This window comes from Antennarius striatus, chromosome 4 (assembly GCF_040054535.1).
Source record: "Antennarius striatus isolate MH-2024 chromosome 4, ASM4005453v1, whole genome shotgun sequence".
Taxonomy (NCBI): Eukaryota; Metazoa; Chordata; class Actinopteri; order Lophiiformes; family Antennariidae; genus Antennarius; species Antennarius striatus.
This window is the reverse complement of record NC_090779.1, coordinates 25,443,328-25,511,446: the sequence shown is the minus strand read 5'-3', so window position 1 is coordinate 25,511,446 and position 68,119 is coordinate 25,443,328. Positions and strand designations below refer to the sequence as shown.

General features: G+C 48.9%; 8 protein-coding genes across 11 annotated transcripts in view; 5 read left to right on the top strand and 3 right to left on the bottom strand.

Annotated features, from left to right (window-relative positions):
* The window catches only part of LOC137594157 (bromodomain-containing protein 1-like), a 5,810-nt gene extending 4,973 nt beyond the window's left edge, over positions 1-837 (bottom strand). The window contains exon 1 of the mRNA XM_068313449.1: positions 619-837. The gene's annotated coding sequence lies outside the window, so the exon portion shown is untranslated. The remainder of the gene's footprint in view (positions 1-618) is intronic.
* Positions 838-1,040: 203 nt separating this feature from the next.
* ftsj1 (FtsJ RNA 2'-O-methyltransferase 1) lies at positions 1,041-4,134 on the bottom strand. 2 transcript variants are annotated; one of them, XM_068313451.1, is made up of 11 exons: positions 4,032-4,134; positions 3,687-3,822; positions 3,542-3,611; positions 3,355-3,457; positions 3,183-3,261; positions 3,051-3,103; positions 2,927-2,980; positions 2,681-2,783; positions 2,345-2,428; positions 2,130-2,233; positions 1,041-1,614 (listed from the first exon to the last, which is right to left on the bottom strand). In XM_068313451.1, the coding sequence occupies exons 2-11, from the start codon at positions 3,805-3,807 to the stop codon at positions 1,432-1,434; spliced, it is 954 nt and encodes a 317-aa protein (XP_068169552.1). In that variant the 5' UTR covers positions 3,808-3,822; positions 4,032-4,134; the 3' UTR covers positions 1,041-1,431. The 2 variants fall into 2 exon arrangements, with proteins under 2 accessions (XP_068169552.1, XP_068169553.1); XM_068313452.1 differs by having other exon boundaries at positions 4,101-4,127.
* A 740-nt stretch (positions 4,135-4,874) lies between these two features.
* LOC137593917 (serine/threonine-protein kinase pim-3-like) lies at positions 4,875-8,446 on the bottom strand. The gene is made up of 6 exons (XM_068313025.1): positions 8,291-8,446; positions 7,824-7,933; positions 6,932-6,982; positions 6,463-6,826; positions 6,052-6,228; positions 4,875-5,979 (listed from the first exon to the last, which is right to left on the bottom strand). Exons 1-6 carry the CDS (start codon positions 8,361-8,363, stop codon positions 5,792-5,794), a joined length of 963 nt encoding a protein of 320 aa, XP_068169126.1. The 5' UTR covers positions 8,364-8,446; the 3' UTR covers positions 4,875-5,791.
* A 1,254-nt stretch (positions 8,447-9,700) lies between these two features.
* On the top strand, positions 9,701-11,612 carry kbtbd13b (kelch repeat and BTB domain containing 13b). The gene has a single exon (XM_068312497.1). It carries the CDS (start codon positions 9,846-9,848, stop codon positions 11,259-11,261), a length of 1,416 nt encoding a protein of 471 aa, XP_068168598.1. The 5' UTR covers positions 9,701-9,845; the 3' UTR covers positions 11,262-11,612.
* A 1,562-nt stretch (positions 11,613-13,174) lies between these two features.
* On the top strand, positions 13,175-18,936 carry LOC137593616 (peroxisomal succinyl-coenzyme A thioesterase-like). Its single transcript, XM_068312498.1, has 12 exons — positions 13,175-13,379; positions 14,641-14,807; positions 15,958-16,159; positions 16,267-16,366; positions 16,453-16,643; positions 16,723-16,892; positions 17,053-17,172; positions 17,300-17,379; positions 17,560-17,653; positions 17,826-17,906; positions 18,164-18,305; positions 18,385-18,936. The coding sequence occupies exons 3-12, from the start codon at positions 15,964-15,966 to the stop codon at positions 18,519-18,521; spliced, it is 1,311 nt and encodes a 436-aa protein (XP_068168599.1). The 5' UTR covers positions 13,175-13,379; positions 14,641-14,807; positions 15,958-15,963; the 3' UTR covers positions 18,522-18,936.
* Positions 18,937-22,208: 3,272 nt separating this feature from the next.
* On the top strand, positions 22,209-27,337 carry LOC137593719 (acyl-coenzyme A thioesterase 5-like). The gene is made up of 10 exons (XM_068312657.1): positions 22,209-22,223; positions 22,770-22,938; positions 23,074-23,173; positions 23,262-23,452; positions 23,580-23,749; positions 24,446-24,565; positions 24,721-24,803; positions 24,877-24,970; positions 25,175-25,255; positions 25,430-27,337. Exons 1-10 carry the CDS (start codon positions 22,209-22,211, stop codon positions 25,526-25,528), a joined length of 1,122 nt encoding a protein of 373 aa, XP_068168758.1. The 3' UTR covers positions 25,529-27,337.
* A 976-nt stretch (positions 27,338-28,313) lies between these two features.
* LOC137593614 (peroxisomal succinyl-coenzyme A thioesterase-like) lies at positions 28,314-34,587 on the top strand. Of its 3 annotated transcripts, none has more exons than XM_068312493.1 (12): positions 28,314-28,428; positions 29,087-29,373; positions 30,863-31,058; positions 31,196-31,295; positions 31,384-31,574; positions 31,702-31,871; positions 32,568-32,687; positions 32,856-32,938; positions 33,012-33,105; positions 33,251-33,331; positions 33,972-34,113; positions 34,217-34,587. In XM_068312493.1, exons 1-12 carry the CDS (start codon positions 28,314-28,316, stop codon positions 34,333-34,335), a joined length of 1,698 nt encoding a protein of 565 aa, XP_068168594.1. In that variant the 3' UTR covers positions 34,336-34,587. The 3 variants fall into 3 exon arrangements, with proteins under 3 accessions (XP_068168594.1, XP_068168597.1, XP_068168596.1); XM_068312496.1 differs by having other exon boundaries at positions 28,322-28,428; positions 30,858-31,058; XM_068312495.1 differs by lacking the exon at positions 28,314-28,428 and having other exon boundaries at positions 29,095-29,373.
* A 981-nt stretch (positions 34,588-35,568) lies between these two features.
* On the top strand, positions 35,569-61,705 carry LOC137593832 (metabotropic glutamate receptor 8-like). The gene is made up of 11 exons (XM_068312877.1): positions 35,569-35,748; positions 36,792-37,471; positions 44,685-44,901; positions 49,185-49,320; positions 49,390-49,544; positions 49,627-49,764; positions 51,760-51,960; positions 55,747-55,886; positions 56,157-57,092; positions 59,790-60,036; positions 61,250-61,705. The coding sequence occupies exons 2-11, from the start codon at positions 36,932-36,934 to the stop codon at positions 61,297-61,299; spliced, it is 2,760 nt and encodes a 919-aa protein (XP_068168978.1). The 5' UTR covers positions 35,569-35,748; positions 36,792-36,931; the 3' UTR covers positions 61,300-61,705.
* The last annotated feature ends 6,414 nt before the right edge of the window (positions 61,706-68,119 follow it).

The following is a 68,119-nucleotide window of genomic DNA, read 5'->3' as shown; positions in this document are numbered from 1 at the left end:
TGACGTCACTTCCCCTCTCACTATAAGGTCGAATCTAAGTGCTTGTAGTCCGACTGACAGCGACTTTCACCTAACGGCAGAAGCACCGGTGTCACCGGGACCGACAACGTTCACCGGACAGACGTGTGTAGAGGACCCCCCTTCCGGCCGGCCGGACCCCCCTCCGGCCAGTGGAATGCCCCTCCGGCCAGAGGAACCCCCTCCGGCCAGAGGAACCCCCTCCACAGGACAGGGTCTGTTAGCCGCGGCTAAAGCTAGCTTCTCTCCAGCAAACACAACTGGTGTGTGTGTGTGTGTGTGTGTGTGTGTGTGTGTGTGTGTGTGTGTGTGTGTGTCGAACACAACACACACACACACCGGGCGGTGTCCTCCATCTGGTGGGGGCCCCTCCGGAGCGGGGATTACCCGCATTAGGACCCTCCGTCCGCACCGGGCTGTGAGCTCCCACCGACCGGAGGAGGAAATATGGCGACTAGCCCAGCTAGCAGCTAGCCGGAGAAGGTTACCGGTCCCCCGGCCTGTCAAGAGCCCGCCCCGCCGGTCTGAACGTCAGCCTGCACGGACCGGACGGCCGGTGCCGAGCCCGCCGGGGACCGACGCGACGCGGGCGGGACTCACCTCGGTGGATTCACGGGTTCAGCTCCTGCAGCAATGGCGGCGCGGCCTAAAACACATCCAGCTCGCGCGTCCCAGCGGCCGCGGCTCGCGCTGAACCGACGGTTTCCGGTAAGCCACCGGCCGGTATCCAGGGCGACGGGGCCGGCTCCCGGGGGGGGTCCGCTCCGGGCGGTCGGCGCTGGCGACGGCACGGGAGAAGAAGCCGTGGAAGTGGCGAGAGCTCAGCAGCTGCCCGAGCTCCTCGTCCCCCAACAACAATGCGGTTGTGTGGAGCGTGCGTCATGACGTCATCGCGTAGAAACCAAAAACCAGGAAGTGGCTCGGAAATGAATATTCAGGACAACATCCTGGGGCCTGTCAGAGGTCACACACACACAATGTGTGTGTGAAGGAAGACAACAACAACAACAACAGCAAAATAACGTTTATTTATTCGTTTGTTTGCTGGAATTCAATAAACTACCAAAATAAAAGATTGTTTCACACGCTTCATTTTTGAGACATTAGTTCACAGAATGTGGAACCACAGCAGCATGACAACTATAACCTTTTGTTTTATACTAAATACGACCAAATTCATCCTTTGTGGGTACACTTGTACAAGTTGCTGCTATTACTCCGTCATCTGGCGTCCGTCTCCGAACAGGAAGCAGCTGGATGGCAGCAGAAACACTCACCAAAATAAAATGTACAGGATGGTTCACATTCAATAAAGGACGGGAATTAAAAGTCTGGGAGAAAATGTTCCTCCTGAAAGCCCTAAAAACAGCCCCCCCCCCCAGTGTGTCCTCTTCCTGGACAGGCCACGCCCCTTCATCCTGTCGGGTCAGGTGGATTCAGCTGCTGCTCCTCTTCACCCGGGTTCACACACCTGGGGGGCGGGTCCCCTTCTCTGGACAGCAGGTTGTTCTTACGGAGGTGGCAGGCCTGCTCGTAGGGGGGGCGTATGGGGGGCTGGGTGGGGGGGGTGTACTCGTACTGTTGCCCCGGCTCCAGCTGGAGGGAGGGAGTGGGAGGAAGAGCCGTCACAACTAGTTCACATCCACACACTCCTCTAGTTCAGGCTAAACCACCTGCAGGTCACGGGTCTATCCCAGCTAGCTCAAGGCGAGAGGCAGGGTACACCCCAGATGGGTCGCCAGCACACTAAGTGTCTAACTTCTACATGAAGTAGGATATAGTTTAAAGCACTGATGATCGATTTGGTGGCTGCTATTGGGGTTTAAAATTTAATATTTGAAGAGATTATAAACATGTCTCAGAGTTTAACATCAATAGACCTCAAAGGTTCGTTATTAAGAAAAACTGTGGTGAGGTCAAAAGAAAAGGGTTTGACTCCTCAGATGATCTGCGTATCATTAGACGATGTCATTTGTAGTGCATAAATGAATTATAATATATAATCCAATTGGCTCTGGTTGGGAAAACTGCTGATGCTTTTATAGAACGTCCAGAAGAACCCCCCCAGACTAGCCTGAACACAGCAGCAGAATGGGGGCGTGGCTCCTCACCTGTAGAGGGTAGGTCCGGTCCGAGTCGAAGGCGCTGAGATCGCCGCATGCCAGGAAGGGAACGATGACACGGTTCGGCCCCTCCAGCTGGTTAAAGTCCACGTCTGTGGGACAGGAAGCAGACTGAGACACGCAGAGAACACACGGTCCAAATAACCCCCCCCAGACCCGGGCTGGACCCCCCCACCCGCAGCGTGTAGACCGGCTGGAGTTACCGTAGGTGTGATCCAGCAGAGGGTTGGACATGTTGGGGACGTAGCCGTCAGGAGGAGAGTAGTTCTGACACACCACGAAGGCCTCTACACACACACACACACACACACACACACACACACACACACACACACACACACACACACACACACACACACACACAAATAAGGTTATGAACAGAACACAGGCTCATCCGTAAGTAAACAAGGAAGCAGGTTTAGTTTGGGCACCTCCCTGTCACTGGACGTGAGCCCACGGTACATTACCCAGCATGCATCTGTTCAGAAGCTGGGGGCATGGCCCTCCTGTGTCAGTTCCGTGTGAGGGCGGGGACTCACCGATGCTGGAGTTCCTGCTGCTGCGAGGCTTGGAGCAGGTCACACCGCTGAAGAAGAGCTTCAGCTGGGAGTAGAGCAGCGTCACGTCTTTACCCCTGAAGATCTGAGACAGGGGGATTGTGGGGGGTGGGGGGTGGTTGGGGGGCAGACAAGGAGTCAAGGATGAGGTGGACTGATCAGTCCTCTGGATGAGACAAGACCACCTGAAGGAACAGGTGAGGACGAGGGGGGTCCCGTTGGACTCACCTTGGCCACAAAGGTGCCTCCAGGCTTCAGGACGTGAGTCGTGATGTTCAGGGCCTGCAGGACAAACAGGCGTCAGCGTGACCCCCCCGGACAGACAGCATCATGAACCCACACTCGTACTCACAGCCAGCAGCAGCTGGGCCTGGATGTACTCGTCCACATCATGGAGCCCCGTTACTATGGAGACCAAAGGGAAGCGGTGGACAATAGAAAACAGACATGACACCGCCAGGCGGACAGGAAGTGAACGCCTCACCGTCTGGAGCGCCGTCACACACCACCAGGTCGGCTGGCTGGCCCTCGAAGTGTCGGATGATCTCCTGAGCCGTGGACACCTGAGGAGAAGAACACAGCAGAACGTTCCCGACGTTCTAGAAACGCTCGTCTGCCGGACGCGTTCCTTAAACCCGGACGTGTGAGGTCGTCACCTTGGTGATGTCGCCCTGGATCTGAGTGACCCCCGCCAGAGGAGCCATGGCCTGCAGATCCACCGCCACAATCTTCACCTCCTCAGCCGTCTCCTGCTGGCCCCTGGGGGCCAGAACCAAACAACTCACTCATGATGGACCAGAAGACGTTCCTGAATGACTTCATGTGAGATCAGGACAGACGGACCTGAGTTTGCGACTGAGGACCTGACTCCAGCTGCCGGGCGCGGCGCACAGATCCACGGCCCGGCTGACTCCTAGCGGGAACACACACACACGTTAGCACGCAGGTGGTCGGGGGTCCTCAGCCCTCGGGCGGAGCTGGCGCTCACCTGAGAACAGGTGGAACTCCTCGTCCAGCTGCAGCAGCTTGAAGGCGCTCCTCGCCCTCCAGCCCCCCTCTTTGGCCAGCCGGTAGTAGATGTCCCGCTTGTCTTTGGAGGACCGGCCCATCCTGACCTCTGACCCCTGAAAACAATAGTTAGAAAACGGTCTGTTCCGTCACAGGATGCTGCTCGGTTCAGTTCCGGAAGACGTACTAACCAAACACCGATTTATTCTGATTTAAACGGCGCGTTTCATTGAATCATTTAAAACATGAATAAAATTCTAAGAACCGGTTTTTTCTTCGGGTCGATCGGAACCAAACAACCTTTAAACCGAATTTATTCACTCACGTCAAATGTTTCTGTTCAAAAGCGGTGATAAAATGCGGTTATACACGGTTGACACGGCGCTCTGCTCACCGTGTGCGTCTTCTTCCGGTGTTGACGATGGAAGGACCCCGCGGAGGCTGGTCGTGAAGCGCCTGTTCAAAATGACGCCGGGGAAGACGAGTCACGTTAGAACGTGAATTTTTTTAATATGACCAATATTAAAACGTTGATTTCCACGGGCTCCGTGGGAGAGAATAAACACAGCCAACATTTAAACTACGGTTAAAATATGTTTGTTCACGTTTTCCAGGTGTCTGTTCAAGCAGGCGGTGGCACTGCAGGCATCCATCATCTTTAACTAATTCATATCAAAGATTCATTAATCAGTTGAAGTAATTAATTAATCTTAAATTCATTCATTCACACAGGAATAACACTGATATCAGTTGGTGGTCAGAGACCATTTTCCTGGACACACACACACGCCACTGACAATTTCTTTTTTCATTACTGGACAAACTGTTTGGGTGTGTGTGTGTGTGTGTGTGTGTATTAATTCCCCATCAATAGTTAATAGGATTTTCAAATTATTCACTCATTACCTGAATTTAAAATTGATTCCACTGGAAATTGCAGTCCTAATATTTGGAATAAAACTCTCCCAGGTCATTCTTTATCTCCTGGTTTCATAATTAAGAGCATCTTTGAAATGATTGGCTGTTTAAAAGGTCTAAAACACATTGTTTTAAAATAGAAACTCCTTGCAATAACAGGAAATTTTGGCAGTAATTAAAATAAAGCAAAGGAGCAAACAAACCAGTCAGGATGTCAGTTTATATACAAAAAATTTAATTGGAAAAAAGAGGGGTCCCCCTGTAAGAAATATGTATTTCAAAAGAAACTTCAAATGTAAATTAACAAAACAAATTTAAAACTCCCTGTCATCCTTTTTAGGAGAAAAAAAAATGTTAAGAAACAAATAAATAACAGGAGGAACGTCTCCTCACAGAAACACCAACAGCTCGTTCAGAAAAGGAACATCTTTGCATTGACTGTGCGTTTAATACTGACAGGCAGAACCCAGAACAGCTGCTGGTCCTCAGGTCAGGACGGGGTACCCGGCGTCACGCCTGGCGAGCTGAACGCTCACGCCCCAGACCTCCTGTGTGGAGGAGGACCTGTCAGGAGCCTCGAACCAAGAATGTTTCAGAACTAAAAACCACATGTGGCGTCCTGTGGGCGTGTCCATCCAGCCCACGCCACCAGTGGGCGGAGCCTACACTGCCAAACACAGGATACCTGGGCGTGGAACTTCAGACATCAAAGCCTTTTGCTTGTTGACTGTAAACAATATTTGTGGGTTTTGGTCTGTCGGCTGAACAACATGCGTTGTTGCGCTGCAGGACCGTTCAGATGGATCCAGCATGTGAACGGTCCTACAGGTCATCAGTTCATTCTGGAGGTCATCAGTTCATTCTGGAGGTCATCATCAAACGGGACAGAGCACGGTCCATTTTTCCTTTGGTGAAGGCAACGTTCTCGCTTCCTAAAAATGTCACTAATGGTCAGGAGAACCGGTGAACGGATGGAGATGCTTCAGGAGAACCTGGATGGGTTCCACATCTCTAGCCCGGACACCTCCTCTGGTAACCGTGGCAACATAGCTGCATGTGATCGTAAGGCACTCTGAAGAGGAAGTGTCGTCACTCCCGAGGGGCGACACAATACATTCAAACATCACCCAGTCCAGGCCACGCCCTCTGGTGGCTTCTGTCGACCAATCAGAGGCTCTCCTGGCTGGAGGAAGACGAGGAGGACGAAGGGTCATCCATGATGGCGTGGAACACGGTGCTCTGGTGAGTCTGCGCTCCGGCGCCGCCCATCACCCACGGGTGGAGGAGGATCTGCTCCAGCGTGGGCCGGTCGCACGGCTGCTGGCGCAGACACCAGCCAATCAGCTGCTCGCACTCTGAAAAAGGAAGGGGGGGCGTCAGGGAACCGCAGCGGTGCCAAAGGACCACCCAGAACCACCTGGACTCACCTGAGGACACCTTGTGTCTGAAGTGGACCCGCCCCCTCAGGATGTCGTCATCGTGCTCAAACGGGATGTCCCCACACACCATGTCAAACAGCAGTACCCCCAGTGACCACACGGTGGCAGAGCGGCCGTGGTACCGGCGGAACCGGATCCACTCCGGGGGACTGTACACGCGTGTGCCTGGAGGGGGGGAGAGGGACACAGCTCATGAATATTAATGACCTGGTTAGTGGTCAGCAGGAGCAGGGATCGGGGAGCCAGTTAGTTAACGGTCAGACCCGGTTAGTTAACGGTCAGAACCGGTTAGTTAACGGTCAGAACCGGTTAGTTAACGGTCAGAACCGGTTAGTTAACGGTCAGAACCGGTTAGTTAACGGTCAGACCCGGTTAGTTAACGGTCCATCTACCACTCACCATCAAAGTCAGTGTAGGCGGAGTCTTTGAGGACGGCCCCCGAGCCGAAGTCGATGAGCTGGATCTGTCCGGTCCGGAGGTCTACCAGCAGGTTCTCGTCCTTGATGTCTCGGTGGACGACGCCACAGGTGTAGCAGTGCTGCACGGCTTCCAGCACCTGCAGGAAGAAGCTGCGGGCCACGCCTTCCTCCAAGGCGCCGCGCTCAGTGATGTAATCAAACAGGTCCTGCCCCGCTTCCGGACGCTCCATCACCATCAGCCATCCGTCAGCCGCCTCCCACCAGTCCAGGAGCCGCGCCACGCCAGCAAACGCCCCGCTCACCTTCTCCAGCAGCGCGATCTCCATGGGAACCACCCTGCCCCCCTGGAACAGACCAATGACAGACGGTTAGGCCTCAGGGTTCCCCTGATCAGCTAGTCACCTGACAGGAAGTGGGTCATCTACATGTCAAACGGAGGCGGTGCTCACCAGCGTTCCCCACTCGTTCACCCGCTCACTGCACACGTGTTTGACCGCCACCTGCAGATAGTTAGCGTTAGCATGAATGCTAAGGGGCATGAAGGCAGAAGAACTCTGGAGCAAATCTAAAACCTTAAAACAGGAACACAGAACATCCTCCTGAACACGGATCAAGTTTTTCAAAGGGTTCTAACTCTGAACTGTAACTTTAAACATGAATCCACTTCCGGGTCCAGGAGACTTCAGTTAAACAGAAGATCCTGTCCCCATGTCGGGACCGTCACACACACCATGAAAACAAAGAGCACATGCAGACGGCACACAACCGTCAAGCCCCCCCAGCTGACCACAGCCGCACCGGAAGTCCACCGAAGGGACGACAAGTCAAAAGAGAGAAGCCCAGAAGTCCTTGTTGCGGTTCAGAGAACCTGAACAGTCCGTTCAGAACCGAACTAATGGGCAGGATTTGAATTTTAAGATAATTAATATCAACAGTAAAGGCTTGACTCACTATTTATCTTTTTGCTTTTTTGTGTTGCGTTGTCATAGATTTATTCTCTTCTGCTCAGTGCATACATTTATAATTACATTTTTATGTATGTTTTATATACACATTTATAAATGTAATTTTTAATTTTAAATTAAATTAATTTAAATTTGCTTTATTTTTTTATTAAACTGTTATAATCCCAGAAGAGAAATTAAGAAATATTTAATTTTACATTTTTGTTTATATTTATGTAAGTTTTTGATTCAATACTTTTAAACTGGAAACCAGTGGAACTGTCAGGATCTATTGTGCTTTTATTTTGTAAAGTCCCACCGGAAACAGCCGTGCTGCGGCCGCTTTAAGGACTGGCGGCCATGTGGCTGAACCAAAACAACGGCCCCCCGCTCTCACCGGCTGTCCGTCCGCCAGCCGGACGGCGGCGTAGACGGTCCCGAAGCCCCCGCTGCCGAGCACCGGGCCCCGCCGGTACAGCTGCTCGAACGGCGGCTCCTCCGGTTTGGCTGGAAGACACAAGGAGCGGAGATGAAGGCGGTTCCGGTCGAACTGGACCGACCGCCGGGACCGGAGCCTCCGGTGTTCACACGACCACCGGGGGCTAACGCGGGTCCATGTTACCGTGTAAACACAAAGCACCCCCCCCCCCCACACACACACACACTAGTGAGCCGTTACCAGTCGTTTAAAAATGGTGAGAATCAAACCGATCAGACCGGTACCGGAGCACAAGTCACCACAAACGGTCACCGGTGGAACCGGAGACGCGCTTCGGATCCAGCCCGTCTCCGGTGAGGGAAGGTCGGATGAGGACACGAGAACAGGGTCACGGGAGGAAAACACGCGAGGACCGGCACCCTTACCGTGAGGTAGCTTCGCCGGTCCGTCCACGGCGGGCGGGATGTGGGGGAACGAGCCCCGCTTGGGGTGCAGCATGCTGCCGGTTCTCACCGGAGAACGGAACCGGACCGGACCGGAGCGACGACACGACCGACCCGCAGCTGGAGCGGCTCCGACCCACGCGCCTCCAGAGAAGCGCGCCACTGCTGCTCCGCCGCGCATTTACAAAGGACAAGTAGATCCCTCCGCCGCCCCCCGTGGACTACAATAACGCAGCCCCGTTCTGGGAGATTTGTTAGGTGTGCCCCCCCCACACACACACACGAACCGCGATGCAGTCAGGGGCCAGAGGCTGAAGACGAGCCGTCTACTTAGGAAGACACACGCGGACTACTTTACCGTAGTGGGCCTGGCGCAAGGATTCAAGCGGGGCGCTGCGGCCGAACGTCTCGTCTGGAATGAATGAACGAGGAAGACTTTTAAACACGTCACGTGACTCTGACCCGCGGCAACAGTTCAGTGTGAAGGGTTCAAATAAAAAACTATTATTTATATATATATAAATATATATATATATATATATATATATATATATATATATATATATATATATATATATATATATATATATCCTCCTCATTTCTCACACCATACATATATATAAAATAAAAATATAAAATATAACAACAATAACCGTCTGAGTGCAGATTGTAAAGCACTTTGAGACATTCTCTGTGAATCCGGCCTATATAATATTAAATTCACTTGAAACTTTACATTTTATTACTTCTACATAAATGAGATCCAGAACCTTTGAAAGGTTCTTGGCCCACTCCTTTAGGTGATTCAGACCCAGAACCGAACTCTTGGACCCGTGAACATCATTTTTAGGTCAGGTTGCCCCAAAAAGTTCAGAATTGTCTGTGGATCAGAAACACCACTCTATAAGTGGGTCCGCTGAACTAGAACCAAGGCAGTCACAGACTGCAACATCCTGTGACACCCCTGAATCCAAACTTTTACCCTGACCTACTTGCACAGGTCAAAGATCAAAGCTAGTGCTCTGACCTACTGTCATTGATCAAAGCACTAGCTTTGATCTTTGACCTACTTGCATAGGTCAAAGATCAAAGCTAGTGCTTTGATCTATGGTCTTACTCACACTAACCTCCCCTGTTTTTCTATCTTATCTGTTTGAACTTTGACCTTGACCAGTGGGGGGTGGTATGTGGTGTTTCTCTGTCACATGACCAGATGGTTTCTACTGACATTTGTGAAACTTTATTTTCTTTATTTTATACACTAATTATAATCCCCAAAAGGAAATTAGTGAAGTGCGTTGTAGATTGCGTTGCTCCTCGTCCACCCTGCCCTCTTGTCCCACACGTGGATTGGACTGAGGTCACTTGTTCTCGTCTATCTTTAGCTGCGTCTATTTTGAACTCTGAAACAACTGAGTCTCCCTGAAGAGGGACGCTGCTTCAAACGCAGGACGAACTCCTGTCCCGTTCCAACCGAAGACACTGAGAACCGACTGACTGTCTGCTGACGTCTTCATGGAGGACCTTCTCAGGTACGATGCACAGCAGGGAATCCAGCGGCGGTGGCTTTGACGGTGCAGGTCAAACACACCCGTCATGTTCTGCCTCTACACTCACCATTGTGGTGGGAGACACTCGCTTCTGTGAGGAGAAGACGTTACTCGTTCAGGGATGTGACTATTTCCAGGCTCTGTACCGTTCTGGGATGAAGGAGTGCCGGCAGGAGGTACTCCACCTCCAGTCGCTGCCGGCTCGAGGCTTCTTCATCGCAATGTCCGTGTTACGAGGCGAGACGCCCGTCCTGGACGGCGATGACATCGTTGAGGCCATCCAATGCGCTGCGTTCCTGCAGACGTCTCCGCTCATGAAGCACCTGATTGACATCATCGACTCGGACAACTGTCTGCTGATGTGTCACACCGCCGCGACCTTCGGTCTGACAGAGCTTTGTCACGCCGCGGCACTGTTTATCCGGAACGTGTACGCTGACGTGGGGGCGGAGGTCAGGAAGGCTTTTCCGTCAGAGCTGACGTCCTACGTGGAGTCTCTGACCCCCACCATGTTTGTGGCGGTGGGGGCCCACGTGACGTGTGGCGTGGACAAGACTGTCCACCCTGCCTGCAGGACAATTTGCTACCTGGATGAAGTTGGCGACAGTTGGAAGGTTCTGACGGACCTCCCACTAGAGGCCAGTACCTCCATGGCCGGAGTGACCGTTCTGGACAACAGACTCTACGTCGTGGGAGGAGTTCACGGACTTCACAAACAAGTCGTCGACTCTTGTTTCTGCTACAGCATTGATACCAACTCCTGGAACAGGTTCTCCTCTCCGTCACAGTTGAGGTACAATCTCAGCCTCATTGGTGTTGATGGTCGTCTCTACGCCATCGGAGGAGAGTACAACCGAGAGGCGATGTCGTCCGTGGAGACGTATGAGGTAACTACTGGGAGGTGGGGCTTTGCTGCTCACCTGCCTCGACCGGCGGCGGGAGCGGCGTGCACCAAGGCCATGAGCAGGGTGTTCGTTTGCTTATGGAAGCCAATGGAGACCTCAGAGATCTACGAGCTCCTACCAAAGAGAGACGCGTGGCAGCTGGTGACCACCCTGATCAGGCGCCAGAGCTACGGCCACTGCCTGGTCGGACACAGGGACAATCTGTACGTCATCAGGAACGGACCGTCGGACGACTTCCTGCGATGCATGATGGACTGCTATAATCTGACCTCGGGCCAATGGTCATCTCTGCCAGGACACTTCGCCAACAGCAAGGGTTCCCTTTTCACTGCGGTGGTCAGAGGGAACTCTGTGCTCACGCTCAACAGGAGCATGACTCTGGAGTTCGCCATCGAGAACAGGACCTGGAAGCCCCGGCGCCAGATGAAGGGTTTCCCCCGAAGCGGATCGGTGTGGACATTTCTGCTGCAGCCGCCCGGGGCTCTCCTGCTGCAGTGACGGTGTCCCAGTAACTTTAAAGACCAGATCCAGATGTGTTGTTCGTCTCTCATCACTTCCACCAGTGGTTCTAATGAGGTTCTCCCCAAACCGTCACATCGGACCTTTTATCCAGATTATTGAAGAGCAGGTTTCACGTTATGGATCATGAGAAGATACAGTTTAGTGCTCAGACATCTTGTACCAGTATGATCTGAAGTTAGAAGCAGTCATTCCATGTAGGCATTTTAAAGCTTTATGTAATTTACGTTTATTTATGTTTTTAAGAGTATCACTGCAGTTTTACGGTATACTTAACCAATAAATTAACAATTATTAACAATGGCTTACCAATAAATGAGACAATAAACACAAAAGGTAAAAAACAGGGTGTTTTCCATCACAATTTTTACTTCTTAAACAAACGTTTGTTTTTCAAAAGGTTTATATGAACGCTGTTATTTATACAATAGAATTTCAAAAGGCAGTATCTGAATGATTTGCATGGCGACCTTTGCCCTTTACATTTGTCAGTGTGTTTCATACATACACACGTGTGCTTTACATGAACCCAAACCAAAACAAACCAAAACAAACCAAACCAGTTCCTCCAGGAAGCAGCTGTGTTGTCTGGAGGGAGGAGGAGGAGGCGCTGAAGGTCTTCCTCAGCCTTGTGGAGAGAGGTTGAAGTTCTGGCTGAGTAACGGACATTCACACAAACCGAACCCCGTTTGTCAGCAGCACCACGTGAACCAGGGGTGGGGCTGAGACAGGGGGGTGGACTGATGGAGACTCAAGCTGGTGGACGGTGTGAACCTGTTGACCCCCCTGCCTCTCATACTGCCCCCAGCTGGACAGAACGGGGAGAGCAACCCAAGGAGCAGTGGAGGAACCCCCAAGACGACTGCTGGTCACTCATCCCCAGGAACAGGTTCTTCAGGAGGGCTGAGGAGATCCCACCAGACGGACTCAGGTGTTCTGCTGGAGGTCTGGAGACGTTCCACCACCTCTGTGGTCTGTGTTCCCAGAACCCCCAGTCAGGTCCTCTTCTCGTTCCTCTTTGTTCCCTCAAGTGTTTTCATTTTAATTCTAGTTCCATCAGTTTTCTGCTGAGTTGGTGCTCAGATGAGACGCAGACACCCCCCCCCCCCTTTGCTGGAAACAGGTGTTCCCCTCTTTGTGTCTCTAGGTTGTGAATGAGACACCCCCACCCCCGTCACCTCCACATCACCCCCCCTCCCAAAAGGAAACAATAAGGAGCGACCCCATGAATATTAACTGAGTGAACACATTCTAAAGCAGCTGATCATCTGGGTCGGCGGGCCCGAACCGGGAGGCGGGGCACTGGCCGGGGGCGTGGCCGGGAGGCGTGGCTCAGGCCGTTTCTCACCAGACCACAGGCAGGTGACCTCTGACCTCTTAACTCATCACAATATGTTTTTTCGCACATTGACTGGTTATTACATGATTAGCATCGCAGGGCCCAGAGGATGCTGGGAAATGAGGCTCATTCATCATGTTGTGTTTCAACACACACACACACACACACACACACACACACACACACACACACACACACACACACACACACACACACACAATAAATCAGTGTGAGCCACACACACACACACACAAACACACACACACACACACACAAACACACACACACACACACACACAAACACACACACACACACACAAACACACACACACACACACACACAAACACACACACACACACACAAACACACACACACACACACACACACACACACACACACACACACACAAACACACACACACACACACACGTTGTTATATAGGTAGAACGTTCAGACTGTTGAACCGGTTTGTTGGTCTGACGTCACTGCGGGGGAGGGAGGGGGAGGGGAGGAGGGGAGGAGGGGGGAGGGGTTAGAGTGGGAGAGTGGCTCGTGCGATAGCCTGGCGCGTGCAGCAGAGGACGGACAGAGACCGGAAGAGGACAGAGACCGGAAGAGGACAGAGACCGGAAGAGGACAGAGACCGGAAGAGGACAGAGACCGGAAGAGGACAGAAACAAGACCCCCTCTCTCCCGGACGGACGTCGGACGTCCCCCGGACTGACCTTTACTCTCGGAGCCGGGGGGGCTCAGCGGGGTGAGTGGTGGGGGGGTTGGTCGCTAGCCAGCGGGGTGCTAATGCTAGCTGTCCCACCTGGACAGCGTTCTGTTCACTTCTTTTAACCGCCTGTCGACGACACGATCTGATGACGTCAGGGCGACGTGATTGGGGACGTCATAAATCTGGAACTTTAATGAGCGCTGCCGGGTCTCGCGAGCCTTCCAAAGAAACGACGTGACCATGACGTCACACAGTCGGAGGTCACTGATGAAGGGGCCTGTAGGCATGCAGTTCATAACACTCAGTACAGGGGGGGGGGGGGGGGGTCGCGCCCCAATGAGCAGCTTGTGGGGGGGGGGGGGGGACGGCGCCTTGCTCAGGGGCGCCTCGGCAGTGGCTGGGAGGTGAGCTGACACCGCCCACTGTCATGACGACAGAACTCCATCACGCTGTGTCTGAAACCGTCACTCAGTGCAGTCACGTGATTTCAGGTCTGCTGCTGAGATCACGTGAAGGTCATGTGTTGTGTTTCCTCAGGTGAGGATCAGGTGCGTCAGAACATCCGTTTGAGAACTACTGAAATTAAACTCTTTGAATTTAAACTCTATTGGAATTTAAACTCTGTTTGTATTTAAACTCTATTTGAATTTAAGTTTTGTTTGACTTTAAGCTCTATTTGAAATTAAACTATTTGAATTCAAACTATTTGAATTTAAACTCTTTGAATTTAAACTCTTTGATTTTAAACTCTTTAAATTTATACTCGATTTGAATTTAAAGTCTTAATCTACTTGAATTTAAACTCTATTTAAATTTAAACTCTATAATCTTGTTTGGGTGTGGACTCAATGGTAGAGCTCTAAAGTCTTATATTCTAAGGGCTCACAAGGAACAGATGGATGTTTTAGTACTGACCAACAACCAGACGTTAACACTTTGTTGTTGTGCACTCATTTGGCTCAGGGGTCCCCCACTCTCTCCCCCCATCTCCCTATACTCTTTAGAGGTGAAAGGTCAGAGGGTGTGTGGGTTCTCTGCAGGCATTGTGCGGCATTCATTTCATTTCCTTTGATATATATCCTTATTCAATGGTGTGTATATTTGTCTATATATACAGAATATATGTATATGTAAAGTATATATGTGTGTGTGTGTGTGTGTGTGTGTGTGTGTGTGTGTGTATATGTATATATATACAAAAACAGATATGTCGCATAGTGTTGCATTTTCACTACCTTTTTGATTTAATTTAATTTAATAATGTGCCTGAAGTGAATTCCTCCCTCTCATTTTGAAGCTATACCGTTGGTGCTGCAGTAGGTGGAAACTGAAGCTCCTCCCACTGAGGCTGGACACACCTGGTATAAAGGTCACCTGCAGCTGATGGGGCTGGAGGACCGGTTGATGTTGATCCAGTGAGTTGGAGCCGTGGAGAGTGAAGCTGATCTGGTGAGAGGCTTCAAGGTGGGTCCGTTTGATTCTGGTATGAATATATATGATATATGAATATATATGATATATAATATTCCAGCACTGTGATGCTTTACTTGCTGCTTGGTGATTGTTGTGGACAGTTTCTTCCTCCTGAGTAAGGCGTTGATCTCTGTGACTGAAGTGAGAATAAAAACCTTGGAACCAGACTGGATTTGTAACGTGATCCAAAAATGTGGTGTAGTGTAACGTGTGTGTACCCTTCATGGAGACTGTAATGTGTGTACACCTTCATGGAGAGTGTAATGTACAGTGGTGGTCAGAAGTTGACATACACTTGTAAAGAACATAGTATCATGGCTGTCTTGAGTTTCCAGTTATTTCTACAGCTCTGATTTTTCTCTGATATAGTGATCGGAACAGATCCTTCTTTGTCACAAAAAACATTCATGAAGTTTGGTTCTGCTGGGTCACAAATATACATACAGCAACATGAATGAGCAATTTTGGGGACTTAAAAGGTTGTGTCAATGACATGAGCTTCATAGCATGGCCTCTTAACTTCTTGTGAGTGATCATGAGTGACGACAGCTGGTGACTTCTCTGAGGCCATTTAAAATGGGCTCATTGGATAAAAACACTCACAAATGCAACAATGGGAAAGTCAAAGGAGCTCAGCACAGATCTGAAAAAGAGAATCATTGACTTGAACAAGTCAGGAAAGTCACTTGGAGCCATTTCAAAGCAGCTGCAGGTTCCAAGAGCAACAGTGCAAACAGTTGTTTGTAAGTATAAAGTGCGTGGCAGCGTTATGTCACTGCCACCATCAGGAGGAAAACGTAAGCGGTCGCCTGCTGCTGAGAGAAAACGGGTCAGGAGGGTGAAGAGTCAACCCAACTAAACTTACCCCTCCCATTTCATTCCGGTCGTGTTAATGATCAATGCTCTCGAAGGAGAACTGTCTCAGTTAATCAATGCCTTTCTTCTGGGGGGGAGGGGGTTGAGGTGTGGGGGGACGCGAGTGTGAAGTCCTTCAGAGATTCTCTTCTACTTTGACCTCTCAGGGACATCGTGATGGAAGCAGAAAGATAAGCCCAGTTATTCCCACAATGCAGTGGGGGGTGGGAACCACCAGATGGGCTCATGCTGATTGGTTGTTGATGTCTGGCGTGTGTCTGCTCAGGTCATCATGGACAGGAACCCGGGTTCTGTCCTGCTGTCGGTCCACCCGTCCAGAGGAATGGTGGATGAGAAGTTGGTGGTCCTGGTCCGGAGCGCCCCCCCTGGCTCCCCGCTGACCCTCCGTGCTTCCTACACGAGTGACGATGAACACTGCTGGGAGGCCTTTGGTCACTACAACGCCGACGCCACCGGGACCGTGAATGGTAACGGTTCATGAACAACACGGACCCGGTGGGGGTCTGAGGGTTCAGGGGTGGGGTGGGGGGGTTATAGGTCTGAGACTTCTTCATGAAATGCTGTTTCTTCACAGTCTCAGAGGATCCCAGTCTGGGGGGGACGTATTCTGGGGTGGAACAGATGGGTCTGCTTTGGAGCCTCAGACCCGTTCCCGGGTCCAAACCCGGTCTCAGGTGGGCCAACGGGGAGGGAAGTGTTCCCACAGTTTGTACCTGGAATGGATTGAAAGTGGAATCAGGAATTTCCCATAATCCCTCAGGATGAGGAAGATGAATGTCCAGACTCCCATGGAGGTGAGGATCTCGGTGCACCCGGGTCACCTGACGGAGGACTTTGCGGATCAAGCGGTTCTGGCTGTGGCTCAGGTGGAGCGCTGGTACCTGGCGCCCGGCATCCGCAGGATCCCGGTGAAGGATGGAGGACTGACCGCAACGCTCTTCCTGCCCGCAGGTACACCGAATCCCACCCCCCAGTCCGACTGGGGCATCATGGATTTGATCAGGTGGTTCATTTCCTGTTTTGCCTGAAGGACCCGGCCCTTTCCCCGGGGTGTTGGACCTGTGGGGGGGCGGGGGGAAGCTGGTGGAGTATCGCTCAGCGCTGCTGGCCTCACACGGCTTCGCCTCCCTGGCCCTTGACTACCTGACGCCAAAGGTCGCCGTGGAGACCAGGAAGGCGGTGGGAGACGACTACTTCGAGGTAAATCCAGTCGGTGCAGGAATGTTTCCGTTAATATGTTCTATTGATCCGCTTCAAAGATCCATGAGTTCAGAATGTCAACGTCCAACTGGATAAGTTCTCTAAACATTTCCACTTCCTGGTGTGTCACACCTCCTGGTGTTCGTGGTTCTTGGAGCAGAAGGCCTACACCGTCCTCAGGGACCACCCCCAGGTTCTGGGCAGCAGGATCGCCATGTTTGGACTTTCCTTTGGAACCAGTATGACCTTCAAGATGGCTGCGTACTCCAAGGTCGTCAAGGTAAGACGATTCACCTTCATCCATTCATCATCCATCCGTCATCCATCCATCATCATCCATCAGCTGATCGAAGATCTTTCTTGTACATAATTTGTGTGTGTGTGTGTGTGTGTGTGTGGTCCTTCAGCTCAGCTGTATGGTGTGTATTAATGGGAGTCATGTGCAGCCCAATACGACTATGGAACAAATCCAGGGTTTCATTAATGAGTAAGTTCCCACACACACACACACACACACACACACACACACACACACACACACACGCCCATCTGTCGGATCCACAAGAAAGGGACGTCTTGAGGCGTGTATACGCGACGGATTTCTGCACGTGCTTCTACATGACGTACTCCACATACGTGTTAACGTCTCCCTTCATGTTTCCTCCAGTCAGGGTCATAAGACACGCTTCAGTGACGACGACGCAGTGATCTGGCGTGATTTGCTCCTCCCCATTCCCACCGACCCGTCACTCAAAGTGGACGTGAGTGCAGTCATGTGACCTTTATTAAGGGGTAGAGTTAAGGTCAGAGGTCAGGGTTAGAGACGACCGACTCTGGTTTCAGTTTGAGTAACAAAGGTCACCTGCTGGTTTACCTGTGACTGACTGTTGGGGTTTTTTACACACTTTTCACACACCTATGTTTTTATCACAGGTGGGCAGATTCCAGTGTCCTCTGTTGCTGGTTGTCGGTGAGGATGATCAGAACACTGCTGCAAAGGAGGTTGCAATGGATGTGAGTTGATTTATTGACACTTTCACTTCCTCCAATGCTATGACTCCTGGATATCTGGTTTCCACCAAGATGAAACCACTTTTTAGAAGCTTGTTGAGAAGAAACCGTTGTCCACCACTGACCGGTAAAACCAAACTGAACACCAACACCAGAACTAGACCTCAGATCAGCTGTAGAAGGTTAAGACTGTGGAGAACGTGACCCCCGTTGATGGACTTCCTGAAGCTGAGATGATGCCCCTCCCCTCCTGTTCCCAGGTGAAGGACATGATGCGGCGGGCTGGGAACGCCCATCTGCTGACGGTGTTGCAGTACCCCGACACCGGTCACCTGATCGAACCTCCGTTCACGCCGCACGCCCGGACCAGCATCTTCAAGACAGTGGACATGAACATGAAACGTAGGTCCACCCCCACCGGTGCAGAACAGGCCTGGAACCCAATGGTTCACTAACGCGGTGGGGGGGTTCTCGTCCGCAGTGATGGTTCTGTGGGGTGGAGAGACGGCTGCGCATTCTCGCGCTCAGGAGGACGCCTGGAGGAAGATCCTGGTGTTCCTCAGGGAGAACCTGTATGGAGGAGCCCCCCCGGGGGGGAGGTCCGCCTCCAAACTGTAATCTACCACCAGGGAAGAGACGGGAAAGGGTTTTGGTTTTGTTTCCATGGCGATCAAACATCGATGACCATATCTGGAGGGGTTATTGATTTTTTTATTTACATTAGAACCAGGTGAGGAAACGAGCACACATGACAGGAAGTGACTTCATCTCCTCACACTCCTGATTGTGTCTTCTGAACGGGGGTGTGTGTGTGTGTGTGTGTGTGTGACACAGACATGTGTCTCTCAGCTGACCACAATAGAAAGAACGCCCCCCCCCATTTCTGTGGAGAGAGTCTAAAGCAGGAAGAGTCCCAGACATTAGTCGGGTCCATAGATTTTGCTGTTTTCTGTGTTTCACACGTTTCCTGTTCATAACTGTAAAACCAAACTCGCTGTATAAAGAGCTCCAAATGACCCCCCCCCCCCATTCTTATTTGTGTCTGTGAAATAAAAATGAGATTCCAGGTCTGGGTTTGAGGTCGTTTGTCAACCGATCAGCTTCCAGATCAATACCAGCCTGGTTCTGATCAGATTTATTACAGAAACGGTTCAGACAGGGGAGTCTCCTCCTGCTCCCTCACCTCACCACAGCGTCACCTGGAAGCATCCTGTCTGTCGCCACAGCGACGCGGCTTGGCGTTCTCCCAGCTGGCCACGCCTCAAACCTGACCTGGATCCGTCGGGATCACGGATCCCGTCTTATCTCCTCCTGCTGGGGGAGGAGAGTGAAGCTGGACTTCAGTCCGTCTGTGTGTGTCGGGTTCCAGAGCTGCAGACCGGAGGAGCGGACCACCAGGAGACGACGGCCCGGAGGTGTGTGTCCACTCAGCAGGTGAGAAGCCACCTGGATTCTGGCTCTAAATCCTGGTGTAACACACTCCTGATCTTCTGCTCGCTAGCTGTTAGCAAACGTTTAACCGCAGAACAAATAATATCGCAATCCGAGCGCCGCAGCAGGAAATGTCACCCGGAGCGACGTGTGTGGAAGTTCTACATGGGACTGAAAACGTGTTCTAGTCACGGATCCTGGTACTGTTGGGTTCTGGTCAGGTTTCAGTGACCTCACTGAAGGTAACCGTTCATTTAACAGCACTGGAAGTGGATCCAGAACATGAAGGTCAAGGTGAGATGATAGAACAGTGAAGATGTGACGCCTGAGGAGGTGAAGGAGACCCGACTTCACCTGGACCAGACCGAGCCGGTTCTGGAGCTTCTGGGTGTTTATCTCTGATAACCCAGAGAAGCTTCAATAAGGAGATTCATGATCCCTTTTATGATCCAATGTAAATATTAACAGAATAAACAGCTGCAGGCCAAGGCTGGATTCATCTGTAATAAAGAAATCACACCAGATTAGATTAGATTATCCTTTAACCCTTGGGGACTGATTGGTACCAAAAGTGACATTTTTGTTGTTTTTATGTTTTTCTTTCCCAATAAATCAGTCAATTAAAAGGCTAAATATATTAAATTTTGCCAGTCATTTTCTTTCAACTTTATTTTCTAAATTCCTTAATGCCTGTCATTGGAAGTGTATAGAATAGTAGATTGTCACCGTGTACACACAGGAACCAATTGGTACAAAAATGGTCTCATTGACTCCCATTATAACCACATATTTTTCATATGCTATAGGCATATATATATATATAATATATTAATATATTATATATGCATATTATATATATTACTATATACAATAATGCTGCCATGTTATAATGCAACATGATCTTCATTGTCTGCAGCAAGCCACTGTCCCCACATTGACCCCACAGCCCAGACACAGACCCACCGTCTGTGTTTACTCCTCCTGTTTACTCCTCCTGTTCTTATTTTCGTTCCTTCATTCACAACAACTACCTTCATGAAAGGTAGTGGGTGTGACAGAAGGACATGAAAAAGGACATGATTTGTTTTGCAGGTCTGTGTTTACACACCTGCAAAAATATGTATTTCCATTCATCCAATAGGTGAGCGGAGGCTTCTTTTGATCCAGCAAAATTTGCTGGATCAAAAGAAGCCACAGTAGATAAATGGTCGCTTTTAGGGGCCGTTGTTCATTCAAACAATACATGCCTTCCAAACCAGCCAAGTACAGACTCAAAATCTGGGCTTTGTGTGATGTCCAGACCTCTTACGCGTGGAGGCTCCAGGTTTATACGGGGAGGTCTGCGTCAGCTCCGGTGGAGCGCAACCAAGGAATGCGTGTGGCACTTGAGCTCACTGAATCGCTCCAGGGCCACACGCTGACCACGGACAATTTTTTTTTTACATCTTTTCCGCTGGCTGGGGGGGCTGGCTGTGCTCCCCCCGCAGCTCTTAGACAGTAAACAGCGGCAAGTGCAGTCATCGTTGTTCGGATTCACGCATGAAGACAGCGATCGTGTCATATGTCGTCCCCCCCCAAAAAAAACAAAACAAAACAAACGTGCTTCTCCTGAGCACAAAACACCGGGAACCAGAGGTCCAGGAATCGGGGAAAAACCCCCCACAAATAATAATGGACTATAATCGCTGCAAAGGAGCCGTCGACCACCTGGACCAGGTATTTACGCATCACTTATTTATTTCACTTACTGGTATTTATTTACTGTTACTCACTACGTTTGATTGTGCGATATAGCAATAGCCTATGCACTTTATTTCGTTGAATATTTTTCTATTTATCAAGAGGGATGTGTGAAATTGTATGCATATCATTCGTGTAATTTGTTTTTCTTCCGCAGGCTTGTGGCACCTACTCCTGCAGCCGGCAAACGCGCCGCTGGCCCAGGTGTCTTTTTTATCACATGGTCCATGTTTCCTGCTACAACGCCTTCCGTCTTTTCTTGTCTGTGTACCCCGGCTGGAACAGCTCTCGGTCCACGAAACGCCACCTTTTTTTGGAGCAGCTCGGCGCAGCGCTCGTCACCCCAGCAATGGAGAACCGACCGCGGATGCCTAGGGCACCGTTTTCGGCGAGCCTGGTCCGTGAAGTCCAGGGCCGGGCCAATCAAGAGGAAGATGGGGCAGGGGAGGAGCCACAGCCGGTCCCGGCCAAATCACGTAAGACTTGCATATGCTGTGCGCTGATCAGAAGGGAGTGTGGAGCCAGTGCGCAAAGTGTCACGCACATGCATGCAAGAGGCACTACAGGATTATCTGTAAATCGTGTTTCAAGTGCCAGTAAACATTCATTCTCACACACGCACGCAGGCACACACACACACACACACACACACACACACACACACACACACACACACACACACACACACACACACACACACAACAACAAAACATACCATACCACGGCATACACTGCACAAATATTGTTCTTATGTTTGCAATTTAATGAATGTTGAAATGTTTATATGTATAATAAAATATATAGTTGTACAAAGGTCTCATTTTAGTTTGTCATGCACCGGACACGTTGCCATGGCGAGGCGCATACAATTTCATGACATGATCCGTTTTGGACCATTAGCCAATGTGTTCATTAACTTTAAAATTCTCTTTGTACCAAAAACTAATTATGCATTAATGATCCCAAACTGGTAAATTCACAGTGGCGTGGAGGGCGTACCCAACCACTATACTCGCACCAGTTAACCATCAGAACATACAGCTCACCCAAAAACTACAATGTTAACACCTTTGAATGATTTTCTTTGAACATATTATGGGGTGGCAGTGGCTCAGCGTTAGAGCTGGTCATCTAATGTTCCAGTGGAAGGTGTGAGCTACCCTCCGGAGCACTGTCGAGGAACCCTTGAGCAAGGCGCTGCCCCCCTTCACAAAGTTTCTCATTTGGGGCGCACCATGTAGGAGCTGCCCGCCACGCTACCTCCCCCTGCATGCCTACGGGGCCCCCTGTGTGTGTCTCTGTGCGTTACAGGGGCCTGTACATACATATATACAGTATATACATGTGTTTGTTCAAACTAGAGTGTGCTCCTAATTTCTCTTCGGGGATTACTTTAGTACTGTGTATCGAATTAAAATATATATATATATATATGGAGAATATATAGCGTTTTGGAGCTGATTCCAAAAGGCTTTTTGCTTTCTGATGCTTCATATTCGATCTTTATGACTGTCTGTTCCAGACAGGAAGCAGGAAGCACAAATGGCCTAAAACACAATGAGGGTGTAGTCACTTTTATTTTCAGTCTTATCGTGGTGACTCTGTATTCCTGTCACATTTCCTGCTGTGGTCCTACCTGTTAGTGGCGTGATCTTCTGCTCAGGTCAGTTGGACGTGAACCCGTCTTGTGTGCAGCTGTCGGTCCTCCCGTCCAGAGGACTCGTGGACGAGAAGTTCACTGTGTTGGTTCAGAAAGCCCCCCCTGGTCTCCAGCTGACCCTCCACGCTCTCCACAAGTGTGATGATGGACACAGCTGGGAGGCGTTTGCTCACTACTGCACCAGCGCTGCTGGGACCATCAATGGTAATGGGTTCAAAGCCCAGACCCATGAAACTCAGGACAGTTCATCTAGAACGCTTCAAAGATAAAGAGGAACATTCTGGTGTTGTAATGAAAGGACAAACATGAACATCAGCTTCACTCATTTATGTTTGACAGTCTCAGAGGATCCCAGTCTGGGGGGGACGTATTCTGGGGTGGAACAGATGGGTCTGCTCTGGAGCCTCAGACCCGTTCCAGGCAGCCGTCCATGGATTGGGTCAGCAAGAAGGATCATTGCAGACTAAACTAATCAATACCAAATCAATGATCGGTATCAGTGGGTAAGTCTTCCCATAATCCCCCAGGTTGAGGAAGGTGAACGCCCAGAGTCCGATGGTCTTCACCATCTCAGTGTACACGGGACACCAGACGGAGGGGTTTGTGGGTCTGGTGCCGCTGGCTGGTGTGGAGGTGGAACGTTGGTACGTGGCCCCGGGAGTCCAAAGGATCCCAGTCACAGAAGACAGACTCTCTGCGGTCCTTTACCTGCCCCCAGGTAGGTCAGGAGGAGAACCTGGGGTAAGGTTCCTGTGGGTGGACCTCACCTGTAACATTCTGAGCAACAATGACCATAAAACCCCAGATGTACTGGCAGAAACCAAACCGTGTTGACTTGTCTGAAGGACCCGGACCATTCCCCGGGGTCTTGGACCTGTGGGGGGGTGGAGGGAAGTTGGTGGAGTATCGGGCAGCGCTGTTGGCCTCACACGGCTTCGCCTCCCTCGCCCTCGACTATCTGACGCCTAAAGTCACCCTGGAAACTGGGAAGTTGGTGGGAAACGACTACTTTGAGGTAAACCCCGAGTGAGAACTTGTGATTCTGTGGAAGTCTTGATGCTACGACCCAACACGAGTCTTACAACTCAGAACTATTCATTTTATTGTGTAATGTTTAATCTTAATGGTGTCTTATCATTAGAACTGTAAAGTAGTTTAACAACAACAGTTCTGTTTGACCGAGGGTTCACCACAGGCAGCACCAAACACTGGATCAGAGTCAAACATTAAAATTTAACAAGAAAGTTAGGCAAGGGTCAAATCCAGGTCAGGTACAGACGAACGTAGATATGTACAGAAATTATATATAAAGAAATGATGACCATTTCTATATAAAATTGAACAAGTTGATCAAATAATCATAATAATGAGAACTAGTGGGAACCCTGAGCTTGTTTTTCTGCAATGAGTTGGTCATATCTAGAGGCAGTAGAGACAATGACACCTGAAGTGTGTTCCGGACGTCCGGTCGACCGTAGTTTGGTTTTGTTTGGTCACTGCTGTAAATCCTGCTTCACAAAGACAGGAGTTTGGAAATGGAAGCAGGGTTTCACTGCATTTTGGGCAATCTCAAGATAATCTGCTGGATTTTAATCCAGAACACTGGCACAATGTTCTTGTCGCGACCGGCTGGTTGGAGACCACTGACCTAAGGTACAGCCATTGAGGTGTAGCTGTAATGCATCAGTCCTGACATGATCTGTTGCTGCAGAAGGCCTACCGGGTCCTGCAGCAACACCCTCAGGTCCTCGGCAGCAGGATGGCCATGATAGGCCTGTCCTTTGGCACCAGCATGACCCTGAAAATGGCTGCTTACTCTGAGGTCATGAAGGTGAGACAACAAACGTCCATCTTGTTGGTGTGGCTCCTCTATGAAGGTTATTGGAGGTTAACAGTGTGTGTGTGTGTGTGTGTGTGTGTGTGTGTGTGTGTGTGTGTGTGTGTGTGTGTGTGTGTGTGTGTGTGTGTGTGTGTGTGGTCTCTCAGCTCAGGTGTGCGGTGTGTATTAGTGGGAGTCACGTGCAGCCGGTTGACGGATCCATCAGCGAGATAATGAGTTTCCTCGGCGGGTAAGTTGATCTGCTACACGTCACTCCCTGATCTTCGTCACCAGTTGATGACGTTATCCTTCCGTCCAATCAGTAACATTTCGAAGATCCGCATCACCGATGACAACCAGGTAATCTGGAAAGATTTGGTGCTGCCTATTCCCACGGATCCCACACTGAAAGTAGACGTGAGTGTCTTCCCTCCGTCTTCCAGTTGTGTTTGGATGTTTTTTATGCATTATGTTCACGTCCACCTCACGCTGCTCTCACAGTGCCCATCCATGGAATTTTATGCTGACAACTCTAGAACTCTAGAAGTTTGCATGAACAAGTTTGGAATAATTTGCTTAAACAGCCCAAGCTGCAGCGATATGATGCTTCCTGTGTCTCAGATGGGACGACTGCAGTGCCCGCTGCTGCTGGTGGTCGGAGAGGATGACATGAACTGGGCCGCCTGCGAGTCTGCTGCTGATGTGAGTCACCGCCAGCGCTGCTTCCTGCTAGTGTGTGATAGCTGCTGGATGTGTATTATAACTGCTGTATGTGTGTTAGCCTAGTCTAGTCTAGTCTATCCCAAAACCCAGGAGGGTCATTGGGGCACCCAGACCATCTGTTGACCAGCTCTCTCCATCCCTCTCTTTCCTCAGCACCTCTCACTGCCTCACTCAGTGTCAAGTGACTCCATTCTCGGATGTTGTCCTCCCATCTTCTGCCAGACTTCCTCATTTGTGACCTGTTGGGTGTAGATGATACCCATAAGTCTTCTGTAGCATCTCATCTCCATGCTGTGTATTCTCTTCAAAAGCTCAACCGGCCAAGGGCCTAAGTTTCGCAAGCATGTAGAAAGACTGAGATTAACAGTGAGTGCAACAGTCTCATCTTTGATGCCAGACTGATGTTTTTGTCTTTCCATATCGGCTTGAGTTTTTCCAGAGCAGCCATTGTTTTGATCAATTCTGGCAAGAACTTGCTGTTTGGGTCCTTCATCGGACACGGTTGCTTTGAGATATTTGAAGCTGGACGCTGTGTCCTGTGCCTATGGACCTGTTGACTTTGCAGTTGCAGTTTCAACTTCTTCATGGAGGATGGGAAGCTTGTCTTCTTCCTTCACGGCTTGAGGACATGTCAGAACTGTGGGATCTCCACTTGCCGTGTGGTTGTCGAGTTCAGAGCAGCATTCTGTCCATCTGTCCAAGATTTTATGTTGTTCCACTAAACATTCACTAGTCTTACTCTGAATTGTAGAGACTCTGGTCTGTTTTTGCTGTTAACTCCCTAATGGTTTGATATCCCAACTCGGAATTGTTGGTATTCAGGCTGTTCTCGATTTCTCTGCACTTTCCCTCAATCCAAGTCTGTTTTGCTGCCCGCATGGCTTTCTTGATGCTCTTGTTGGCTTCTCTATAAGCATCAGATCCTTTATACAACTTTTCTTAAGGACTCTTGGCTTGTTGCACAAGTCCAGCAATTCATTGGTAACCCAAGTTTTTTTCTTGGGACAAGGATCTCAGTGGCTGTTTCAGGTAAGGCTTTGGTCATTGTGGTGGTTATACTGGTGACATCAATTTACTCTGTACCTAGGATGAGCAGTGGTGCAAACCTTCCTCCTATCTTTGCTTTGAAGACTTCTGCTACCTCAGGGTCTCGTAGTTTGTCCAGAGCAAACTTCATTCTATTGCACTTGGAGCTTTTGAACTTCTTTAAGCGAAGACAATAGACATCAAGACAAAGTCGTGGTCACTCCCGATGTCTGCTTTTGGAAAGCTGCTAGTCCTACAAGTGTTAATAGTTCAGTGAAAGCGTTTCTTGACCATGATTTAGTCGATCTGATTATGGTACTTTCCACCAGGACTGTGCCTGGTCCATCACCTGGTGACCTGGTGGGGGCAAAGTGTGTTTGCCAGCAGCAGGTTTTTGTACCTGGCGAACTCCAAAAGCCTAAGGCCCCTGTCGTTGGTCTCGGTTTTGCTGTATGGGCCACATGTGTCTTTCCAGTTGGTGTAGACATCCTCTCCAACCTTTGCATTCCAGTCTCCTTGTACTATCATGATGTCTTTCTCTGGAGTTTGATCTAGGAGCTTGTAGTTGGTCATAAAACTCTTCTACCTCATTGTCCTCATACGTGGATGTTTGGGCATAGGCATGGATAAGGGTGACGCTAAACAATGTTGCTCTTATATGAATGGTAGTGAGTCTACTTGGACTGGCCGGCATCCCATGACAGTGTCCTTGATGTCTTTGTGAACCAGGAAGCCAACACCCTGCTGGTATTTGCCGTCCTTGCCGCTGAAATAGAGCTTGTGGCCTACATCATTTGATGTTTTACTGAATCCTTTCTAATGAAGCTCGCTGATGCCTAACATATTCCAGCAGCATTGGTCCATTTTGTGGATTAGCTCTTCAAGTTTCCCATCAGTTGTTAGTGTTCTTACATTCCAGGTTCACACAACTAGATTATCTCTAGCACAAAACCAGCAGAGTTTCCCAGTAGTACACTTTTTTTGGTGGATGTGTGTTTTAACTGCTGAATGTGTGTTATAATTGCTGGATGTGTGTTGTAACTGCTGGTTGTGCGGTGTGTGTTCCAGATGAAGGACATGATGCAGCGGGCGGGGAACAGCCACCTGCTGACTGTCCTCCAGTACCCGAATGCCGGTCACCTGATCGAACCTCCGTACACGCCCCTCATGCGAGCCAGCTTCTACAAACCAGCTGGTGTAGATGAGAGGAGTGGGTTCATTGTAACGCTGTCAGCGGTTCTCAGAATTAAACTGACAACTTTAAGATGCTCAAATCAGAATGTCTCTCTTGAGGTTTGGTGGGTGTTTGTTTTCTCTGCAGTGATCGCCCTGTGGGGCGGAGAGACGGTGGCTCATGCTCACGCCCAGGAAGACGCCTGGAGGAAGATTCTGAGGTTTCTGAGGAAGAACCTCTATGGAATGACAGACCCAGATTATAACACCCCTGACCCCTATCCTCTGACCTCTAACCTCTGACCCCTAACGCCAACCTGAACCTTAACCCCTTAACCTCTGACCCCTAACTCTAATCCTAGCCTTAACCCTAACCCAGACCTTAACCCTTACTCCTAACCCTTAAACCTAACACCAATCCCCAAACATTAACCCCTAACACTGACACCGTTATCCCTAACAGTAACCCTAACCCCTAACCCCTAACCCTAACCCCTAACAGTGTTGTCAGCCCGACTCCTTTTATTGTCACTCACACAGAAGAACCCGTGGTGACACCTTTATAGACGTCACAGAAGAACGTCACAACAAAACCGACTGAAATGACCATCATGATGACACAACAGCTCAGAAACACACTCACACACTACTAGATGTTGCACCACGGCTATTGTGGATGAGACGACCGATTTTCCAGTAGTGACGGCGTTACAATGAAACATGTCTCTTTTACATATGAAAAATTAAAAAATAAAAGCCTTTATTCACCAAAGCAGCTGTTCAAACGGTTTATTTAAACACAAAATCCATTCTCCTTTCTTTCCTCAAGAACACTTTGATGACAGTTTATCCGTGCGTTTTAGGCAACAAATTAGCTCGTTCAGGGATCGGACGACCTCGTCTCACAAGAGGATGTCTTCAAATGTGCGTCTGCGTAGCCCCGCCTTCTCAGAGTGAGTATCCAATGACAGGACAAGAAGAAGGCCAACTTGTGATCTGATTGGCTATCTCATCTGTCTATCAATTCTTTGTAACCATTGACTCACAGGGGAGGGAGACCTGCAGTCTGGATTCTGAAGGCCCTGAGCAGATTTAATGCAACCTGGCAACACAAGCTAGCTGAATTCTGATTGGATAAAAACTCTCTAACCTAAAAATAGAACACTGACCCACTGCTGGCCTATGTCATATTATATCCTAATATATGTAAATATTTTGTGTTTATATATTTTTTGTGCATACCAATCTGATGGAGCTGCTCACCACTCTACCTCCCCCAGAATGCCTACAGCCCCCCGTGTGTGTGTGTGTGTGTGTATGTGTGTGTGTGTGTGTGTGTGTGTGTGTGTGTGTGTGTGTGTGTGTGTGTGTGTGGTAGAGGGGCCTGTACACACTAACATGTATGCATGCGTATGAAGTATTTACTAACTAGAGTGTGCTCTTAATTTCTCATCAGATATCAGATTAGTATATAAAATAAAATAGAAATTAATTTATATGACTTTGACTTCATGATGAAATTTTTATTGCATATGGAAAGAAAAGTGTAAACGACAGAATGACACATGACAGGACGCTGTCTCAGAATAAAACTGATGTAACTCATCTCAGTCCACAGACACTCCCCTGTCTTGATGTGGTCATCCTGTCTGTCACCGTGGCAACATGGAGATCAGCATTGGTCCTTGGCGTTCTCCCAGATGGCCACGCCTCAAACCCGACCTGCACGCGAGTCGACTGTCCCGTCGGGATCACGGATCCCGTCTTATCTCCTCCTGCTGGGGGAGGAGAGTGAAGCTGGACTTCAGTCCGTCTGTGTGTGTCGGGTTCCAGAGCTGCAGACCGGAGGAGCGGACCACCAGGAGACGACGGCCCGGAGGTGTGTGTCCACTCAGCAGGTGAGAAGCCACCTGGATTCTGGCTCTAAATCCTGGTGTAACACACTCCTGATCTTCTGCTCGCTAGCTGTTAGCAAACGTTTAACTGCAGAACAAATAATGTCGCAATCCAAGCGCCGCAGCAGGAAATGTCACCCGGAGCGACGTGTGTGGAAGTTCTACATGGGACTGAAAACGTGTTCTAGTCACGGATCCTGGTGCTGTTGGGTTCTGGTCAGGTTTCAGTGACCTCACTGAAGGTAACCGTTCATTTAACAGCACTGGAAGTGGATCCAGAACATGAAGGTCAAGGTGAGATGATAGAACAGTGAAGATGTGACGCCTGAGGAGGTGAAGGTGACCCGACTTGACCTGGACCAGACCGAGCCGGTTCTGGAGCTTCTGGGTGTTTTTATCCCTGGAACCAAACGCAGACGGACCAGACGTGCTAAATGTTGTTAGCCAGGGGGGAGGAGGGGCGTTAGGATGACGCAATCAAATGAGGATCTCAGCTGGGGGGGTCGCGACCTTTTCAGGCACCGACGAGCAGTGGTTCAAGAGACAAAAAACAAAAACAGGCTGACAAAACGAGTGGAGGCTGAAGGTTGGTACCACAGGTGACCAGCACCAAAAAGATCTAATATGAAGCGTCAGAAAGCTAATATATTGATGTCTAGTTTTAATTTCTTATCTCATTTTTAAAATTTCATTTCAGTTTACTTTGTCACCCTTTTTTTAAATTTTATTTCATTCATTTTTCACGTTTGCTTGTGTAGCAGGATGTATTTTTGCCACTTTTGGAAACGTCTTTGAGTGAGCTTCACACATTTAATCCTGTAGACCTTGATGAAAACACTCTGATAACTATGTGAGTCGAGTCCAGATGACGTTAGAGGATGGAGCTGTGATATAGAACCCTTACATAGAGTCCAGAGGAGAGGAACCAACTTCCAGATGGATCAACAGACCTGCTTTGTAAAGGCTTACGAAAGAGCACCATAAAGTCTAATGTTCTCTTGTTCTAGTTCCATGGATTAGTTGGTTGTCCTGACTGAGAGAAGTTTCAATGAGGAGATCCATGATCCCTTTATGATCCGGTGTAAATATTGACAGAATAAACGGCTGGAGGCCAAAACTGGATTCATCAATAAAACAAATCACAGCGCATTGATGGTTACACCTGCACCAACTAACCATCAGAACATATAGCTCATATAGATAGCTGATTTTCTTTTAACATATATTTTAGTGAATATATAGCCTTTTGGAATCGATTCCAAAACATCTGGGCTGGATGGACACGCCTATCGTACACAAATATGGACAGACAGGAAGTAGACAGGAACAGACAGGAAGTAGACAAAAACCCACGAGGGGCAGGGAAAGGCAGAACTAATGGCCCAACAGACAATGAAGGTTTAATCACTTTTATTTTGTGTCATATTTGTGTGATTTTGTGTGACAGCGTGTGGTCCTACCTGTTTATGGCGTGATCTTCTGCTCAGGTCAGATGGACGTGAACCCGTCTTGTGTGCAGCTGTCGGTCCTCCCGTCCAGAGGACTCGTGGACGAGAAGTTCACTGTGTTGGTTCAGAAAGCCCCCCCTGGTCTCCAGCTGACCCTCCACGCTCTCCACAAGTGTGATGATGGACACAGCTGGGAGGCGTTTGCTCACTACTGCACCAGCGCTGCTGGGACCATCAATGGTAATGGGTTCAAAGCCCAGACCCATGAAACTCAGGACAGTTCATCTAGAACGCTTCAAAGATAAAGAGGAACATTCTGGTGTTGTAATGAAAGGACAAACATGAACATCAGCTTCACTCATTTATCTGTTTGACAGTCTCAGAGGATCCCAGTCTGGGGGGGACGTATTCTGGGGTGGAACAGATGGGTCTGCTCTGGAGCCTCAGACCCGTTCCAGGCAGCCGTCCATGGATTGGGTCAGCAAGAAGGATCATTGCAGACTAAACTAATCAATACCAAATCAATGATCGGTATCAGTGGGTAAGTCTTCCCATAATCCCCCAGGTTGAGGAAGGTGAACGCCCAGAGTCCGATGGTCTTCACCATCTCAGTGTACACGGGACACCAGACGGAGGGGTTTGTGGGTCTGGTGCCGCTGGCTGGTGTGGAGGTGGAACGTTGGTACGTGGCCCCGGGAGTCCAAAGGATCCCAGTCACAGAAGACGGACTCTCTGCGGTCCTTTACCTGCCCCCAGGTAGGTCAGGAGGAGAACCTGGGGTAAGGTTCCTGTGGGTGGACCTCACCTGTAACATTCTGAGCAACAATGACCATAAAACCCCAAATGTACTGGCAGAAACCAAACTGTGTTGACTTGTCTGAAGGACCCGGACCATTCCCCGGGGTCTTGGACCTGTGGGGGGGTGGAGGGAAGTTGGTGGAGTATCGGGCAGCGCTGTTGGCCTCACACGGCTTCGCCTCCCTCGCCCTCGACTACCTGACGCCTAAAGTCACCCTGGAAACTGGGAAGTTGGTGGGGAACGACTACTTTGAGGTAAACCCCGTGTGAGAACTTGTGATTCTGTGGAAGTCTTGATGCTACGACCCAACACGAGTCTTACAACTCAGAACTATTCATTTTATTGTGTAATGTTTAATCTTAATGGTGTCTTATCATTACAACTGTAAAGTAGTTTAACAACAACAGTTCTGTTTGACCGAGGGTTCACCACAGGCAGCACCAAACACTGGATCAGAGTCAAACATTAAAATTTAACAAGAAAGTTAGGCAAGGGTCAAATCCAGGTCAGGTACAGACAAACGTAGATATGTACAGAAATTATATATACAGAAATGATGACCATTTCTATATAAAACTGAACAAGTTGATCAAATAATCATAATAATGAGAACTAGTGGGAACCCTGAGCTTGTTTTTCTGCAATGAGTTGGTCATATCTAGAGGCAGTAGAGACAATGACACCTGAAGTGTGTTCCGGACGTCTGGTCGACCGTAGTTTGGTTTTGTTTGGTCACTGCTGTAAATCCTGCTTCACAAAGACAGGAGTTTGGAAATGGAAGCAGGGTTTCACTGCTTTTTGGGCAATCTCAAGATAATCTGCTGGATTTTAATCCAGAACACCGGCACAATGTTCTTGTCGCGACCGGCTGGTTGGAGACCACTGACCTAAGGTACAGCCATTGAGGTGTAGCTGTAATGCATCAGTCCTGACATGATCTGTTGCTGCAGAAGGCCTACCGGGTCCTGCAGCAACACCCTCAGGTCCTCGGCAGCAGGATCGCCATGATAGGCCTGTCCTTTGGCACCAGCATGACCCTGAAAATGGCTGCTTACTCTGAGGTCATAAAGGTGAGACAACAAACGTCCATCTTGTTGGTGTGGCTCCTCTATGAAGGTTATTGGAGGTTAACAGTGTGTGTGTGTGTGTGTGTGTGTGTGTGTGTGTGTGTGTGTGTGTGTGTGTGTGTGTGTGTGTGTGTGTGTGTGTGTGTGTGTGTGTGTGTGTGTGTGTGTCAGCTCAGGTGTGCGGTGTGTATTAGTGGGAGTCACGTGCAGCCGGTTGACGGATCCATCAGCGAGATAATGAGTTTCCTCAGCGGGTAAGTTGATCTGCTACGCGTCACTTCCTGATCTTCATCACCAGATGATGACATCACACTTCTGTCCAATCAGTAAAGCTGCAAAGACCCGCGTCACTGATGACAACCAGGTGATCTGGAGAGATTTACTGCTGCCTATTCCCACGGATCCCACTCTGAAAGTGGACGTGAGTGTCTTGGCTCTGGTCGTTGTGTTTGGAGGGTCTTTAATCCTCGCGCTGCTCTCATGTGTCCATATGTGGACTTCTGGGGTGTGAACTTGAAGTTTGCATGAACCCAAGCTGCAGCAACATGATGCTTCCTGTGTCTCAGATGGGACGACTGCGGTGCCCCCTGCTGCTGGTGGTTGGAGAGGACGACATGAACTGGCCCTCCTGTGAGTCTGCAGCTGATGTGAGTCACCGCCAGCACCGCTTCCTTCTGGTGGGGTTTGCTTTTCAGTGTTTGGAGTTAAAATAACACGTCTTCAACCACTCATCCGGGGCCGAGCCACCGGGGGCAACAGTCTCAGGAGGTACTCCCATACTTACCTCTCCACAGACACCTCTTCCAGCTCCTCCGGGGGGATCCCGGAGCCACCTCAGCTGGCTCCGCTCCAGGTTTAGAAGCTGAAAAAAACTTGTGAGATAGATTCCAAGATACTTAAACTCCTCTTCTTGGGGTACAGATCCACAAAACACACGTGGACTGTTTGGGCAAACTCCAGTGAACCCTCGAGCACTCAGAGGAGAGTTCCTCCTGAATCCGACTGTTGGATATGTGTTATAACTGCTGGATGTGTGTCGTAACTGATGGATGTGTGTTATAACTGCTGGATGTGTGTTATAACGGCTGGATGTATGTTATAACCACTGGATGTGCTATAACTGCTGGATATGTGTTATAACTGCTGGATGTGTGCTAAAACTGATGGAAGTGTGTTAGAACTACTGGTTGTGTGTTATAACTACTGGTTGTGTGTTATAACTACTGGTTGTGTGTTATAACTACTGGTTGTGTGTTATAACTGCCCTTTGTGCGGTGTGTGTTCCAGATGAAGGACATGATGCAGCGGGCGGGGAACAGCCACCTGCTGACTGTCCTCCAGTACCCGAACGCCGGTCACCTGATCGAACCTCCGTACACGCCCCTCACGCGAGCCAGCTACTTCAAGTCAGCCACATCAGATAAAAAGGGTGGGTTCACTGGAACGCTGTGAACGCTGTCAGCGGTTATAGGAATCACACCGACAACTTGAAGGAGCTTAAATCTTGGGGTTTTTGGGTGTTTGTTTTTCAGCGATCGCCCTGTGGGGCGGACAGACGGTGGCTCATGCTCACGCCCAGGAAGACGCCTGGAGGAAGATTCTGGTGTTTCTGAGAGAGAACCTCTATGGAGCGACAGACCCTACATTATAACAACCCTGACCCTTAACCTCTGACCAATGATCCCTAACCCGAACCCCTGATCACATCACATCATCATCACATCAGAGGAACAATCAAAGATTGATCATTCACAAACAAACACACGTTAGATCAATGCTGATTAATTTATATGACTTTGGTTTCATGGTGAAAGTTTTGTTGCAAGTGGAAATAAAAGTGGAAACGACAAAATGACATAAATGACGTAAATGACATAAATGACAAGATGTTGCTTCAAAATAAACTGATGTGAATCTAAATGTCTAAAAGTGTTTGGATGACGAATGAGGGGTGTGAAGTAGTGAAGGAGAAGCACTGGGGTGTTCAGACCGGGGGGTGGGGGGTTGGTTGGGGGTACATTAATGTCACAGGTACCAGATGATGTGTTTCTGATTGGCTGGCTGGGCAGCAGTTCTGTGTTCCCCCACCAAGCAGCAACACAGGAAGTGACATCAGTGTTAAAACAGGATGCAGTTTAAATAAAATGCTTCCTAACGGACCTCAACGACCTGTCCTGGTGCAGCCTGGGGGGGTCGGATCAGGACAGGCGTGGCCCCCCGGTGAGAACGTTAACATCGAGCAGCTGAGAGCAGTTTGGACACGTTAACAGTTTATTTTTGTTGTTGTGTTACCATGGTGATTTCTTCGTGGGGGGGGGGTCTCCTCATTAATAACCTGAGTACCTGAACCCGGGTCTCGATCCAGGACCAGAGCCCGAGGCCCCAGACTGAGGTCTGAGGCCCCTGCTGCTGTTTCCATGTAGTTCCGCTGTGTGTCCGCCCGGGGGCGCCCTGCCCCCGCCTCTGACGGGCTGAGCGATGCTCCCGGTAACGGACCGGGCCGGTGCTGCTCACACCTGTGCCCGGTTCTGGTTCGGGCATGCAGGGGCCCCTTGCACCCCCCCCCCCAGGTGTGGTATCGGATGGCGTGGGGGGGGCGTGGGGGGGGCGGGAGACCCGCACCGGGTGACTCATGACGCAGGTCAGCCGTCGCGCGCCGCCGCTCCGATCTGAGCGCGTTCACGACTGGAGCGTTTATTCCCACGCGAGCCTGACGTGAACACGTGCTCACGGGTTCGAACAGACACGCGCTCAGATGGGCGTGAGCTGCGGGGTGCGTTCGATCCACGCACCGGAGCCTCCGAGCCGCCGGGAGTTGCACCGACACCCTCCGGTGAACCGGCGTGATTAGAGGGAATCACCGGGATCCACGCGAGTCCTTCCCGTGATCCGGTTCGCGGTGTGAACGCTGGATGCTGGGGCGGAACCGGATCGAGTCCCCGCAGAGGAAGTTGAGGGATCCGGTGGAATGTAACGGGGAGCCAAACATCCGTGGGACCCGCCACGCACCGCGGAAACTCCTGCTGCGGGACAGCGGTACCTGAACGCAACACCAGCTGATCAGGTGACGTGACAACGGTGGCGGTTTAACTGTCGACGGTTATTTAACGGTTATTTATTATTGGAGCACCGACGGAGTCACCGGGGGTCTGGGTCCGTTTCGCGGGTTTTTATCTGTTCGTGACCGTGAACCTGTGTGTGTGTGTGTGTGTGTGTGTGTGTGTGTGTGTGTGTGTGTGTGTGTGTGTGTGTGTGTGTGTGTGTGTGTGTGTGTGTCCCCCCCGTGGGGAGTGAGTGTGACAAAAATCACGGATGAGTTTCTCTGGAGGAAAGAGTCAGAACTTCATTCACCGAACGAGAAACCTGCAGGTTTACACTGTCAGCCCAATCTGGTGTCAGACCTGGTTTTAGTCCTGGGTTTAGTTCTGGTTTTAGTCCTGGTGTCAGTTCTGGTTTTAGTCCTGGTGTCAGTTCTGGCTTTAGTCCTGGTGTCAGTTCTGGCTTTAGTCCTGGTGTCAGTTCTGGTTTTAGTTCTGGTTTCAGTCCTGGTTTTAGTCCTGGTGTCAGTTCTGGTTTCAGTCCTTGTTTTACTTCTGGCTTTAGTCCTGGTGTCAGTTCTGGTTTTAGTCCTGGTGTCAGTCCTGGTTTCAGTCCTGGTTTTAGTTCTGGTTTTAGTCCTGGTTTAAGACCTGGTTTTAGTTCTGGCTTTAGTTCTGGTATCAGTTCTGGTTTTAGTCCTGGTGTCAGTCCTGGTTTTAGTCCTGGTGTCATTACCAGCTGTAGAGCCAGTGAGACCATCTTAACTCAATCTTAACTGGATCTCAGCTGGACTGTTCAGGGTGGGGGGGTCCTGGGGTCCTGGTCCGGGACATCCATCAGTCCCAGTGAAGGCTCCAGCTGATGGACTCTTGGTCGCCTCTGGTTTGGATGAAGGTCCAGATGTTCTGACATCACCTGGAGAAGCGATCAGGTGTTTTTACTGATGGGACAGACAGGACCTTCTGGAGCTGTTTGTGGTTCTGATGGTCGGTGGCAGCTCACAGTATCTACTGGAGGATCGGTTATTGATCGGTTATGGATTGATTCCTCCTCTTTGAATCCCCTCAGGTCTCTGGGAGGATGTGAACCTGGGCTTCATCTGGCCAACGACCACATCCTGCAGGAAAAGACCCCATGTTTGGGCTCACCCCGCCCCCACCGCCACAGACATCCAATCACGCTCCTGGTTCTGAACTGACCACGTGGTGATGGGTTCGCTCCGGCGCGTCGCCGCCGGCGCCCGCTGCTATCTGTCTCTCCTGATGCTTCAGAGCTGCTGGACGGTGGGCGCCGCGTCCCAGAAGACCCCTGTGTTGATGGATTCCCAGCAGCCCCAGCCGGAGTACGGCCACTCCATCCGGCTGGACGGTGACATCATCCTGGGGGGCCTGTTCCCCGTCCACGCCCGGGGCGAGAGGGGCGTTCCCTGTGGAGAGCTGAAGAAGGAGAAGGGCATCCACCGGCTGGAGGCCATGCTGTTCGCCATCGACCTCATCAACAAGGACCCCGAGCTGCTGCCCAACCTGACGCTGGGGGCCCGCATCCTGGACACGTGTTCGCGGGACACCTACGCCCTGGAGCAGTCGCTGACCTTCGTGCAGGCGCTCATCGAGAGGGACGGCGCCGACGCCCGCTGCGCCAACGGAGACCCGCCCATCTTCTCCAAGCCGGACAAGGTGGTGGGCGTCATCGGGGCGTCGGCCAGTTCCGTGTCCATCATGGTCGCCAACATCCTGAGACTGTTCAAGGTAGGACCTGTGAGGTGACCTCTAGGGTCACAGGGTCAAGGGTCACAGGGTCAGAGCTTTGCAGCTCAGGTAGTTGTGTGGCCAGCATCTGGTTTGTTCCTGCTTGTCTCTGGTTTGTTCCTGTTTGTTCCTGTTTCATTCCTGTTTGTCTCTGGTTTGTTCTTGTTCCTGTTTGTTCCTGTTTTGTTCTTGTTTGTTCCTGTTTGTTCCTGTTATCTCTGGTTTGTTCCTGTTTGTTCCTGTTATCTCTGGTTTGTTCCTGGTTTGTTCCTGTTATCTCTGGTTTGTTCCTGTTTGTTCCTGTTTCTTTCCTGTTTGTCTCTGGTTTATTCTTGTTTGTTCTTGTTTGTTCCTGGTTTGTTCTTGTTTGTCCCTGTTTGTTCCTGTTATCTCTGGTTTGTTCCTGTTTGTTCCTGTTTCATTCCTGTTTGTCTCTGGTTTGTTCTTGTTCCTGTTTGTTCCTGGTTTGTTCTTGTTTGTTCCTGTTTGTTCCTGTTATCTCTGGTTTATTCCTGTTTGTTCCTGGTGTGTTCCTGGTTTGTTCTTGTTTGTCCCTGATGATGGAGGAATGCCCCCCCCCCCTACCCACCTACTATACAGGTGAACTGGTGACTGGTTGAATGTAGGTGTAATCGATGACGAGGGTTCACCTTCATCACGTGTGGGTGTGTCATGACCTCTGACCCAACAGAGAGGTTCTGTGTTCACATGATGTCTATAAATGAAGTGGGGGGAGGACAGGCTGCAGGGGAGGGGGGGGTGAGGTCCAGGAGCCGGTCAGTCAGAGGGCGACTGACGTCGTGGTGCAGGAACCACGTTTAGCTCCTCGTGACCTTTGACCCGGACGCCTCGTCGTCGTCCTCGACCTCACAAACGGTATCTGGAGGCGGCGCGTCGCAGCGAACACACTCCACTGCGTTACATTAGTGATGAATTGTGTGTGTGTGTGTGTGTGTGTGTGTGTGTGTGTGTGTGTGTGTGTGTGTGTGTGTGTGTGTGTGTGTGTGTGTGTGTGTGTGTGTTCGCGCTCATCCAGTTCAATGAGGACAGAAAGGCCCAACAACATCACTTATCTAAGGTTAGCTGGAGATGCCTCTAGGTGGGCGGGGGGCGGGGCAGGGGTAGCCAGATTTTGCTGATGCGGCGGTTCCCCCGCCCTGCCGCTGCTCCGCGGCGCCGTCACAACCGTTCAGGTGCTGCGGGGCTCCCCGTGATGGCAGGAGGTGACGGCAGGAGTCGGTTCGGTAGCTTCACGGCTCCGGTCAGGACTTCAGACAGCGTCTCACTGGGTGAGCATCACCAAAGCCAGGTCTCCTGTGACCCCCCCCCCCCCCAGCTCCATACTGTAACTGCTGACAAACAAACAAACCTCAGCAGAAAACATTTGAAATCATTTTAAAAATCTCTCTGGGTCTTTATTTGGTAGAAACAGGTGACAGGAAACGGGTCCAACAACCACTAGAGGAGGGTAGCCTTGGTGTAAAGGGCGTGACCTCTGACCTCTTCAGGACAAGACTACTGAATGACATCCCCATGTAGTTCTGTGATGTAGTGGCAGATCCTGATCCTGGAGAAGCGGGGTGGTTCTCTGGGTTTCAGGGACGGTGTGGTGGAGGGGGGCGTCTCTGAGGCGACGGGGTGTGTGGATCGCGTCCGTTAGCATCGGCTGACGTGGAGACGTTGGAGTCGTGCGGCCCTGGCGGCGCTAGCCGGTGTGTTTGTGCTGTGAGGATGAACCAGTGAGGATGTCGGGGCGTGTTTGACGCCTCGTCTTCAGGACGGAGCTCCGCGTGACGGCGGTGCTTATCTTCCCGTCGTTGTGTGGGCGTGTTTGTGAGCTCACTGCTCACTCAGCCGAAAACACAAACTAAAAAATGAGAGCGGTGAGGGGAAAACAGATGGAGGAGCGCGTCTTCATCGCTCCGTAGAAACGGCCTGAGGGAGTCTGGAGCCCCCAGCAGAACCACAGAAGAAGAGAAGGAGTGTCAGTCGGTCGTCTGTGACACTCTGAGGACATCACGCTCACAGACGGCGTGGCGACATCACGCCGAAACCGGCCCAGAAAGCAACAGCACGTCTGGAAGTGACGAAGACTCGGACCCGACGAGCAGCTCCGCTGACTTCAGAGCCATTCAGGGTCGATCAAACCGATTGAGACAGTGGCGCGGGGGCCAGCGGCGCGGGGGCCAGCTGCGCTCTAACGACCCTCTGCTAGAGCTCATCACCTGCTGCAGGCGTGTGGAGCGATGAAACGCCATCAGATCGACGGTTTAACGACGCCGATGGAGTAAACTCTACAACGACGTCACGAGTCAGCGCCTTTGATGGAGCTACAGTCTGTCAGGACCAGACGGGTGGCTTCAGCATGGTGGGGGCTCCACCGCTGGAGGCGTGGCCTGCACCCCCAGCTGCAAGCTGGGATGACACTTAATCAGTATTTTAAGCAGAGTGATGTCATCAGCTGACTGATGACATCACTAATGTTCCTGTGATTCCTGGACCTAAAACAAGCAGCTGCTTCCAGGAAGGACTTCTGGTCGGTTCCACCTGAGATCAGGTGTCCCGTCTGTCTGGAACCGGTTTCCTGTTTCCAAACCGGACATCACTGACTCAGCAGAAATTAGATCAGAGGTCTACTGGACACTAGACGGGTTTCTGTTGGACGTTAGACGGGTTTCTATTGGACGTTAGACAGGTTTCTACCGGACGTTAGACGGGTTTCTATTGGACGTTAGACGGGTTTCTACTGGACGTTAGACGGGTTTCTACCAGACGTTAGACGGGTTTCTACCAGACGTTAGACGGGTTTCTACCAGACGTTAGACGGGTTTCTACCGGACGTTAGACGGGTTTCTACCGGACGTTAGACGGGTTTCTACCAGACGTTAGACGGGTTTCTACCAGACGTTAGACGGGTTTCTACCAGACGTTAGACGGGTTTCTACCAGACGTTAGACGGGTTTCTACCGGACGTTAGACGGGTTTCTACCGGACGTTAGACGGGTTTCTACCGGACGTTAGACGGGTTTCTATTGGACGTTAGACGGGTTTCTATTGGACGTTAGACGGGTTTCTACCGGACGTTAGACGGGTTTCTACTGGACGTTAGACGGGTTTCTACCAGACGTTAGACGGGTTTCTACCAGACGTTAGACGGGTTTCTACCAGATGCCAGATGCAGGTCCCAATCAACACGTGTTGCGTGTTTTTTTCCAAGCCTCAGGATGATGATGTCACAGCGTGTTGTCGCTAACGTTGCTCGTTCAGATTAGCGTCAAGCCGCTCGGCCGATCGTCTCTTGGCGTCTCGGCGGTGAGCGAGCGCCGGCGTGACGTTTTGGGGTTAAGCTGTGGGAGGACGGCGTTCCTGCTCGCTGCAGGACTTGATGCTCGCTGACAGTCGTCTGCTGACACGGACCGACGTTCAGCCATCATGGTCCCTTCAGGAGAAGCTTCCTGCTCCAGTCAGGACCTCCTGGTGGAGAAACGCCAGCCGGCCTCTGGGGCAGGAGACCCAGGTCTGAGACCACAGTCTGTCCAATCAGAGCAGCGCTGCAGGAGGAGGACTGAGACTCGTCTCCACCCACAACTTGACTGGTCCTTACCCCACAGATGGATGATGGATGGATGATGGATGGATGATGGATGGATGTTATACCAGTGAAGTTTTTCAACGTGTCTCATCCGGACTCACGTTAGTTTTTTGTCCCATCATGCTGTGCAGCTCTCCTCCAGCACTGATGCTCATTGGTTCTGACAACTCCCTGCTGCTGATTGGTCTGCTACCCCCCCACCCTCCCCCCTCCCAGGGCCATCCTCACGCCTGAGTGAACATCAGTGGAAGCGAGTGTCTGTCATCACGCCGTCACACGGAGACACCGAACACACACACGGCTCAGTCCGGCCGGCGCTCCAGCGCCACTTCCTGTTTGTTCCTATCGTCAGTTAGCTTAGCATCACTACCTGAACCGGGGGGGCAGTTTATCTGTGTCCACAGGTCAAAGACACAGTTTATACAGGTGTGTGTTATATACAGGTGTGTGTTTTATACAGGTGTGTGTTATATACAGGTGTGTGTTATATACAGGTGTGTGTTATATACAGGTGTGTGTTATATACAGGTGTGTGTTATATACAGGTGTGTGTTATATACAGGTGTGTGTTATATACAGGTGTGTGTTATATACAGGTGTGTGTTATATACAGTGTGTATTACATAGAGGTGTGTGTTTATATACAGGTGTGTGTTATATACAGGTGTGTGTTATATACAGGTGTGTGTTATATACAGGTGTGTGTTATATACAGTGTGTATTACATAGACGTGTGTGTTATATACAGGTGTGTGTTTTATACAGGTGTGTGTTATATACAGGTGTGTGTTATATAGAGGTGTGTGTTATATACAGGTGTGTGTTATATACAGGTGTGTGTTATATAGAGGTGTGTGTTTTATACAGGTGTGTGTTATATACAGGTGTGTGTTTTATACAGGTGTGTGTTATATACAGGTGTGTGTTACATAGAAGTGTGTGTTATATACAGGTATGTGTTATATACAGGTGTGTGTTATATACAGGTGTGTGTTATATACAGGTGTGTGTTATATACAGGTGTGTGTTATATACAGTGTGTATTACATAGACGTGTGTGTTATATACAGGTGTGTGTTTTATACAGGTGTGTGTTATATACAGGTGTGTGTTATATAGAGGTGTGTGTTATATACAGGTGTGTGTTATATACAGGTGTGTGTTATATAGAGGTGTGTGTTTTATACAGGTGTGTGTTATATACAGGTGTGTGTTTTATACAGGTGTGTGTTATATACAGGTGTGTGTTACATAGAGGTGTGTGTTTATATACAGGTGTGTGTTACATAGAAGTGTGTGTTATATAGAGGTGTGTGTTACATAGAAGTGTGTGTTATATACAGGTATGTGTTATATACAGGTGTGTGTTGATCGTAAAGCCTGCTGACTTGTCGTTTGACAGAATGAACCAATCAGAAGCAGAAACGTGTGGCGGTCACTCGGTATCTTCTGACCTCCCAGCTCTGTGGCCGTTCCCTTTAAAGCCACCTCTGACCTTTGACCTCACCTCTGACTTTGACCTCACCTCTGACTTTGACCTCACCTCTGAGCTTTCACCTCACCTCTGACCTGCACTCGGCTTCTACGTTTTAATGCTGTCATTATTCATCCTAAACGGACTAATAAATCGTTATCAATGCAGCGGTAGGAAGCTGGTGTGACGTGGAGCTTACCCATGATGCAGTTCTTCATTTGAGAATCTGTAAATCGTGTCGGATGAATTTCTCTTCTGATCCATTCTGTGGTTCATCAATGAGCAGCTTTTGGTAATTTAATCAACACGTCACACCTTTCATGGACATCATTCTTCATGATTGCGTTTTGAGTTCGTTTCACCCAAAGCATCATGGGAGCTGCGGCTTATAGTTGGAGCACAAATCGACCTCCAGTTAGAAGACAAATAGAATCCAGGACCTCCATTATTTCTGTTTTCTTTCTGATCTGGCTCTGAACGAGGTTTTAAATGAGTGAATGTGACGTTACGAGGACGCTGCTAATAAAGTTAATTCAAACTGGATTCACCTTTATTATAAGAGTTAGAATAAAACAGTTTAATGCTGATCTATCCAAGGGGTCGGGTCACCTGAACAATGTGACGGTGGTGGACAGACCGTGATGCTTGTCCCGTCTTGTAGCTTCTGGGTCTGGTTCCACATTGATGCTGTTAACACACAGACACCCTTCAGAACAGCTGATCACACGTGGAACACATGCCCTGTTCTACTTGACTTCACATTATCTTTAAGTACGCCGGCCTCCACGCCGTCTGAGGGCCGGGAACACCCACATGCATCAGAGAGGACATCCATAATGCAGCAGCTCCTCTCCACACTCCAGCGAGCTGCTGCTGAACACGAGTGGACTGGAGGGCCGTCCTGAAACACCAGTACTTTACATAATCCCCGCAGGACGGCGAGGAGATGTTTGTCTTCAGAGCAGGGGATGAATCTTAACCAAGGATTGAGGTTCAGACATTCAGAGGACTCCTCATCGGGAGGTTTCCTGGTTGCAGGGACCCTCCAGGTCGTCCTTGCTGATGCCAGGTGAGGTGTGTTCAAGGAAGTTCCAGACTGAAATAAGCAGCGTGATGGAGCTGCTGCGGGCTGTTCATTAGCCTCAATATAAAGCAGTCAGATATTTAAACGCCCCCATTTTGTCAACTGTAAACACACTTAACACAGGTAACAGATGATGAGGCGGGTCTTTTATCCGCGTGATAAACCTGTGAGGGTAAAGGTCACGTAAAGGTCACGTCTATCTTTGGGATCTGTGAGCGTTTCAGTTCAAAGGGAGGCTGATGGTTGCTTGTGGCATGTTCTGTTTCCAGCGGGGGGGCGGGGGGTCGTCAGCGTAGAGTTCGATCTGGTCTCAGCAGGAGAAAGAAACAAGCAGAGCGGCGATGGCAGGAATGCTGTCGGATCGCCGCTCCGGGCCGGAGCTGTTTCCTGTCTGGGAAGCAGACGGATGGCGGTAAACACAGCTTAACGTTCAATCCGAGTCCGCCGTGATGGACGCCCGCTGTCACCTCCCATGGATCTCTGCTCCCGTCGCTCAGCCGGGCAGAAAGCCGGCGGCCGCCGTCAGGTGACGAGCATCCATCAGCGTCAGAGGAAACGTCCAGAGACGGCAGGAAGTGGGATCGTCGGAGGGAAATGAGAGGAAGCACGTGTTCACAGAACGCAGAGGCGGCGGGGCGGGGCCGGTCCTGATGGGGCGCTGGTCGCCGTGACGACAGCATCTGTCAGCAGGACATGGCAACATCATTATTATTATTACTTCTAACCTTTAAGTCTGGGTCTTAATTGAATCTTATTTAATTTATTAATGACAGATTTATTTTATTGGACCTTTTTAAAGTGAATTATGTTTATTTGATGATTTTTACATTTTTAATCCGGCCTCTAACTTTATTTTATTTGTTTCATTACTTTTAATTTCTGAATTTTAATCTATACAGTCATCTTTTATCTCCGTATTGATTAACTTCTCTCTGGTGTGTGTGTGTGTGTGTGTGTGTGTGTGTGTGTGTGTGTGTGTGTGTGTGTGTGTGTGTGTGTGTGAGTGTGTGTGTGTGTGTGTGTGTTTCTACCTGTACCATGTGACCTGTCTGTGTGGTCTCAGATCCCTCAGGTGAGCTACGCCTCCACGGCGCCGGAGCTGAGCGACAACACGCGCTACGACTTCTTCTCCCGGGTGGTCCCGCCGGACTCCTACCAGGCTCAGGCCATGCTGGACATCGTCACGGCGATGGGCTGGAACTACGTGTCCACGCTGGCGTCGGAGGGGAACTACGGCGAGAGCGGCGTGGAGGCCTTCGTCCAGATCTCCAGGGAGACAGGTAGGACGCTACCACCTCGATCACGCCTTCACACACATTAGTGACGCTGCTCACACACATTAGTGACGCTGCTCACACACATTAGTGACGCTGCTCACACACCACATGAAGCTCCGTCGGCTGAGCGGTTCTGTTCCTGCTCAGTGACCCGGGTGACGGTGGGGGGGGGGGTCGGGTCGCGGGCCCAGGTGCTCGACTCCTCCACCAGGCTGAGCCGGGACAGCTGGCAGACGGCGGCGGGTTCTCCCAGAGAGCAGCGACCTCATTGGCTCACCAGCTGCCACAGATGAAAGGGGCGTGGCCACGTTAGTGCCGCTAAAGTTGCATCGCTAGTGAAGAGCGTGTTCTCTGTAGATGACGCGTTTTTGAGTGTTCAGCTCTGATCGATCGATTCTGATTAATTGATACTGAGTCAGTTTTATTATGAAATGAGACAGGAAGTAGAAACCTGCAGCGGGACAGGTTCTACTGCCCAGGGGGGCACCAGACAGACTCAGGACAACCTGGGCATTAAAAAGGTATAAAAGTGAAAATGTGACCTTGACCTCTGGGCTCTAAAGAGCTCCATTAAAGCTCATCACAGAAACGGTTGAGCATAAACGTGTTTATTCTGAAGCTACGATGCTAAAGTGGGAGACGGTCGTGTTTGTGACGCCTGAACGTCTTCGTGGTGAAGCTGCGTCAGGAGAGACACTTCCTGTTTGTTCCATGAGGTTTAATTAAACGGACGAGATGATGACGGCGGTTTTTCACTGACAGGATGACAGATCAGTCGCCGTGGAAACCCGTCTCTCTTTCCTCCTCAGAGGTGCGACAGCTTCCAGCACATAATCTGCTTTTCTTTCTCTCATCCTCTTCTCCTCCTTCTTTTCTTCTGTTCTTCTTTATCCCCTACACCACACGTGTCAAACTCAAGGCCCGGGGGCCAAATGTGGCCCTCCACATCATTTTATGTGGCCCGCGAGAGAATAAAAGGTCAGAATGTCTAAAAATAAATAAAAATAATGAACTAGATTTCCCACAATGCAGTAACTCGGCCCATTTGACTTACAGTCGTTCATTCATACTCGATTCTTTCTCCTTCCTTTCGTCTGCTGTTTGTTCCTTTCCGTTTTCCTGGAGTGCGTTGGGTTTGTTCACCCGTTCCTCTGCTCTGCACGCCTTCTGAGCAGCGCATGAATATTTCACGGCCGTAGATTCTTCAGACGTTCTCCTCAGACGTCCATTAGCCTTGGCCGTCTCACGCTCCACAGTGGACTCACCTTCAAATTAAAAGTCATCGTTGTCCAGGTTTGGATCAATACTCCTGATGTCTGCTGCCTTCTGATTGGCCTACGGGCTACGAATCATAATCCAGAGATTATCTGTGGAATGCGACGCAGGCAGAACGAGGATCCCGTCGCGATGGAATCCGTTCCTGCTGGATCCGACTTCTGAGAGCCAAAGCCAGGCTCAAGGATGAGCTGCAGGAATTATCCAGAGCCGGAGAACAATGCTGAGGAGACACAGAGACACAAATCCCGACAAAGACGTCCTTGTCTCTCCTTACGATGCTCGATTCTGGTGTTATAGTTTACATTTCTGTCTTTGGTTTAATTGAATTGAAATGAAAAAAAAAGTTACAGAAAAACCAGTTTTAAAGAAGTTCCTCATGGATTACTTTATAATAATTAATCCTGTTTTATTAATCACTGATTTCCACACCAGCACTTATCTAGGCTAGCGGTTTGCTGCTGTATTTATGCTAATCTGGGCTAATCCTGGTCTGGATCTCGGTGCCAGGTGAGGAAGAGGAAATCCAACAGAACCACATGACTCTGACGCGCTAACAGAGCAGCTTGTTAGCGTTAGCTTTCTCATGTGACTAAATGATGGTTGGTTGTTGTGAGGCCCTGCAGTGAACTGGCGTCTTATCTGGGGTGTACCCCACCAGACGGGTCAGCGGCTGCAGGAGGGCTGGCGATCACCCCCAGATATTGTTGCCATGACAACTGACAGGTACAAAGCAATGAAATGCAGTGACAAATGGGGTGACATCATTGTGGGCGGAGCCACTGCCCTGTATCAGTCTGGACATGTGACAGGCGTCTGAATCCAGACCTCTGGCTCTGGGCTCCTGTGATGGACGGGACCGACCTGGGGAGGGTCAAACCGGTGCTGACTGAGTTTCAGTGGATTTCATCACCCGTCCCCACTGTGGGGGGGCGGGATCTTTCGTGTTTTGCACACCTTTGGTGCAGAGGTGTGTCCTTCTAGTGAACGTCCGCGTGTCTCTCCAGTGAGGGCTGTTAAAGCGTTGGCGGTGAAACCCTTCCTCAGCTGCTCAGAGGTGACGAATGAACGACGACACACATCCTCTGTCTCAAGCCCCCCGGCGGCGACGGCGGCCGATGCTGCACGCTAATAAACTGCTGGCTCACACTGTGAACGGCTAATTGAAAGGTCACTGCCAGAGGCGAGCTGTAATGATGTTGGTTATTACCCATAATTCCTTTGAATGTTACGGTTGTTCACTTTTTTGGGGGTTTAGACTCCGCCTCCTGCTGTGACGTTCCTGGGTTCCATTCGACTCCACCTGTTTCAGTCTTCCTTTGGCTGTTTGTCTAAAATGGTTCACCAAATGTTTCGGAGTCGTTCCTGATTCCTCCTTTTGTTCCACAATCTCTTGCCTTTTAAGACAAATGAGTTCATCATCAGAAAGAGTTAAAATGATCAGATGTCCTTGGAGTTTAAGTCAAACCAGCATCTCAGACATCAACATCTCAGAATCTGCTTCACCGTTCTGCTGGAGCTTTAACCTGGAATCCTCCTCCTTCCTCCTGGAGAACACTGTTGGTGACGTCTGAGGTCGGACTGAGCAACCTGAGTATTTTTAGCTCTTCCTCTCCTCCCTCCTGTGGTGTTTGTCCAGCGACTTTCTCTGTCTCCTCAGAAGAAAAAGCCAATTAAGTGGTGAGAGCCTGGACTCCTGGCCTCCACGGCATCAAGAAGGTCCCACCAACGCTGTGAGGGCAGCGCGGCTGGAACAGCATCACCGAGCAGCATCCTGTCAGAGTAGACCTGGAATAACCAGGATGTGGATGCTGATTGATGAAAACCTTTCACTTCCCCCTCTGTGAGCTTTCTGAAGAAGATCTAACCTGATATTAATCATGTGTCTCCTACCTGGACGATGTCTCAGGGGGAATCTCCAACCCGCTCCTCCACCAATGACCATGCAGTAGAAATAATCACCAGTGCTGGGTTTGTACACCTTCATCTACCTTCTCAGATTTCAGACTCAGGATGTGATCAATCATTTTCCTCAAGATGCTCTGTGTCCTAAATGGATGGAGGAGTGATTCTGTACAACACGTGTCAAACTCAAGGCCCGGGGGCCACGTGTGGCCCTCCATATCAATTAATGTGGCCCGCAAGAGCATAAAAGGTCAGTGTGTCTAAAAATAAATAGCTTTGACCAAAACTACATTTCCCACAATGCAGTAGTTTATCACATTTAACTCTGACTAAAGTTAACGTCCTACCTTGTGTCTGATGTTATTTTTCTTCATTGATTGATAGTTTGATCCTTGATTGATGGAGTTCTGTGGGTTTAATAACCTGACAAATGAAAAGGATTTATGTTAGAACAGAGAAACAAACAAACATGTTTTTTCTGTCTAACTGTAATGTTTGGAACTAGAATCAGTCAGAAATTCAGTTATTTAACATTAAGGAGTAGTTACATTTAGTTACATTACACTGAGTTACATTTAGTTACATTTATTAGTTACATTAAGGAGTAGTTACATTTAGTTACATTACACTGAGTTACATTTAGTTACATTTATTAGTTACATTAAGGATTAGTAACATTTAGTTACATTACACTGAGTTACATTTAGTTACATTTATTAGTTACATTAAGGAGTAGTTACATTTAGTTACATTCATTAGTTACATCTGGCCCTTTGAGGACAGACATTATGATGATGTGGCCCTGGGTGAAGATGAGTTTGACCCCCCTGATCTACTGTCACCTACCCTAACCCTAACCATTACTTGTCATTGACAGCAGATGTTCTTTCACAGAGAACCCAAGCTGACCAGACGTTACGCTCATGGACAGACAGTCTCCTACAGTCGGCCTCTCAGTGTATTATTTTACATTTTGACAGTAACTTTCCCATCAGGCCATACCTGAGCCTCTGACTGTGACGGACTCACCTGACCATCATCTCAGGCTCATCTTGGTTGCAGCTCTCTGTAGACGTTCACTGGGCTGTTCTGTCTTCCTCTCCCAGGGGGGGTTTGCATCGCTCAGTCTCTGAAGGTTCCTCGAGAGCCCCGCCCTGGAGAGTTTGACAAGATTGTCCTCCGTCTGCTGGAGACGCCCAACGCCCGCGCCGTCATCATGTTCGCCAACGAGGACGACATCCGGTAAAAACTGAGACTCTGAGCTGTGAATCAGGTGTTTCTCCTGTCAGCTCATGTCCCCCCCCCCGACAGGCGGATTCTGGATGCAGCAAAACGCAACAATCTGACGGGTCACTTCCTGTGGGTGGGGTCTGACAGCTGGGGCTCAAAGATCTCCCCCGTCGTCCATCAGGAGGACGTGGCCGAAGGCGCCATCACCATCCTCCCCAAGAGGGCGTCTGTGGAGGGTGAGACGGGAACCAGCCAGCCAGTCAGTCAGACAGGAAGTAGTTTTCTGCCCACGTCTCACGGTGTTTCCTCTTCCTGCAGCGTTCGACCGTTACTTCAAGAGCCGTTCTCTGTCCAACAACCGCAGGAACGTCTGGTTCGCCGAGTTCTGGGAGGAGAACTTTGGATGCAAGCTGGGGATGCACGGCAAGAGACCTGGCAGTCCCAGGAAGTGTACAGGTAGGTTAGACCGTCCACCCCCTCCCCCCCAGGTGGAGGCGCTGCAGCTGACAGCTCCTCCTCACCTCCCTGCTCACATTCAATTCATGCAGTTATCATCAACGGAGAAGGGGCGAGTCTCTACCCGGGCGAGTCTCTACCCGGGCGAGTCTCTACCTGGCCGAGTCTCTACCTGGCCGAGTCTCTACCTGGGCGAGTCTCTACCCGGGCGAGTCTCTACCCGGGCGAGTCTCTACCTGGGCTCAGAGACGCCTCGATCGCCCCGCTGCTGTCAGGGCGTCGCCCGTCTCGCTCGTTTGTCCCTCCAGATGGAGTTAGCAGCAAACTCATCACCCACGTCCACCCCTGTGTGTGTGTGTGTGTGTGTGTGTGTGTGTGTGTGTGTGTGTGTGTGTGTGTGTGTGTGTGTGTGTGTGTGTGTGTGTGTGTGTGTGTGTGTGTGTGTGTGTGTGTGATGAAGGCCCAGATGGTTGTAATGCAGCGTCTGCATGTCACTTCCTGTCAGACTGCGTGAATGTAAATGCTGCACCATGCTAGCTGTCGGTTGTCCAGCAGTTAGCAGGTTGTGTGTATACATCAGTCCCCCAGCCAATCCAGAGCCATCACCATGCTCCCGGGCCCGCCCCCTCCCCTCTCCTCATGCTGTTTATCCACACATTGACATCATCTGAGTCAGAGGTTTTCTCTCAGAATGCTTCCTTCAATCCGGACCTGAATCTGTCCGTTCATGAAGACGTTTCCCTGAAGGGAGTTCATTCTTAAAGAGTCTCTTCGTTCACAGTCAGACGTCCCAGGATGGGCTTCAAATAGTTGTTAAGGTGTTTTTGTACAGAGCTTTGAAGGAAATGGCGCTATCCAGAGGGATACACACACACACACACACACACACACACACACACACACACACAGGGGGGGGGGTGAAGCTCAGGTTGCAGGTGGAGGTGAACAAACGGCGGTGCATTCAGGGACCACTGGAGCTGTCGTGATGAAAGGTGTGTGTGTGTGTGTGTGTGTGTGTGTGTGTGTGTGTTTTACATAATGATGAGTCATCATATGCAGTGGTTGTGGTCGTCCCCACCCCCCCCCCCATTCATTACGGACATGCAATCAGTCTTCACTAGCGGGGGGAACGTCCCCCCCAGGACGGATTCCCTGCTGCTCTCCTGCTATTAAAATGAAATTGGATTTCATTTGTGAGCCTCTATTTATTTAGGGAAGTCTTCTCTGGTGATGGGGGGGTAGGGGTGGAATGGGGGGGGTAGGGGTGGAATGGGGGGGTAGAGGTGGAGTAACGGGGGGTATGGTTTATGGCCGGCGGCTCTAATCTGGTTTTTAATGTTAATTCCTTTGTGGAAGAAGATCAGTGAACGTTTGAGTCAGCATCACCACTTCCTGTCAGCTGTAGGGACACTTCCTGTCAGCTGTAGGGACACTTCCTGTCAGCTGTAGGGACAACTGAGCCTGAAATGCTCAAAGTGGACACAAAGATTGACTCATTTCTACCCACAAACGACGTCGGGAAATGACGGATCAGCTTCAAATTTAAATGAGTCATTTTAGACGTTTGTCTTCCTTTTTCATTGGAAAACGAAGTTTCCAGAAGATCAAGATCTTATAATTTATCTAATGATTCAGAAAAGTACTTTGTAACTCTGATAAACATATACAAACAAAAATCATAAAAGTTTAAAATTTGCAAATTAATCTCTAAATACATGAAAAAAGTAATGTAATACCACTGAATGTTAGTGTCATTAGTATTAGTATTAGTATTAGTATTAGTATTAGTATTAGTATTAGTATTATTAAGACTCAGTCTAAGATCTCCGGACCTCCATCACCTCATAGATTTTACTCGTCCAAACTTTCAGGACTTCTCATTCGTGTCCACATTGAAATGTAAATGTTTCCACACTTGTTGATTTTTGATAATTGGGGTCTGAACTCTGCGTTCGCTCGTGGGTTTGATTTCCCAGCATTCTCTGTTCCTTCCAGGGCTGGAGAAGGTTGGCCGTGACTCCACCTACGAGCAGGAGGGGAAGGTTCAGTTCGTGATGGACGCCGTCTACGCCATGGCTCACGCGCTGCACGAGATGCACCGCCAGCTCTGCGCCGGAGCCCCCGGTCCGTGTCCACACATGGCCAACGTGGACGGCAAGGAGCTGCTGAACCACATCCGGGGTGTCAGCTTCAACGGTAAGACCGGCTCCTGGTGACACCACTGCTCATCCTCCAGCTCCTCCTCTACAACTTTGTTGTCAGCGCGAGACTCACGGAATATAGCGCACTTCTGGATGCTGTCAGCCAATAGAATGCGCGTACGGTATCATGTGACTACCTACCAAAAGTCTGTGATGAGGTGAAGTCGTGCATGGAGGTATTCCATCCATAGATCAACATGAGATCATCGTCTACCGATCCCCAGCAGTCCTACTGTCCTCACTTGATCCACAGACGTCACCGTACTAGTCCTCCAGTGTGTGTGTGTGTGTGTGTGTGTGTGTGTGTGTGTGTGTGTGTGTGTGTGTGTGTGTAGGTGTGTGTGTGTGTGTGTGTGTGTGTGTGTGTGTGTGTGTGTGTGTGTGTGTGTGTGTGTGTGTGTGTGTGTTCTACTCGAGGCCATCTGGAGGCTGTGATGAAGCCGTTTCTCCCTGGCTTTCACTCAGACGCTCCGTGCCAAGCCTCACTTTCTTGTCGCCGTCCTGCAGAGAGAATTTCACACGTTTAAAGTAGAAAAAGAACTCATTCCAGAAATGTTGTGTCTCCTGCTGGAGGCTGAAGCTCACCGACGCTTCATCTTCTGCTTCAAGGTCAGCTGGATTATTGATCTCCGTTGTGATTGATTCTCTCTCACCTCCATCTGGTTTATTCCTCTCCTGTATATTTTAATATTTCTCTTTTATCTCCATACGTCTCAGCCCCCCCTCATCCATCTCTCTGGTTCTTCATGTTCCTCTCTGGTTCTTCATGTTCCTCCCTGGTTCTTCATGTTCCTCCCTGGTTCTTCATGTTCCTCCCTGGTCCTTCATGTTCCCCTCTGGTTCTTTATGCTTCACTCTTCTGATGAAGCGTGAACGTCGGTGCAGCGGCGTTACCATGACTTTATAAATGAAATGCAGTGAATCCAGGATGCAGCGGGACTGGGGGGCCGCGGCCTGGGGGCCAATCGCTAACTCAGCCGTGAGCTCTGCTCCGCGTGCTTATTTTTAGAGGAGCGTCGGGAGGCTAATCGAGACGCTTGTGCTAATGTGAGCTTCCGCTGCGCTAAAGCCATCTTCATCGGAGATGATCAGCAGAGCGAGGGAGGGGGGGGGAGGGCAGGACGTCAGGGAGACCCCCCCTGATCCTGCTGGACAGCAGACGCTCACTAAGAGGCGATAAAAGCTAGTTGTTGCTGTTTGTAGGAGGGATGCAGCGTGACGGAGCTCTGGAGCTGCAGGAGAACAAATCCAGGGGCTCGATGGAGGGGGGGGGGCAGATTCCGTAGGTGAGATCAGTGATGAATATGTGAAGAGCTCGTCCCCCACGGTGGCTCGACGTGCAGCAGCCTTTAAAGAACTGCTGAACAAAGCATTTCTTTTTTTAATGCGCTGCACGACAAAGGATGATAGAAGACGTCCAGCGTCTGCAGAAACACCAGGTCGACCTTCAGAGGCAGAAGGTCAGACCAGTTTAATGGAAGCATAGCGGCTAGTCGACCAATCAGGAGCCAGACGGAGATTCTGAGAGTCATGTTACCTCCAGAAAGTAGTGCATCCCGGGGATGCCCTTCAAGAAAAATGTGTGCATCCCAACATGTCGTTTATACATCCCAAAAGTAATAACAGAGTATAGCCAATTGTTCAATATAAAAACTAAACAAACTGTTAATTTTAATGATTTTATTAGTAATGTCATAACTGTTTGAGTAAAAAGAAAAAAAAGTAAAATTATATTAGTTTTATCAAAACGTTAAAGGCTGGTAGTCATTAAAAAAAACAGTTTTAGAAATAAAGAAAGACGTAATGTTTTATTTTTACTTTTACTTTTCACTCAATAGTTTTCTTTTCCTTTAATTCATATTTTCTCCTGTGGACACTGAACCAGGCTGACAGAACCTTCACACACATGTAGTAATATCTGTAGTAATATCTGTAGTAATATCTGCAGTAATATCTGTAGTAGTATCTGTAGGAATATCTGTAGGAATATCTGTAGTAATATCTGTATTAGTATCTGTAGTAATATCTGTAGGAATATCTGTAGTAATATCTGTATTAGTATCTGTAGTAATATCTGTAGTACTATCTGTAGTAGTATCTGTAGTAATATCTGTAGTACTATCTGTAGTAATATCTGTAGTACTATCTGTAGTAATATCTGTAGTACTATCTGTAGTAATATCTGTAGTACTATCTGTAGTAATATCTGTAGTAATACCTGTAGTAATATCTGTAGTAATATCTGTAGTAATATCTGTAGTAGTATCTGTAGTAATATCTGTAGTAATACCTGTAGTAATATCTGTAGTAATATCTGTAGTACTATCTGTAGTAATATCTGTAGTAGTATCTGTAGTAACATCTGTAGTAGTATCTGTAGTAATATCTGTAGTACTATCTGTAGTAGTATCTGTAGTACTGTAGTAGTATCTGTAGTAGTATCTGTAGTACTGTGGTATTATCTGTAGTAGTATCTGTCTGTTTTTCTTGAAGCTATGTTTTCTACAGCAGACATCACTCGTTGCTGTCTGACAATCGTGCGTCTGTCTCAGATGTGTGTCAAAGACACGAGGACGCCCACAGAGGAGAACACTGGAGCTGTGTCTGGTTGAAGCTGTGAGGTGGTTCCTGGATCTCCACCTTGATATTTTATCTACGGTCGTTCGTGAACCTTCTCTGTTTGACCAATCGCTGAGCAGCTCTTGTTGTGTTTGACGACCCATAAACAGGCTTCACATGATGTGATTCTGGATCAACATGGGCTCCTGGCAGAGGGATGAAGTCCAGTGAATGAGGTGGGGGGAAGTGAAGGATGGAGTGGTGATGGTGATGGGAGGGGGGCGCTCCAGCCTGAGGCGGGCATCGGTGATTCAACGCCACGCTGATGCGCTCCGTGATGCGTTCATCTGTGTGGAAGAAGGAAACGAGGGCAGGACGCGATCGGGTCGATGCTCCGTCATCCGTCGGTTGTCTCTGCTGCTCTTCAAACACGATCAAACCAGATCCACGTTCAATATTTTTATGATTATTGTACAGGTGGACGACTCCAAACACCTCCCACCGTTTAAAGAGGTCAAGTTAAAACATTTACTGTGTGTTTATTGCATTTTTCTCTTTTTTAATCGTGACAGTCTGAGTTTTTACTGATGATTAATTAAAATATGCTGGGGGGGTTTTGTTCAGCAACTTTTCCAGATTTTCATTTTCCCTCATTGTTTAAAAAGAATCATTTCAACATAAAATAAGGTTAGAAGTAGTTCTGTTTTCATGAATTGAACTAAATGAAGCACGCTCATCAAATAACTTGATGAAGCGGAGGTAGTAGAATCAATCAATCAATCAATCAATCAACATTTATTCATTTATTTTCTCTGGATTTTTGTGATCATCACATGTGGTCGTTTTAGGATTTGATCGATATCATAGTGATCAGCTGATGTGGGTAACTATATGTGTCCACCAGAGCTGCGACCGCTGGCAGTAACACCGTGGAGTATGGTGAAGCATTACATGAGTATGGTGAAGCATCACATGAGTATGGTGAAGCATCACATGAGTATGGTGAAGCATCACATGAGTATGGTGAAGCATCACATGAGTATGGTGAAGCATCACATGAGTATAGTGAAGCATCACATGAGTATAGTGAAGCATCACATGAGTATGGTGAAGCATCACAGGTGTGTTCACACCAAACGCTTCCAGAGGCACAGGGTCTACAGATTTATGATTGATTATCGGACCTCATCCGTCTCACAGCCGCTGCTCTGTGTCTCCACAGGAAGTGCAGGAAGTCCGGTCACCTTCAACGAGAACGGAGACGCCCCCGGACGCTACGACATCTTCCAGTACCAGATCAACAACGGGTCAGCAGCAGAGTACAGGGTCATAGGACACTGGACCAATCAGCTGCATCTGGATGTAAGACGCTCCTGTTATCAAACCAGTCCCGCCTCAGGGGGCAAGAGCGATTGATTTACAGCAATTAACCCCGATCAGACAGGAAGTCACGCATGTGACATGACTGTCTCTTATCATTCCCAGCACACATGTGTCAAATTCAAGGCCCGGGGGCCAAATGTGGCCCCCCACATCATTTTATGGTGTTCAATCAGTTTGTTTTTCCATGGATTAGAACTTTGACGGTGAACCCAAACTAAAGTCTTGTTGCCATGGCTACCTTTCCCCCAGATGGAGGCCCTCCAGTGGGCCCCCGGCGACGCCTCCCTGCCGGCGTCGGTGTGCAGCCACCCCTGCCGGACGGGTGAGAGGAAGAAGGTGGTGAAGGGCGTGGCCTGCTGCTGGCACTGCGAGCGCTGCGAGGGCTACCACTACCAGTCGGGCGAGTTTGCCTGCGACCTTTGCCCCTACGAGGAGCGTCCGGACCGCAACCGCACCGGCTGCCAGCCCATCCCCATCGTCCGGCTAGAGTGGGCGTCGCCCTGGGCGCTGCTGCCCGTCTTCCTCGCCGTGCTGGGCATCGTGGCCACCACCTTCGTGGTGGTCACCTTCACCCGCTACAACGACACGCCCATCGTCCGCGCCGCCGGCCGCGAGATGAGCTACGTGTTGCTAACGGGGATCTTCCTGTGCTACGTGGTCACCTTCCCGATGATCGCGGCGCCCGACGCCGTCGTCTGCTCCTTCCGCCGCGTCTTCCTGGGTCTGGGGATGTGCTTCAGCTACGCCGCGCTGCTCACCAAAACCAACCGCATCCACCGCATCTTCGAGCAGGGCAAGAAGGCGGTGACGGCGCCGCGCTTCATCTCGCCCGCCTCCCAGCTGGTCATCACCTTCTCGCTCATCTCGGTGCAGCTGCTGGGCGTGCTGGCGTGGTTCGCCGCCGACCCGCCGCACACCTTCGTGGACTACGGCGAGCAGCGCACGCAGGACCCCGAGAACGCCCGCGGCGTGCTGAAGTGCGACATCTCCGACCTGTCGCTCATCTGCTCGCTGGGCTACAGCATCCTGCTGATGGTCACCTGCACCGTCTACGCCATCAAGACGCGCGGCGTGCCCGAGACCTTCAACGAGGCCAAGCCCATCGGCTTCACCATGTACACCACCTGCATCATCTGGCTGGCCTTCATCCCCATCTTCTTCGGCACGGCGCAGTCAGCAGAGCGGGTGAGACGTTTTACCCACAATGCATCAGAAAGATACCTATTAGACTCACACCTACAGATCATTTGTGTTTCTGGAGGAACCTAGAGAGAACCCACACAGACATGGGGAGAACACACACACTCCACACAGAACAGGATGTGAACCCACAACCTTCCTGCTGGGAGGTGACATCACTCCCCGCCGCGTCACCGCGGCGCCTGGTTCTTTCCTGTTAGCACAAAAGCTAATGCAGCTAATGAGTTGTTCTTCAGAAGTTCTCTCCTCATGTGGCAGGAAGTGAGGCTAGGATGGATGGATGGATGGATGAATGGATTAATGGATGGATGGATGGGTGAGTGAATGGATGGTTGGATGGATGGATGAGTGGAATGATGGATGGATGATGGATGGATAGAGGGATGATGAATGGATGGATGGATGGATGATGAATGGTTGATGGATGGATGATGGATGGATGGATGGATGGATAGAGGAATGATGAATGAATTATGGATAGATGGATGAATTAATGGATGGTTGGATGGATGAATGGATGAATAAATTGATGGTTTGATGATGTATGGATGGATAGATGATGAATGGATTGATGAATGGATGGATGGATGGATAGAGGGATGATGAATAACTTATGGATGGATGGATGGATGGATGTATGGATGGATGGATGCTGAGTGTTTGCACCAGAATCAGGCTGTGACCAGTAGGTCTCAGGTTCTACTGGTCTGAACTCCTCCTCACGTTCTTCACACTGAAGCCACTGGTTTTCAGACTGGTCTCCAGGCAGCAGAGTGTTTGCTGTTTGACTAACCGACTGATCGCTGCTTGATTAGTTCCTCGTCACCGTTGGCGCCGCCCGACTGGCTCTGCAGCCTCTCAACACAAACCTAATTATAGCAGCATTAAATTTAGCGCTCAGAGTTTTGGGTTGTTTCTGCTGGGGGGGGGGACTGCCAGATGGAGGCTTCTACTCATTATCACGTCTGTGGGGAGATCTGGAGGACAGGTGGAGCGACTCGCTCAGCTTTTCTCTGAATAGATCTCTTTTTAGTCACTAAGGAGCTCGCCGCAGGACTGATGCAGGGTTTTAATGATGGGGGGAGGAAAGCAGTGAAAGCAACACAATCTGAGGCTGGAACCACTGGATCAGAAAGTCTTCATTGAAGGAACTCTGAGAAACACCAGAAACATCCCTGGTGTTTCTCTGATGCCCAGAAGATGTCCAGGTAGCTTCACCCACCGCAGCTCCTTCAGGGAATCCAACTCCTCCGACCTGTGATCATGTATTAACATGGTAGCGTGGCTATTTGCATTAGCATGGCTTTTAGCATCAATTAATTTGGGAGGGTAAAAGTGTCCCACATTCAATCCTCACACATCTGCACCACACACTCTGGTCGGTGCTGAATCAGATGTGGATGTGCTGACTCAGCTCTCTTTGAGCTCCTTATTGCTAATTCTTCTAGCTCTAGTCGACTGTGTGTAGGTGTTGTAGGAACCTACCAGGACCTACTGGAAAACCTACGCTTTGTGTTACACAGTCATCACTACTGTACACCAGGGACTTTGGCTCTGTCCTAAATGAGTGCTGGGGCAGCAATGAAAATAAAATGTCTCTTTTTGTGTTGTGTTCAAAGATAATTTTACATGCATTTTTTAAAATTCTGTTCCATCTAAATTTAAATCTGCTGCTGCTCATTAGAACATCCAGAGCCCATTTCTGCTTGGAACTTACAGGACTTAAATTACGTCGTATTGCAGATCATAAAATACTGTCGGAAACAAAAGCTGTTGTTTCCGTGTCGATGAAATGATTTTTTTTAGTTTCTCATATTCTGCCTGCGGCTGCAGTCGGGTCAGAACTCAGACATCACTGATAAGTTTCCTCCGCTTTCTGAGTAACGTGAGCAGAGAGGAGCCTTCCTCCACCACTCTCTGTTATATCCATAGGTGTGTTGTGTGTCAGGTGTCATCTGTTATTCCATGACTTCTGTTTCACCCTGTTTTACCTGGTTTTCCCCAGTTTTCACAATGTTTTACCCCGTTTTACCCTGTTTTACCCAGATTTCCCCAGGTTTCCCCAGTTTTACCCTGTTTCATCATGGTTTACCCTGTTTTACCTCATTTCACCTTGTTTTACCCTGTTCTACCCCATTTTACCCTGTTTTACCATGTGTGAGTGATCTTTAAGCTCAGGTAGTGTATCTCAGGAGAGGAGAGTCCTTCTTGCTGCAGCAGGTGGTTGTTTTCAACCCATAGTGACCTTCGTGGTCCTGAGGACCAAACCTCTGGATGGGTTTATTGATAAAGGCAGTTTCTGGTCACCTATGCTATATGAAGATGAATGATAACTGAACAAGTAGATGTGTTGCTGTGTTTTGGATCAAAGTCACATGATCCCGTCTCGTCTCTCGATGAAGACTTGAGTTCCACTCCCTTGCCTTCACAGGAGACGGTGATCTTTGACTCTGCTGTTTGAGCACAAACTGCTCACCTCAGCTACCCTATTGGTGTTTTCCGGGTTGGGGATTGTGTGAATGGTTCTGATGGTCACTCCTGAAGAGTCAGTGATACCTCGAAATGCAGCTGCCACCGCCCCCTGGTGACTGGGTGGAATGCTGGCTACTGTTTTGAAGGGCTCTGATGGTTGGTCATACTCGGTCGACCCTCCTTCACCTTCTGGTTCCTTCTTCTCACCAGATGTACATCCAGACGGCGACGCTTACCATCTCGCTCAGCCTCAGCGCCTCCGTCTCTCTGGGAATGCTCTACATGCCCAAGGTCTACATCATCATCTTCCACCCGGAGCAGAACGTCCCCAAGCGCAAACGCAGCTTCAAGGCGATCGTCACCGCCGCCACCATGACCAGCAAGCTGTCGCAGCTGGCGGCGGAGCGGCCCAATGGCGAGGCAAAGACGGAGCTGTGTGAGGGTGTGGAGGCCAGCGGTGAGCGACGCCGTTCTGCTCTTGACCAAACATTTTTTTTACTAATCAGTTTTATGTAAAATCTACAATAAAATTTAGGACAGTCTAATAATAAAGTTAATGAAGTTTAATATTCATTCTTGATTATAGTTCGGTTTTCACAGGAAAATGAAAATCAAGATTACGTCATTTTACTCCGCTTATGAATAATAATTCCATTATTTGTTTTATAACCTTAAAAAAGGGTTTTATTTGATCATTCATTCATATATTAAGCATCCGTGATGTTTGGTAAACTTTGCCATGTGTTTTCAAATGACTTTTTTTTCTGTACTATATTAAAAAAATTAAATGTTTATAAAGTTAAATCAAATTTCTATGAACTAAATATTATTGAAAATGCATTCATAAATAAAATCCAGGACAGATTTGCGAATGGTTATCTTTGATTTAACTTGGAGACGAGTTCATTCAACTCACCGCTCCTGGAACCAGGGAATAAAGTAAGGCTTACATAAACCTGTTAGGCTAAGATAAACCTGTTAGGCTCAAGTAAGCCTGTTAGTCTTAGATAAATTTATTGGGCTTAGATTAACCTGTTAGGCTTAGATAAATCTATTAGGCTTAGATAAACCTGTTAAGCTTAGATAAATCTATTAGGTTCAGTTTAACCTGTTAGGCTTAGATAAACCTGTTAGGCTCAGATAAACCTGTTAGGCTTAGATAAACCTGTTATGCTCAGATAAACCTGTTAGACTGGGATAAATCTATTAGGCTTAGATTAACCTTTTAGGCTTAGTTAAACCTGTTAGGCTTAGATAAATCTGTTTTGTCAAATTGACGGTTAATCACTGACTTATTATAGACTACTCTGGAATAACATTGTTCCCATTTTGAACTGTGATTTAAACTCCCTACCTGATTTTTATTTGTTTAGCCAAAGTTCGTAAAATGACAATTTGCTGCTGTAAAAACTTCATTATTACAAAAGTTGTTGAAACCATTCCTGGTTTGGCTGATGAGCCTCATGATTGACCTGAGGTGTTAGCCCGTTAGCCTAGCTAGCGTGTTGAAGAGAAGCGAGTAGCGGCGCTAAGAGAGGGATCAGACCTCAGAAGAATCCGTGGAGGCCGTATGTGTGTTTATGTTCATGGAGGAACTTGTGAGTACGTTGTCACCTGAGACGTCCACTGATAAGATTTGACCCAACAGTCATTTGCTTTTCTCATCGCAGTGCCACCAACGAAAAACACCTACGTCAGCTACACCAACCACGCCATGTGAAGCCACTCCAGGTCTGGGGACATTTCAGAAGCAGATTTCTGTCACTGCTCTGAACGAACTGAAGGCTCAGGAGGACAAACCGGTCGTGTCTCGACGTTCACAGACAGGAAATGGACCCGAACGGCACCAGAGGAACCGGTGAAATCCATCGAAGTGACTGGAAGGAAAAAACCAGTCCAGTCTCACAGAAAAACAAAATACATTTGAGGGACCAACCATATTTGTTGTTATTGTAATTGTACATTTTAAACATAGAAGTTGTGGAAATTTTCATTATTGTCTCCTGTCTTTGGCCCATGGACCTTCCTGTGAGATCCGTCTGTTCCTGTTTTCGGCTAGCGGAACGGTAGTTTGGTTGTGACCCGTCCAGATTCCATGGTTAAACTGAAGCATGCCCCATTTTTATACAAATGACTTATTTATGATAATAAAGGAATGTTTCACAAGTGCTTTGTGTGCTTGAGTGTGTGTGTGTGTGTGGGGGGGACGTCCACATCATCCACTGGAACGTGTTTAATTCCTGCAGTTCCTTCCACACGGCGTTCTCCTGCACACAACACTGGTGGGTTCTGACCCGCTTTGGTTCTGTCCCCTCGTGGAGTTCTGTGTGTTTCTGTGAGTTACAGACTTTATTTTTGTGATTAATAGATTTTTATTTTAGCGATCATGCATAGTTTTACTGCGTGTGATGGTCTCAGGAATCTGTACTGTCATTGGTTGGAGTGTCTTAGCTTGTAAGTAAGTTCTCGCTTCATTGAGTCATTTTTCTGTTGTGATGTGCTGGCGATGCGTCTGGAGTGTACCCTGCCACTCACCCGTAGCCACCTGGGAAGACAAGACGATTACGGTGGTCTGGACAATCATCTGAGTAGATTAACTCTGGTGAGGTCCATGTCACACCTCAACATAGTCTAATCTCATAGTGGGCTGTTCCAGTAATCAACGAGCAACGTTTTCAGGTCCGGTGTCGCGCTTGGAGTGTCCCCTGCTTCTCATGCGCACATGATAGAGCTGTGGTGTAGAATGCGAAGACTGGATCTGACCTTAAACATCATCCATACCTGAGTGCGGCAGGAAACACACCCAGTGTGCGCCGCCTCATTACAGGATAAAAAAGAGCCCCAGTGATCAATAGGTGATGGAACAGGAGAGGCCGGATCAATACCGGCTGTCAGTAAGAACTCCTCACGCATAGATGAAGATTTGTGCATCTCCTGGCAGGTAGAGAGAGACGGATTCAGCCTCTGACCTGCAGCTGTTATTTCCCCCAACGCCGACCTGGTGTTTTAGTATTTTAGTTTTGTCTATCAAGCATTGCACAAATTAGTTTAGAGAATACAGACATATTACTTTTGTCAACGACAGTGAGTTTATGGCCATGTTTGGAATGATAAATTCTGACTTCACTATCTGTGTCCATCGATCTGTCTATCTCTCTTTATTTCTCTCTCTTTAGCTAATTATAGTATCTCCCCTCCAGTTCGGACCCGCTCAAGGTTTCTGCCTCATCAACAGCAACTTTTCCTTCCCGGCGTCGCCAAGCACTTGGTCCTGGAGGATAGTAGAGAATTAGCTTGAAATCACTTCCCTGAAATCTTAAAGAATACTTTATAAACCCTTAATCCTGAGGCGTTGTGTGGTGATTCATGACCTAGGATTCCATTCCTGACTCCGCCCCCATGCTCCTCATCTTCCTTCTCATTGGCTGGACTGTGACGAAGACTCTGGGGAAGTCAAATAACATGATCCTCACAGCTGCATCGCCGGTGCCAAGGTGTGAACGTGCCCCCCAGAAAACATCATCCGCACCAGCCTTCAGGTGAGGAACGAGGCAGGATGTTCTCCACAGGTAGGGGGTCTTCTGGAGCTCAGGTGGAACAGGTGTGCGCCCCCTGCTGGAGATGGTCCAGAGGGTCGGAGGTAAGGACTCAGCTCAAACATTCAGACCACAAAAAGGGTTTAAATATTCCATGTAAGGCTTTAAATACCCCCTCCAGTTGTGGAGTTCTCCAATCAATACCTCCCGACCACGAAGCAGAACCAATTAACCAATCAGCTCAGCTACTGACCCCCCCACCTCCCCAAACCAAATCGATGGCTGTTGTTCCAGTTTATCTACAGCTTCATCAGCTCCTCATACAGAACAGGTATTGATCCGTGTTCACAGGAACCTTCCCGTCATGTCGTCTGCTGATTCACCATTCTGACGCACCACCAATCAATGTGTGTGTGTGTGTGTGTGTGTGTGTGTGTGTGTGTGTGTGTGTGTGTGTGTGTGTGTGTGTGTGTGTGTGTGTGTGTGTGTGTGTGTGTGTGTTGGAGGGGGGTCACAGCTTCTCTGTGACTCATGGGGTTTTTAATTGGCAGCTGGGGGGGCTCAGGCGCAGGCCTTCTCAGGTGTGTGTGTTCATATGTACGCTGATATGTAGAGTGTGTGTTCTACACACACTCTACACAGGCAGTGATGGAGACAGGCTTTATGCACATTTGGATGTTGCCTCTGGCTCATCGGGTGGCACCTGAGGAGTACCTGATGTGCAGGTGCATCACCAGATACTCAAACCTTGAGTACCTGAAGAGGCGTCAAAGTACTCTGATTACTTGAGCTTCAGTCAATCACTGCTGTCTCAGGTTTGTACAGGGCTCAGGTTTCCTTTGCAGTGCACTTTGGAGCAGGCCCCTAAAATGTATAATTATTATTATTATTATAATAATTATTATTATAATTATTATTACTATATTATTATTACTGTATTATTATTATTATTATTATTATTATATTATTGACATTATTTTATTATTATTACTATTATTATATTGACATTATTTTATTATTATTATTAATATTATTATAATATTATTATTATTGCTGTTGTTATTTTGTTATTAGTAGTAGATTTTATTATTATTATTGTTATTATTATTATTGTTATTATTATTATTGTTATTATTATTATTATTATTATTTTATTATATAGACAATTCCAATGTCAAAGTTCAGTGGAGCTAGACGACACGTTAACTGTTTCCTGGTGAATGTTGAATGGATTCATATCCAGCTATTAATTAAAATGTGAATCTTGTTGCTGGTAGCAGGGGAAAAGGAGCTAAACACATGTTCAATTCATTTCACACACACTAATGTGGACACACACCTGCACAGGAGGACTTCAGCAACCTCACACACTCCCCCCTCCAGCAGCTTCCTCCAAGCCCCTCCCTCTTGGGGCAGATGCTGTAACTCACTTTGGCCCCCCGGGGGGGCCCTGCAGGCGTAGATGACCCCTCTTGGATGCTCTGTAATTAATGACCCACATGCTGCCCGTCACTAGGAAGCCATGTTATTTACCGTGAGAAGGGAACACGGCATTTTTCTTCATTAAATTGTCACTTTCAGGAAGAGAACTTATTCACAATTACACCCCGAGGATTGTGGGAGACAGGAAGAAGCTCTGGAACCAAGAAGAACGCCAGCAGGAAGAGATGTGAGTTTATTCTCCTCTGATTTATTCCTGGTTTTATCGCCTGTCAGAGGAATAACGTTAAGATTGATCAAAACCTCCCAGGTTCTTCATAAACATCTCAGAGATGATGGATGGATGGATGGATGGATGGATGGATTATGATCAGTAAAAGTATATTTTTAAAGAGGCGACACTGTTCAGGACACAAAGGAAGAGAACCTGGACCATTTCACCCTGTGAACTTGGACTCTTTCACCCTGTGAACCGTGACTATTTCACCCTATGAACTGGGACTATTTCACCCTATGAACTTGGACTCTTTCACCCTGTGAACCTGGACTCTTTCACCCTGTGAACCGTGACTATTTCACCCTATGAACTGGGACTATTTCACCCTATGAACTTGGACTCTTTCACCCTGTGAACCTGGACTATTTCACCCTATGAACTTGGACTTTTTCACCCTGTGAACCTGGACTCTTTCACCCTGTGAACTGGGACTATTTCACCCTATGAACTGGGACTATTTCACCCTATCAACTGGGACTATTTCACCCTATGAACTGGGACTATTTCACCCTATGAACTGGGACTATTTCACCCTATGAACTGGGACTATTTCACCCTATGAACTGGGACTATTTCACCCTATGAACTGGGACTATTTCACCCTATGAACTGGGACTATTTCACCCTATGAACTGGGACTATTTCACCCTATGAACTGGGACTACTTCACCCTATGAACTGGGACTATTTCACCCTATGAACTGGGACTATTTCACCCTATGAACTTGGACTCTTTCACCCTGTGAATCTGGACTCTTTCACCCTGTGAACCTGGACTATTTCACCTTATGAACTTGGACTCTTTCACCCTGTGAACTGTGACTATTTCACCCTGTGAACCTGGACTATTTCACCAACGTACTGTATGCATGTGTTCATTGACGTAACTTGAACTCACTTCACCCATTCATGTGATTTTCAAACTTCTAACTCCACACGACTCCCCGTTGAGGCGAACAGCTGACTGACCAACTGGGAGCCCCCACAGAACAAACGGCTCGCCAAACACGGCTAAAGGTTCAGACGGACCAGACGGACCACCTCACAGGGAAGAGCAGGAGGTGTTTCCACGACAACATGTCACCCAGTTTCACCAAAACCAGTGAGGAAAAGTTAGACGCTGTGTTTTAGTCTGTGCAGCTATGAAGCGCTGATGGAGCGTTGAGTCAGACTGCAGTGATTTTACTGACTTCTCTGACATTTAATCCTTTTTTTAACCTACTTGACTAAAAAAGTTTCTTCAGATCCACTTTAACATGAATGCTGGTTAGTGATGTAGGATAGAAGTCACTGTCTGGTGGTTCTTTCTAGAGACCCACATGTTCGTTTATTTGGGGGCTTGATGGACACGAGTCTGAGGGTGCAGTGATTGATTGGTGACGACCTCTGACCTCTGAGCTGATGAAGCGTATCTGTGTGCAGACATCTGATGCATGCTAACGGCCTGAGAATCTAAACACACTCTACACAGACATGCTGCTGTGATTGGACCGTAATGCAGCAGAGGATCATGGGAGACCCACTGAGACGAACCCAGCATGCACCTTCACTCCAGAAAGGTCTCTTTTTTCAGTTTGTTTCCCTAGAACAGGGTTTGATCTGATAAATACATCCAATCCCAGTCCTCCCTGGCTCTGCACCGGGGCCTGTAGCCAGAGAAGGAAAACTGATGATGAATGAGGGAACCAAAGAGCCCAGAACGACCTCCAAAGGAATTAGAGGTCAAGCTACCTCTATGCCAGATTGATCATCTCTCATTGTTGGAGCCACAGTGGACTTGATGACCAAGGAGGACATCAAAAAACTACCACAATACACACTAACAAGACACAAAGACAGCGTTTAATCTGCAGTGCATCAGAATCTGGAGCGTCAGTGATGTAATCACGTGTTGGAATGACAGACACGCGTGTTTCAGTCCCATTTCAAGGCTTCAGCAGCTTGAAATATTAATGCAGACGAGCAGGAAATGAGTTTACTCTGGAACATGGGAGTGAGGAAGAGGTAATCAGGCATGTGAACGGCATCAAGTCAGACATGAACATCTGTACATTGTGTGTGTGTGTGTGTGTGTGTGTGTGTGTGTGTGTGTGTGTGTGTGTGTGTGTGTGTGTGTGTGTGTGTGTGTGTGTGTGTGTGTGTGTGTGTGTGTGTGTGTGTGTGTGTGTGTGTGTGTGTGTGTGTGTGTACAGTATCCCTCCTGACACTTCAGGTAAAACTTTCTTAATTTATCTGAGAAAAAAAAACAAACCCTGGTTGAGAATTTCCATCAAAGTTTCTGCAGAGTTTAATTTTCAGTCACGACTCAGAGTTAAAATGGGAAAATTGGAGAAGCTGAAGTGGAGGTAATTGATTGCAGATGCAGGAGTTATCAGTGAAATTACAAATAACGTTTTACGGAACTGATTGCATGAGGCGACAGAGACTCCAGGCGTTGATGGTGTTCTCGATCAACGATGATGTGAAGGAGCACGACCGGGTTCCTGTCGCCAACGGGACGACAAAAAGGAACGAAGATGTGAACGTATGAGGGTTTTCTTTGACTTACTCACACAAATTCATTCAGACGAGGCAAAAACGTGAAGAAATCGGTTAAAGGAAGGAAGGAAGTCTGGACTCTTTTCAAACCCTTGAGCATTTTTTTTTTTTGCGTGATTCCAGAAGCTAAGCGTGCAGGAATAACCCCTGAGGCTGCTCACAATGAATACAAAAGAAACTGGTGAAAGATTCAAGACAGTCTTGTCTCGTTGGCGGTTGGTGGTAACCTTTAGCTGACGTTCCAGCCGTTACCTGGACATAGTCTGGATTTGTCTTTAAGGGTATGATCTTTCCCTGTTTTTTGACCTTGCCCTTTTTTGACCTCTGCCTGGATTTGACTGGCCCAAACATGTACATATTGGTGTTTGTGTGTGTTTTTTTTACAATATTTTTCATGAACATACATGCTCCTCTTTTTCGATCTTTTTCACATTCTGTAATGGGAGCTACCAAATTTGTGCTTGTAGCTTTAAACTTTGAGAGGCCAGAGATCCAAACAGTCGCTTCTAAAAAGAGTCCCTGATCAGATGCGACGACCTGATGGGAGTCTCGTCCTCAGCTCAGTTTCTACCACTTCCATTTTCTCTACTAATGTCATTCTTTCTTCATTCCTCCAAATTACCGACCACTGTGCTAATTTGAATAACTTTGTGCAGTTCAGTTTAAAAATTTATAGTTTAAGGCAGCCTTTAATATAATTAATTACTGCAAACCCTTCATTCCTGTACCTATCGGTGACTCTTCACAGA

Coding starts and splice junctions, on each gene's coding strand:
- ftsj1 (XM_068313451.1), bottom strand. CDS start 3,807: ATGGGCCGGTCCTCCAAAGACAAGCGGGACATCTACTACCGGCTGGCC. Junction 3,612..3,686: donor GGAGTTCCACCTGTTCTCAG/GTGAGCGCCAGC, acceptor TGTTCCCGCTAG/GAGTCAGCCGGGCCGTGGAT. Junction 3,458..3,541: donor GTCCTCAGTCGCAAACTCAG/GTCCGTCTGTCC, acceptor TCTGGCCCCCAG/GGGCCAGCAGGAGACGGCTG.
- LOC137593917 (XM_068313025.1), bottom strand. CDS start 8,363: ATGCTGCACCCCAAGCGGGGCTCGTTCCCCCACATCCCGCCCGCCGTG. Junction 6,983..7,823: donor GGCTGGCGGACGGACAGCCG/GTGAGAGCGGGG, acceptor AACTATCTGCAG/GTGGCGGTCAAACACGTGTG. Junction 5,980..6,051: donor CAGACACAAGGTGTCCTCAG/GTGAGTCCAGGT, acceptor TTCCTTTTTCAG/AGTGCGAGCAGCTGATTGGC.
- kbtbd13b (XM_068312497.1), top strand. CDS start 9,846: ATGCACAGCAGGGAATCCAGCGGCGGTGGCTTTGACGGTGCAGGTCAA.
- LOC137593616 (XM_068312498.1), top strand. CDS start 15,964: ATGGACAGGAACCCGGGTTCTGTCCTGCTGTCGGTCCACCCGTCCAGA. Junction 16,644..16,722: donor AACGCTCTTCCTGCCCGCAG/GTACACCGAATC, acceptor TTTTGCCTGAAG/GACCCGGCCCTTTCCCCGGG. Junction 17,907..18,163: donor CAAAGGAGGTTGCAATGGAT/GTGAGTTGATTT, acceptor TCCTGTTCCCAG/GTGAAGGACATGATGCGGCG.
- LOC137593719 (XM_068312657.1), top strand. Junction 23,174..23,261: donor GGCAGCCGTCCATGGATTGG/GTCAGCAAGAAG, acceptor ATAATCCCCCAG/GTTGAGGAAGGTGAACGCCC. Junction 24,566..24,720: donor CTTACTCTGAGGTCATGAAG/GTGAGACAACAA, acceptor GTGGTCTCTCAG/CTCAGGTGTGCGGTGTGTAT.
- LOC137593614 (XM_068312493.1), top strand. CDS start 28,314: ATGACAGTTTATCCGTGCGTTTTAGGCAACAAATTAGCTCGTTCAGGG. Junction 31,575..31,701: donor GGTCCTTTACCTGCCCCCAG/GTAGGTCAGGAG, acceptor ACTTGTCTGAAG/GACCCGGACCATTCCCCGGG. Junction 32,939..33,011: donor ATAATGAGTTTCCTCAGCGG/GTAAGTTGATCT, acceptor CTGTCCAATCAG/TAAAGCTGCAAAGACCCGCG.
- LOC137593832 (XM_068312877.1), top strand. CDS start 36,932: ATGGGTTCGCTCCGGCGCGTCGCCGCCGGCGCCCGCTGCTATCTGTCT. Junction 55,887..56,156: donor CCAATCAGCTGCATCTGGAT/GTAAGACGCTCC, acceptor CCTTTCCCCCAG/ATGGAGGCCCTCCAGTGGGC. Junction 57,093..59,789: donor CGGCGCAGTCAGCAGAGCGG/GTGAGACGTTTT, acceptor TCTTCTCACCAG/ATGTACATCCAGACGGCGAC.